This window comes from Leopardus geoffroyi, chromosome A1 (genome assembly GCF_018350155.1).
Source record: "Leopardus geoffroyi isolate Oge1 chromosome A1, O.geoffroyi_Oge1_pat1.0, whole genome shotgun sequence".
Taxonomy (NCBI): Eukaryota; Metazoa; Chordata; class Mammalia; order Carnivora; family Felidae; genus Leopardus; species Leopardus geoffroyi.
Window position 1 is genome coordinate 96,963,624 of NC_059326.1, and position 72,089 is coordinate 97,035,712.

General features: G+C 40.7%; 1 long non-coding RNA gene across 1 annotated transcript; it reads right to left on the reverse strand.

Moving 5' to 3' along the window:
- Window positions 1–448: 448 nt before the first annotated feature.
- On the reverse strand, window positions 449–50,806 carry LOC123602176. The gene is made up of 3 exons (XR_006714409.1): window positions 50,698–50,806; window positions 6,066–6,105; window positions 449–664 (listed from the first exon to the last, which is right to left on the reverse strand). It is a non-coding gene; the product is annotated as an uncharacterized LOC123602176 (long non-coding RNA).
- Window positions 50,807–72,089: the final 21,283 nt, after the last annotated feature.

The window sequence follows — 72,089 nt, forward strand, 5'->3', positions numbered from 1 at the left end:
CCAATATAAATAATTTGACAAGGCTGTCTTTAGTCAACTTCCACTTACTATAGCCAAACCAGGAGATCTGACGTAACACGAGTCACTGATGGCTTAGACCCCGCTAGTTTCAACAACATCCACAAGGGGTCCCGCACTATAAGAACAGAGAGTAGGCCAAAATATAGGTAAAGCCAACTGAAACACCAGACTTACCAAGAAGAAATGTGGCTATGAACTTCTACACAAAAGGCCATTTAAAGATGTCAAGACAGAATGTCTCCTACAGTCAGGGATGAATGTGATAGCCTTGCTTCTTTTATTTCTGAACATCTCAGCTTAGCTCTCAGACCCTCCTGGTGGAAGGCTGAGCATGTCAGTTCCAATACCCTGGCCCCATCCCCCCCTCCCTGGCACAGACTCATTTGGATACACATGAAGTCCTTATTGCCTCTCACCTCTCCTTCTTTTCTTCCTGGGGGTGATCTATGCTCCGTGTACGATCTGCTGGCACCAGGGGGAATGGGAAAACATGGCCATGACAATTCTTTGCCCACACTGGCCTCTGCTAAGATGTGATTTGTCTCATTTGGATCTCAGTGTTCCATACTGGCATCCAGTGTGAAGTCCACAATCCCACCATTGCCTTAGAGGGCCAGGTCCAGCTCTCCGAGTTCTTCTCAACCTAAAGTAGGATTGGGCAAACACTGCATATATCACCAGGGAAATGCCATATATGGCTTGCATTCATGAGGACACATAAACGAAGCAGGGATTGGATTAGGCATTCTCTTTCATTTATGAAAATCGACGTCTTAACATCTACAGAAATGGCTACTAGCTGTTCCCAAATAAACCCAGACTCGCCCAAAAACATCTTGAAACTTCAAAGAGCCCCAAACCATATATTCTAACATCACAGTGAACATGAATTCCATAGGAGGCCGGGGGTGTCACCACTTTCAAAGTCAGAAATCCAGTCCTAAAATGGCCTATTCTGCCTTTCGTGTCCCTTCCCACTGAAACACCATAATCACCATGCCTGCCCACAGTTTTTGCTTCCTCGCCCTGCCTCATGAAGGCCCTCAGAGCTTCCCCTAACTGTTCCTGTGTGTCCTACTGTGCTCTCCCCAGGGGTCTGTGGTCTAACAAAACTGTGAAACTCTGGTTTCTCTCTCTTCGTCCGCATCTGGCCTCACCTTATCTCACTCAAGGTAATATGCTTAAAACAAAGATGGGGTCAGTGGTTCCAGGGTCCAAGGCTATGAGAGAGGGGCAGTTACCTAAAGAAAAGGGAGGCTCTATTAGAAAAAAAAAGTGTTGGGGAGGGGTGGGAGGGTGCCGAGGAGCCAAACAGTATCCAGTCTGAGAAGAGGGAACTGAGGCAGAGACCAATTTCACATCCCTTACAGTGCTGTTAGGAAGAAAGAAAAAAAAAGCCCTTGGGCTAAAAATTAAATGGTGAAAAGAAACAGGTAAATTAAGCAAATTGGTCTTTCACTGAATTGTCATTCAGCAAATTAACCTAGAACGGACATAATTGGCAATAAAGAAGGAGTGGAATTAACGAAGATTTCGTAATTGTCCCTGAGGGATGACCTAACAATTGTAAATGCTAGAAGTCATTGTAAACAAGCCTTTTAAAGATCACTTTTAAAGCAATCCAGTGATTGTCCAGAGCGCGGCCATCATAAATACATACTCATGGGACGAATGAGGGGAAAAAAAAAAAAAAAACCTATCCTAATGTTAGACAAATGGGTTCCAGTGGCTCGGGATAAATTTCCAGCGACAGCATCATGCATGATTCACAAAGTGCTGTATGTCAAACAACTTAGATAGAAGTGAAGGTGACATGGCTCACAAAACCGCATTAGGGAACTCAAAAAATGGCTCTCGCAGTGACGAAGACACGAGGTCAAGGATGAAATGAAGAGCATGGAAACAATGAAAGTAGAAGAAACCACGTCTCCACAGTCACACTGTTTTGTACGATGTGACTGTAAACATGTAGCATGCCTACATTAAATACCATACTAGGCTCTTTTCTTCTTACCTTCATTTATTTATTTTGAGAGAGACAGAGAGAGCATGAGCAGGGGAGGGGCAGAGAGAGAGGGAGACATAGACTCAGAAGCAGGCTCCGCACTGTCAGCACGGAACCCGATGCACGGCTCAAACTCATGAAACCATGAGATCATGACCTGAGCTGAAACCAAGAATTGGACATGTAACCAACTGAGCCATGCAGGTGCCCCCATATCTAGGCTCCTGACTGTCTCATCTATAGCTCTTCAAGTTTACTTATTCCTGTTTGAGAAAAAAAAAAGCATAGATCTTCTCACTGAGAAAAGAGAAGATTGGGGCCACCTTACAGATGGAAATTTATGGCCAGTGGTGAGTAGGAAAGACTACTGTTGTCCTAGGAGACCAAATGACAAAGTGTAGCATGGGGCCTGGACAGCCAGCAAGGCAGCTCTGAAGAAACACACCTTAAGCTGCTGGCAAGAAGCAGGTGAGTCAGGGGATTGTGAAGGATGTTCCAGGTAAAGTCCCAACCAGGTCGAGTCCTGGAAGGAAGAGGACCAGCACTAGGAAATCAGAGGGAAGTGGTTGGAACAGAGATAATGAAGAGCAAGGTGAGGCTGGGGTGTTTGTCAAAGGACAGACAGTGCACAGCCAGGGAGGGACGCTAATCGTTTTGTTTTCACCTGAGGATGAAACAATAAAGAGGTGACTATTGAAGTAAGATGCAATTGTAAGAGACAGCGGCATCTTCATAGAGCAGAGCCAGGCCCCAGGCCACATAGGGCCCCATGAGCCAAGGTATGGACTTAATGTATTTGGGGTTTGGTTTTGCTTCAGTCTGGTTTTTTACTTTGTTTTGCTGAAGTGCAAAGGGTAGCCATTGAAAGGTCATGAATATTAAAATGAAATGTATCTGACTTGGGTCTCTAAAACAGCAGTCAGGTTGCCAACATGGACAGCGAAAGGGCAAGAGTTGGAAAAGGAAGAACAACTGGGTGGTTATTCTCCTGGTCCCGTACTACAGGAGGTGCGTGGTCATGGCAGAAGTGAAAGCGAGTAAATGCACTGACCAGAGGGAAGCAGTCTGAAAGATGCCTCCTATTTCCCCATCACCAGGATGCTGGTAGGTTTCACTTCACGGACACATATCACCAGCATGCTGGTACATTTCACGGGAACATATCACCAGGATGTTGGTACGTTTCATGGAAACAGAGAACATTGGAAGGGAACTAGCTTTGGGCAGAGAAAATCCCAAGAGAGAACAGAGCCTAATGAAGTGGCAAGAGGATTCCTGCCTTTGTATCTTTCCTTCAGTGACAAGATGGACAGTAACATGTTAATGTCCCGTCTATTATAGGCGTGGAAACTTTTATGTTCCACATGCTGTGTAAACAAAGGAAAGTTCCAAAATACATTTCAGAATCACCCAATTTGCTCCGTGGGATGTGGAGCTTACATTAATGGTCACCTGATGTTTTGGGGAAGAAAGGAGGTATTTATGGTGCATTGAAGGAAGCCCCATGGTCACCACCATATGATGGTGCACTGTTGGACACCAGGGGATCACGAGGCTGACCCTGGGATCCTGAATTATTAAGTACAGAAAGATTAAAACCACTATGGCTCATGAGAGTGGACCTCCTCATATCAGACTCGAAAAGACAATGTCTTTTTTCAGAAGAGAAGACTGGTCTTGATATAAAAACCTAAAAAAAAAAAAAAAAAAATCGGGGCGCCTGGGTGGCGTAGTCAGTTAAGCGTCCGACTTCAGCCAGGTCACGATCTCGCGGTCTGTGAGTTCGAGCCCCGCATCGGGCTCTGGGCTGATGGCTCAGAGCCTGGAGCCTGTTTCTGATTCTGTGTCTCCCTCTCTCTCTGACCCTCCCCCGTTCATGCTCTGTCTCTGTCCCAAAAATAAATGAACGTTGAAAAAAAAATTAAAAAAAAAAAAAAAAAAAAACCTAGTACACGAAAAGGATGTGTTCTGTTTATTACCTGTTCTGATGGCTTCACGTGTGGTTCAGTATTTCTCCTCCATATTGTAAGATGGAGCCTTGGGAACAGATGGATAATGTCTTTGCCCACATCACTGGAACCGGCAGTGAGCCAGCACAAACACCAGGGACCAGCACCCACTCAGAACCCCAGGCTATATCACTCACACAGATGCTGAGCAGACAACTCCCAATATGGAGAAACACATAGATTTGGCTAAATGCCTTTTCCTATGGAAGGAAGAAGGGAGGAAGCACCTTTGAGATACATCCAGCAAACAAGGAGTTAAGTGTTCCGGGCCATCTTCCCTAATGTGCAGGTAGTGACAGAGTCAAGGAGGTCACCATGGATACATCTGGCTGCATCTGCCTGAGTTATTTGTATTGAACAGATTGCTACAGGGTGTTTTTTTTCTGGTCTCATTATGTGTGTGTAATGCCAATTAAATAACAGGAATGAAAATTAAAAAGGAAAATATCTGCCCCTGCTGGGTTTAATCTCATTAGTGCAAAGTCAAATGATCAGTCCTAAAAAGGGCTCCAATGGGCAGCAAAGACCGCATAAAAGTTGCAAGTATCTTTTGCATCACAATGAGAAAATGGATCAGAATTGCTCACTCTGTTGAAGACTCCAGAGCCATTCCTATAATAAGACCGTGTTATGGCTTTGGGTAGAGTCGTGTCTCTACCTAACGCAGGAGACACATCTAACCGCCCAGCAGGAAGACTACCATGACATAACCCAAACTTCAAATCCGTAACATGAAACTACCGTGTCAGGCACTTTAAGGACAGGTGTCATGTTTCCCTGGGTTGATTGTGAACTCCGAAAGATGCTTACTTTACAGTGCTCAGGGCTTACATAATCTTCATGCATCAGACTTCTTTCCTAATTAACCAAACCAGCCAGCTATAAATTTGCCAGCAGCACTGGGTAGCTCTTGGAGGAAAAAAAAAAAAAAAAAAAAAAAAAGCAAAATGTAAGGGTCTGTCCAATTTAAGCCTCAGAGTGCATTTAAAATGAAGGGTTTGAGCAGCTGGGAAGTACAACAGCAGGCTGCTGGGCCTTAGCAAAGCCTCAGGTGGAATACCAAATTTTCCCTTCCTTCAGAAAGTTTCAGAAATGTCAGCGACAGCTGTTTTGAATCAAGATGATTCAAGAAGAAGAGTTGGAAGAGTAGACGATGCAAAAATAAAAAAAAAAATGGCCAAGCTCAGAAAATCTTCTTCAGTGACACCAGGACACAGAGCTTTACTTTCAAAGTGCTTTTATATTTTATCCCATTTTGCTTTCACCCTGAGAAGCAGAGAAAACAGGAATCATGCTAATATTTCAGGTGCAGAAGGTGGCGCACGGATACGGACCCCAGACATATTGATCCTCTTGAGTGTATGGCCCCACTGAGCTGACCACTCCCAGGAAGCCAGCAAATGTGCAGAACACAGGAAGTACCCACCTAGGAAAAAAGCCACCCGAGGTAAGGAATGTCCACCATGCCCTCGAGCGACGCTGAAAATGAGTTCCTTTCCTACCCAGGATAGAGAAAATGAGACATTTTCCCAGGCCCTGACCAGTGAAAAGTAATCTTCCTGATCAAACAACCTTTAACAGGGGTCCAGAGTTAGGCCTCTGGGGTTCTCTGAATTCCCCATAACTGTTATGCAAAAGTATGAAGTGTGAAGTGTGTGTGTGTGTGTGTGTGTGTGTGTGTGTGTACCACACACGAACACCTGCGATAATTCATAAGGTTAATTTTCATCAAATTCTCTACATTTATGACCTGTGAAAGGTTAAGAATCCTGATTGGGAGGCACCTGAGTGGCTCAGTTGGTTGAGAGTCCAACTCTTCATTTCGGCTCAATTCATGATCCCAGCATCGTGGGATCAAGCCCCACATTGAGCTCTGTGTTGAGCATGGAGTCTGCTTGGAGATTCTCTCCCTCTCCCTCTGCCCCTCTCCCCCACTGGCTTTCTTTCTCTCTCTAAAAAAATAATAAATAGATCAATAAATAAACAAATACTTAAAAAATAAATAAGAGTTTAAAAAAAAGAATACTGACCTCTATAGATGAAGGGGACCCCACATTTATTTTGATGAGCCTGAAAAAAAATTAGAATTGTTTGCCTTAGTGTGGAATTAGGAATGGGGATGACAGAAGGGCCCTGGATGATGCACCAAAATTCTAGTCATCAAAACTGGAACATGGTTAACTCTTAAAGGCAATGGAAAGCCCAGAGGCAGGACACTCTCAAGGGGAGGCAGTGCTCTGGATGGGAAGATCATAGAGTATTGGATGTAGATAGATATAGATTTGCCAACACTAGCCATGTGATCTTGGCCAAGGTATTCAACATCACTTATGTTCAGTTTCCTTCTTTTTGAAATAATAAAAATGTGAAAATAATCAGTCCAATCACTCAGTATTGTTTCAAGGATCCAATGATAGGATATAGGTCAAGTTCCTAGAAAATAGAAGACCCTTAGTAAATTCTGGTTCACTTCCCCATCCCCTTCTTGGGAAGCTTGATAAACGATAATAAAAACAGGAAGGAAGGAAGGAAGGAAGGAAGGAAGGAAGGAAGGAAGGAAGGAAGGAAGGAAGGAAAGAAGGGAGTGAGGGAGGATGGGAGAGAGGAAGGAGGGAGGGAGGTGGGGGGAAGGGGAAAGGAGAGGAGGGGAAGAGAGGAAAGGAGAGGAGGGGAGGGAAGAGTTGAGTTGAGTTGACCCTGCTTCTGGTCTAGAAAAATTATAAGGAATCAAAAGAGAGTCAACATGTAGCTGGTCAAGACAATAGAGACAGGGACAACACAGGGATTACACAGAATGAACCAAGCATGAACAGAGCCTCAGATATCCTTGCACCAGCCCCGAGACATGGGAACTTGGACAGCAGGACTCAAATCCAAACTTTGGGGTTCCTAGTCCAGTACTCTTCCTGTTATTTCCCCTTAAATCCTGCTCCCGTGGATCTTTGTTCCACGTTTGCGTTCCGTCCCTTTGTACTTAACTATAAGCCAAAACACTGTGTGTAATTAAATGAGTAGATCTATTAGCTGTAAACAACAAAAGGTAAATGTATAGCTATAAAATAATATCCATATCACAAGCCAAATGTCAGAGCAAAACGAATGAGCCAGCAAAGAGATTATCAATACCTGTAAATAATGCCATGTGGATGGTGGTCCCCCATTATCAGGGGGAGGACACCAGGCTGAAAAGACCTTTGACAGGTACCCTTCCTCCTCAACCCAGCAGTGGCGGCTGGGGGTAAGCCAGTACAGGACTTTGCAACACTGCCTGCTGTCTGTGCCCTGGATCCCCTAGGATCATTCTGATTCTAAATTACATAATGTGGCAGTCCTCTTGACTTCCTTTCCAGAGCAGGAGAAGCTAGAAGGACATTGACATTGGGCCTCACAGCAGTTAAAGGCCAACAAACTGCCCCTGGATGGGTCTGACACTGAGAGAAATCTCCCCTTGACCAAGAGAAAGAGACGGTGGAGGGCATGACCAGGAGCCCTGGCTCCATGGCTTCTAAAGAGCATATCGCAGGGTAAGCACTCAGGTACAGATCAAGAATGTGTCCCCACACACTGTCAGGGTGAATTTCTTTTTCTTTGTCAAGATAACTAACACATGATGAGATCATTTAGAAAGCTTTTTAAAAAATAAACAAAATAAAGACACAGCCTTTCCTTTTCTCCCTCTCTCCATATTGTGAGAGTTTTTTGCTTTAACCCATGCATGCTGGTATACTTCAACTTCATCTGCACATCTCTTTAAATACTTCTTCTGGGAAACAACCAATTGGCCCATCAGTAGAATAATGGACAAAATGTGCTTTATGATAGATAGATAGATAGATAGATAGATAGATGATAGATAGATAGATAGATGATAGATGATAGATAGATCCAGTCAACACTCACTGTCCTACCTTATTGAGAGGAACAATAACATAGAATAGAAATAGCATCAGGGCACCTGGGTGGCTCAGTCGGTTGAGCGTCCAACTTTGGCTCAGGTCATGGTCTCATGGTTCATGAGTTCGAGCCCCGCGTCAGGCTCTGTGCTGACAGCTCAGAGCCTGGAGCCTGCTTTGAGTTCTGTGTTTCTCTCTGCTCTCTGCCCCTACCCCACTTGTTCGCGCTCTCTCTCTCTCTCCCTCCCTCCCTCTCTCCTCTCTCTCTCTCTCAAAAATAAACATTAAAAAAATAAAAAGAATAGAAACAGAATAACAGTTACATTCTTTCCTAAATATCTGTGGATCCTCACCTCTCCCAGCTCCTACAAATGCACAGACACACAGCCTACTCTGGAATTAAAACGACCTCGAGGTAACCAATGTGAGCAACATTGTTTATTTCTCTGCTGTCAGAGCATGAAAACGGCAGAGGGACAGAGCCTAACAAGATTTCTATAGGGAAGAAGAAGGAGTCCAAGAGTGCTGGCTTCCCCAAGAAGTGGGGTGGAGGCAGAGGACATAATGGTGGGCACAGTCTACCAGCAGGTGTAGTGATGATGGAAACCACCAACCAATGGGCAAAGGGTGGAGGGAAGCTCTACTGCCTGTCTCCATACACCCTCTACAAATAAGGGGGCCTGGGCACCCTGTCTTGTTCCCCTTTCTCTAACTGCCCTAGTCTTGGCACTCTAACACACTTGGATACTTCCTACCAGGTGAGACTGAGACAAAGTCACTGTTCCACATTTTGTCTTGTTGTGTCGCTCCATACAATACACAGAAACTCTCCACTCCATCTATTCTGGCACCCCACAGGGAAAGTTTGACACGCCGTGCTTTCTGATTTGGAAATCGATGTCCTGAAAGCAAACAAGTATTTTCACCCTTGCACACAGCAGTTGCTTAAGGAAATATCCACAGCCTGGGTCAGGTGGGCGGTAGCTTGTGTGTCCAAACTCTCCGACATCAGTTCAACTGCGATCTCTGTGGAGCCAAAGAGGATCCCTTAGACCCCACGTGAGATTTCGCAACAGAAATCCCACACTCAGCAAACCCGCCACAGATTCGCCTCCAACAAGAAAATGATTGTGTCACGTTTGGCCGCAGAGAACAATGAGGTCTCTGTGCTCAACTGTGAAATGACCCACCAGGAAATGCCAATGCAGCTGGAGGGCTCAGGCCTCTCCTCAACACTTTGAATCCTTTTTGGAAACAGGGAATAAATTATATACAAAGTAAACAAAGGGAAACTTATCCAACGTGTCACATTGGGGAAAGAGGCGGAGGCCTCGGGAAATTAGTCTAGGCCTTCAGGTAAGGAATCGTAATCATTCCACGGCCGCTAAAAATGTTTCTGGGGCTGCAAAGTCACACAGCCGCTGACAGGCATGAACTCTGGTGGCCTTGGGCATGACAGAACAGCGAATGCCTAGTGTTTGAGATAAGGACAAGTGCGACCACAGCCCTTTTTGAAAAAACCTTTTTTTTTTTTTAATTTGAGTATAGTGGACACACAATGCTATGTTAGCTTCAAGTTCAACGACACTTTTTGAGCACTTCCTCTAAGGCAGAAATACTCAAGACTATTTCCAATACACGTTCAATACGTCCTGCATATACAACTACAGCTATTAAACTTACTTAATTCTCACAACAACTTTATGAGATAGGCCTTTTAAGGAACAGAGAGGTTAACTCACTTGGCCAGAATCACACAGCTAACAAGCATCAGAGCCACATTTCAAAGCCAGTCCAGCAGTCTGATGCCAGAGGTATGTTTTAATCTACCATAGTATTTTAGGGTCATTTGGTAATACCAAACTTGGATTCGGGTCCTATTTAGCCTCCTGTTTATTTCTCTAATGCAATTTTTTCAGAGGATAAACTGTGACTAACTTAAAAGCAAAAAAAAAAAAAGAAAAAAAACTTATTTCCTAGTTCTGTTTATTCTTCCCAGGAGTACCATATTCTCGAAGAGGAACACTGGAAATAACCATACATCAGACACCTGAAGCAATCAGGCCTCGGAATGTAACACTATTAAACCATCTCAAGGTGGGTTAGTACTCAAACATTTAATGTTTCATTACTGGCAACTGTAGTCTCTCTATAACCTTCTTTGGAACAAATGTGAACATTTTTCCCCTGGAAGCATAAAGTATTATGTTTAACATGAATCGAATATAGCCCATTTTTCCTACCTTTCTTTCATCTGCAACAATGATCTTGAAATATAAAATGCATGTGCTCACTAGGGAACTGCCGAAAATTAATTCCCAGCAAGTTTTGTCAATGACTGTCACTCACTTTCTCCCTTAAAGGATTGTTCTGTTGTGGCACAGACACATCATTAAGCACTGCTGTGAAAAGAGATAGATAACACATTCCTATTTTGCAGGACTCCAGTCTGAGGGGAAATCAGATTTTGCTTAGTATTGTCATAGTTGCATAATTGCCCTTAAAATCCAGCTGTGAGTCATGTTCCTACGCACAGTTACATGCGACCCAAGTCTTTTCTGAGCTGAGTGCACGAATACTCTTTCCTCCGGCTCATCCGTGTGACAGCTGCTCACAGACTCGCCATTGGTCTACTTCCATTCATTTGCTTCACAGACAGCTCTCTGTCTTTGATCACACTACATCGCTCCTAGCTATGTTCTCTTTGAGGGAAGGAAATCCATAGTTTATTTTATATGTGTCATGATGTTTTTATATAAACACTATGCCCTCAATAAATAATAATCAAAGAGTAAACTGCTTAACTGGACTCACAATGCATGGTAATGCATTCCCGTATTTTTCTTGTCCAGTGATATTTTGCTAAACATAAGACAGAGGACACACAGTGTCTCATTTCAGTCTGCCAGATGATAGTTATTTAAAAATATTATCGCTACCAACCTCAGGAAATAAACTCGGACTGCAAAGTTTTCAAGGTACCCAAGAGAGAGTCTGGGAGGCAGACAGGAGACTGTAGGAGGGAAGGGTAATTATAAAGGAAGGGCACCCAGCATGTAAGGAAGCAATGGGCCTAGACGTTCTCCACCTTCACTATTTGCTCAGGAAAACACAAAGAATTTTGTTGTCTCAGTAAATCCAGAGCTTGTGAACATTACAAAGGGTACATTAAACTGTTTAGCTGTTTCATTAAAAATAAGGAATTGCACTCAACAATAGACCGCAGAAAATGGCAGAGATTTTGATTTAATCTAAAAGGACTGTCACTCAAGTATTAATTGATCAGCTGTAAACAAAGTCCAGAATTACCATCATCATCCCAAACACCTATTATAACATAACTACAGACCCAAACACAAATTGGTTGATAAAATCTGCTTAAGCACAGAATATTCACTTTGGGAGTTGAGGCCCCCCAGATTATTCTAAAACCCTAAACATCGCACACATTCTCTGGGAGATTAGCTCTCACACATTCCACAAATTACTGAAGAGCCTTCTCTACCTTTCCCAGAATTCAAGATGGCGGGAAAGCTGAAGAGAATATGGACCATAAACCTTTGCTCCAAGCCCTGACCCACCCAGCAAAAGTACCAAGTTTATTCACAAAACACAAAGGGGTGCGGTTTGATACTATGTCATTGTCAGTTTTTGATATCAGGCAAGCTTCAAAAAGTCCATGCACATCACCGCAATACTTACCAACAACACACACACCGTTTGGAGGCCCTGGTACAAATATATCTGCCTTAATGAATAGGAAAAGCATCACAGAATCTGAGAGCCACCTTCTCCTACTCCCATGTCGGTAACGAGATGGGGAAAACCACCTGAGACAGGGACTCCATCCGGGTGGAAAGTCTTAAGGGCGGATCCATAGAGGAACATCAATCCCAGTTTATGGCAGAGGGCAGTATCTCACCCAGCAATACTGTCAGCAAGAGGAAAGCTGAACAGTTAATTACCAGGCTGGCCTTTGAACCTAAGGGGGATCTTAATAGACAGAACTAATTAAAATCAATACTCATGTGGTAATCACAAAAAGAAGAAAAAAAGGGCTCAAGATAAATTTTTAAGTGGAGGGCAACAAGCAGTCTCCATTCTTCAGGCCGATCTTGGGATCTGGTTTACCAGCAAATGTGTACCAACAGATAGTCTTTCTGGAAATGCCTAAGCAGAGGTGGGAAAGTCTTCATACACACGAAGCCCACCGGAATCATTTCCCGAGCCTCTGGATGTGTGGTCAGAAGTGGTCAGGGACACTGCATTTGTAAAGACGGGGCCATGCTAACATTAACTGTTCTGATGCCGAATACAGGAAAACTGGAAACAGACACCTCTGGCTGTGTGGCCTTGGAAAATTTATTTAATTTCTCTAGGCCCCAGTTTTTTCATCTGTAAAATAAGCAGAGAAAAAAGGATGATCTCTGAGATCCCTTCAGTTGTGTGATTTGGGAACACCGTATCTCAGACATGCAGATAGGAGCCTAGAAGAGATGTTCAAAAAGAACAATACAAATAATGGGTCATACCCTTTTCTAAAAAAATAATGTTTCAGGGTGCCTGGGTGGCTCAGTAGGTTGAATGTCCGACTTTGGCTCAGTCACGATCTCGTGGTTCATGAGTTCGAGCCCCACGTCGGGCTGGCTACTGTCAGTACAGAGCCCATTTCAGATCTTCTGTGCCCCTCTCTCTCTGGCCCTCCCCCCTTGCTCTCTCTCTCTCTCTCTCAAAAATAAATAAACATTTAAAAGTAAATAACACTTCTTGTTCTGATTTTCCTTGAAAACAGTGGTGTGTGTCACACTCTGTTCTTTGTTAATAGCTTTCCCACCTTCATACTAGTGTGTGACCTTCAAGAGAAATGTGGAGTTCGGTTTTGTTTTCAAAAAAGTCTTTGGCAAAATGATATATGGAAGCTTAAAACCATATCCCAAAACTTGATTATAAAACCACATTCTGGTTTCTGTCTAGATTATTGTAGTACTGTTCATTATTGGGCAGATCCCGGTAAAAGGCAAATCTTCCCAATACAGCAAAAAATGTCCTCCTACAAGATTCCAGCGTGGCTGAAATAACATTTCAGCTCTTTTCCTTTTCAATTTAATAATATGTACTAATGCCAGCCAAGAACAGCTCTACATGACCATGGAACAGGATGATAAGAAATAATTCTGACACAGTGGCTGTGAGTGGCAGAAGGGAGAGAAAAAAAATTTTTTACTGTGTTATTTATCTTTTAATTGTTAATTTTTTAATTGGCCATCCATATTCATAGTCAAACATTCAGATAAGACTAAAAGGAAACAGAGCGAAAGTTAAGTCTCCTTTCCACTCCTATCCTTTAATATTCCATAATTGGATATGCCCGCAGGGATAGCCACCATCATTAGTTTCTTATGCGGTCATCCAGGGATACAAGTGACATGTATCTATAGGACTCTATCTTTTTAAAGCAAAAATTTCAGCATGTTTTATCAACGGTGTATCTTCTTTTTTAACATAAATCTGAGATAGTGTGCCTTAATCATTACCTGCCTTATTATTTTAAAGGTACCCATTTAATTTTATGGATAGACATACTTTATATACTTGGTTCCTTATTGACGGACATTTAATTTGTCCCCACTCTTGTGCTATTAAAATCACTGCTTAAGTAAATATCTCAGGACATAACATTCTGTGCATGTGTGAATGCATCTGTGGGATAGATTAGAAAGATAGGATTGTCAGGCCAGAGGTATACGCATGTATGATTTTGAAAGCTATGGAAAATTGTCTCTGAGAAGGTTATATCCATGTACAGTCTCCGAAATAAAGGATGACAGTCCCCATCATATATTATTGAATAGTTTTAATATTTTACCTACATGAGGGATGAAAATTTTTTCTTGTGTTATTTTGAAATCCACTCAGTATGAGGAAGGTTACCATCTTGTCTTGTGCCTAACATCTTGAAGCTACCAGTGATAACCAGAAGAGTGTCTCTTGCAGACCTACAACTACAGGGGCTGAAAGGAACCAAGGGTCCCAGCTGTTGCCCTCTGCTCCCAGCCAATGACCAAGCATGGCAGGGACACTGGGGCGGGTCTATTCCATGAGACTTCTCCGAGGGCGACTTCGGTCAGGGACTCTCCAACAATCCTGCAGGAGTTTCTTTACATGGTAGGGCGGCTTAGGACACTTTTGCCCGAACTTTCTTTCACTTAGCATCACATTCACATCGTGGTCTGAGAACGGCCCGGCCTCTCCCAGCTCCTTCTCCATTTCCTCTCAAATGCATTCCATCTCGCACATGTAATCCTGTCTTGACATCCATGTCCCAGAGGATCCAGACTAAGATGTTAACTGTTCATGTTTGTATAACACGTTATGGTTCTGCTGGAGTTTTCTTTAGTGATTTATAGGTGTTCAAAGTTACTGTAAGCAATACTTCTACCAAATGTTTTGACACTATATAAAATGGATCATGGCCTGTCCAGCTTCTGATAATTTTTTTAAGACCACCTGTTTTATAGTTTTGTTATGTCAGCTTCCTCATTCTAGGTCCTAATTTCTACATGAGATGGGATATGTCAGGTTATGGTATGGGAACAAAATCTCGATGATTTAGCACAAGTTTATTTCCTGGCTCACACAACATGTCCAGTGCAGCTCGGCAGAGGGATTGTGCTCATGACTGTCACTCAGGGATGAAGCTGACAGGGCTTCATCTCAGCAGGCACTGCTATGAGCACAGGAGACAGAAGGAAATGTGGAGAACCACATTCTTTACACCTCTACCCGTAAGGGGCACATAGCACATCCACTCAGGTTATATGGAGCTAAGCAAGCCACAGGCCATGGTTAACATCAGAAACGGAGAAGCATAATTATCCACTTTCAAAGGCAAGGAGAGCTGGACACTCTTGGTGCACAGGACTCTAATGACTACAACACTTACTGTCTCTATGCATTCTCCCCCCTTCTCTTCCTCCTCCTCGTCACCTTCCTCACCCCACTCCTCTTCTTCTTCCTTTTCCTCCTCCATTTCTTCTCAGCTGACTCTCCCTTCCAAGGCTTCCCTGCAAAAAGTCTTGAGTTGACTTTCATATACCTTCAGCACGCCTTTCTATGCCAGCCCCAAGTTCCCTCTCCTTATGCCAATATGCACAACCTTGCAATTCACAGGCAAACCAAAGTGTGAGAGTTCAGTAAGAAGTGTCCAAAGTTTGTATGGCCAGGCTGGAATGTGACTTTTTAAAGGAAACCTGCAGTTTGGTAGTTGGGTCAGATTCCTGAAAGAAAAGGATTCACGAGTCCACTGTATGAGCCCAGGGTGACACGACTTCCCATGTGCACAGAACTTATGTCCCAACCCCACATGAAAATCTGGGTTGTCAGGGCTACCCTGCCAAATCCAAAGTGGTGATTGAGGACACATTTACTGACAGATGCAGGAATCTGCACAAATGGATACCTCAACGGGCCAATCACAGGCTCACCGAAGTGCTTTAGTTATCACTTTCAGCCAAAGGCAGTTAGAGCTCAAGGTAAACTAAACGGGTTTGGCAGAAATGCCATCGGGTTCAATAAGATCTCACCATTCCAGGTGGCCTGTTTGACCCAAGGATTAAAAATGTCCCACTTAACTTTGGGGAAAGTGGTTTCCACTCAACTTTTAAAATTTTTATCCGAAGAAATCCTATTGCTTATAGCACTCCCTTTAGATCCATGGGGACTTGGAAACTTTGCAATTATATTCATTTGAACTCAGCAAGACATGAACTTCTGAGGCCCCTGCTGTAGATTCCACAGTTTAGCCTGGAAGACAATGTAACAATACCATTGTTTCAGGCCTTTCAGACCAAGGACAGCCAGCGCCAGATGCCAAGACAAATAATTCAGGTGCTAGTCGCGGTAAGATTTTTAGAAATTGAACTTCTCCAAGATAGGATTTCCACAACCACAGAGTATATTAGTTGGGCCGGAGGGCAGGTAGAGTGTATCCCAAGTTAATCTTCTGTGACTCAGATGTCACCCGAGCACCCAACATCCACAGAGTTAACATTTCCATCAATCTTACCCCAAATTGTGTCAAATATGTCAAAGTTGAAATATTTTATAAAGTGTTCCAGTTAGTCAAAATTAACTCTTAAAAGACTTTGGACAATATACTTCTAAGCACTAAGCTAAAAACCATCAAAACTAAAAACCATCCATCTTAACTCCCCTTCCCACTTCTCGCCATCACCCCCACTCCCACCACACCACCAGACCAATTTAATATGAAACCCGCAAACTCCTCTGGCCTTACTCAAGCGAGTTCTGAATTTTATAATCATCTTCCTTGATTTCACCCCCGTCTGGGCTCCCAGCCAGAACGTGAACAAGAAATGTGAAGGGTCACTTCCTGAGGTGAACACTAAAAGTTTTTCAAAGTGATCGTGGGTGGCTTGGACCGCCTCAGCTTCAAAACCACTTTTTCCTGTTTTCATGCTTGATTTTGTGTGTCACTAACCAGCGTGTGGGAGAAGTGAAATTCTTTCAGCTGTGCTGGGTGCAGCCTCTGTTCCTCCCAGCTCTTTTCCAGTCTGCTCTCTGTGGGTCAGCTTGGCCTCCAACAATGCCCTTCAGTTTCCAGAATTAACTGCTGCCATATTCGAAACCAGGTAGCAAAACACAGTCCCTGCATGTAACAACCCTCCATCCTGAGAATCTGTGTCCACAGAAATGGGCGCTCCCTAGTCCTGAACTTCTAGCCCTTACCTCTATTACCCTGAATAAGACTTGTAAAATAAAGTATTTAATTAAATAAATCCCTTTGAAATTTTTCCTCATTTCTTTAATGAAATCAATTTATTTTTTCTAGATTTATCTGGAAAAATAATCATGACTACACATCTGGTATTTCAATTTCTGTAAACCCTTACTCCTACTATATAGACACATATTTTCATTATATGTATTTGAGACCGAAAACTCCACACTAAAGAGACTAACTTTTCTTAGATATTTTGTCTATTATTTGGATGTGTGGTGATCAGAAAGAGGAAGGATATATGGTTAAGGCACTAAATTTTGTATATTCAGTACTGCTGTAAGTGTGGTGAACTCAACAGAAGAAATCGGGAAGACAGAAGAAGGGATACTTTTGCTACTCAATAATCCTGTTGATCTAAAAAAAAGAAAATAAAAATACCAAGAAACTCAATATTAAGTCTACTAAATTTTATTTTAAACAATATTCTTAGCCTCTCTATATTTTTTTTTTAATTTTTTTTTTCAACGTTTATTTATTTTTGGGACAGAGAGAGACAGAGCATGAACGGGGGAGGGGCAGAGAGAGAGGGAGACACAGAATCAGAAACAGGCTCCAGGCTCTGAGCCATCAGCCCAGAGCCCGACGCGGGGCTCGAACTCACGGACTGCGAGATCGTGACCTGGCTGAAGTCGGACGCCCAACCGACTGCGCCACCCAGGCGCCCCCTCTCTATATTTTTTAAGACATTCAATTAAAATGAGATGTAAAGAAATGCAAGTGTCTGGACTGCTATTGCTTTCATTCACTAAGTCTTAGCAGCCAGTGACAAATTTTGTTTCTCACCTTGGGTTCCTACTACAGGCTTACACAGACTCCTCTTTTAACTTGCCCAGAATTCTTTTTTTGTTGTTGTTAATGTTTATTTTATTTTTGTGAGAGACAGAAGGAGAGAGACAGACAGAGAGACAGAGAGGGATCAGGGGAGGGACAGAGAGAAAGGGAGACACAGAACCCAAAGCAGGCTCCAAGCTTGGAGCTGTCAGCACAGAGCCCAATGTGAGGCTCGAACTCATCAACCATGAGATCATGACTTGAGCTTAAGTCGCTTAACCGACTGAGCCACCAGGCGCCCCTTAACTTGTCCTGAATTCTTAACTTGAGACCAAATGTTCCCAGTGGTCCAAGGTTCTAGTACCTCTCAAATGGTTTTGTAACAAAAGCCCTTACCAATTATCTTCATAATGTGAAAGCATCCTTCTCACCAGCTCAGTGGTTTTGAGTTTGAAGAGAGACCTGGCTAACTTAAAACGAGTCCTAACTAAGGTGTTAAACCGCCTTCATGAGAAATGAGAGCTTAGGGGCTGGCATGCGCACCTGCCGCGCTGTTACTGGAGTGAGCATGCGCAATGAATGGCCTGTCCCCACCTCCCCCATTCCCTACCTCCCCCACCAAGCCCCCCAGTGGTAGCCTGCCCACTAGTGGGCCTGCCTCCAGGCGCTGACGCGCATGCTGTTCGCATAATACCATGCTCTTAATTAGCTTCCCCCCTCAACACCAAGCTGGACATCCTTTATATGGGAAAGAGAAACGCTGACGCCAGATAGTAATGCCCTTATAGTCTTTTATGTGAAATCTCATGGTCGCCATTTTTATACGCACAGGGCCATCATTCCCATTTCTTGTCATCTGTTGCTGGTAGCTAGAGCTTGGTCTTTTTCTGGTTTAGACTGAGTAGGTCCTTGCTCACCACCATAAGCAAAAGATTAGATACACAACTGCTTTCTGTAAGAGTCTGGAATTGTTCGAGCAAGCTTTCCAAAACTTAAACCTTCAAAACATTGAGTCAGGAATTGGAAACCTCTAAACAGTGACATGATGCTCTCAGCCCCACATGGGGACTCCCTGAGGCCTTCCCATTAACATTTAGATATGACTGGGAATATTTCTCCCCTACTCCCAACGTTTCCCTTCTATGAAGGGTGCTAATCAGAGTAAGCCCTGATCATTTGCTGGCCCAGACTCACACTACTCCTAGAGACTGAGAAATTTGGGGAGCATAAGAGGCATGATCACCCCATCCTTCTTTGGTAGACCGGGCTTTATCTGAGGAAAGCATACATTTTCCTCTACTCCCCCATGGCATAAATTGTGCAGGGCCTACCTCTGCAGGGAGAAGATTGCCTCACTTTAATGCTGACTTGAATTGAATGGTTACATCTGCCTAATTTTGGTGTTCAAGATTAACATGACTATGGAGCTAACAGACTTTAAACCAAAATATCTGCTATATTTTGTAATACTTTGGTCTCTGCATTTTCTGGTGTTTTCCCCCCAACTTGTCTAAAAGATAGATAAGAGAGAGGGTTTGTTTTGTTTTGTTTTGTTTTGTTTTGTTTTGTTTTGTTTTGTTTTTAATGGGGAGCACAAACTTATGTGAACAACATATCATTAGGACTTTAAAGGAAAATATGCATGTATTAATAGGCTTGGAGACTTTACAGATGTCTAGAAATAAATATGCATTGTTATATTCTAATGAATTAGAAGCATTCACTTGAAGGAGATCCTCCACAAATTCTGGACTATGCTATAGACATAACTCAGTGTTAGGATATTGGAAAATCAATAATACTAGACAGATGATCCATATTTTAACCATCATGGATTACAGAAAACTAATATGCAAAAGAACCAACTTAACAGAGATGGCACTTTCCCACAGCTACAGTTTCAAAAAGCTAGAAGTTGTAATCCTACCTAGAAGACAGTAGCAGATAAATCAGAGATCTGATCACCTAATGTCTATTCAAATATTAACTTTTTAAGATGCAGGTTAATGGAATACTACTTGGCAATGAAAAAGAATGAAATCTTGCCATTTGCAACAATGTGGATAGAACTAGAGAGTACTATGCTAAGTGAAATAAGTCAGTCAGGGAAAGACAACTATATGCTTTCCCTCATATGTGGAATCTCAAGAACTCAACAGATGAACATAGGGGAAGGGAAGGAAAAATAAACTAAAACTAGAGGGTGGCAATCCACAAGAGACTCTTAAATATAGAGAACAATCTAAGGGTTTCTTGTTGGGGGGCGGGGGATGAGTTAAATGAGTGATGGGCATTAAGGAGGGCACTTTTTCAGATGAACACTGGGTGGCATATGTAAGAGATGCGTCAGTGGGTTCTACTCCTGAAGCCAAGACTATACTATATGTTCTCTGACTTTAATTTAAATTTTAAAAAATTATGGCAAAAAAAAAATTATCCTTTCTAGGACCTTCACTGTATTCCTTGAGTCAGAATAAGCCAAGATGTTTTTCCTCAGCCCCTTCCCAAGACAGCCATCATCCTTTCCCCCTACTAGTATAACACCTGCTTTCCTGGTTGCTCAAATAGTAATTTCTCAACTTCCCACCATCTGGAGAGTGACAGGCAATGGAGAAGTTGTTAGTTGTTTAACTTTCTACTATGGTGGAATTGCTTTAAATTCCACTTTTCAAGCTCCGCCATCTAACCTTAGCGTCACAGTTCCCAAACCGTGCACCAAGGTGCCCTAGGACACCACAGTGATCTCAGGTGTTTTAATTTTTTGAGGAAAACATTAGGATATTTGATATCTTTCAGACACAACACAAATTCCTGGCTTGAGATAGTGCATATTGTTGACATTAGGTCACACTATATTATTCCTTTTGATGATGGTCACATCTTTGCAAAGCTACAGTTTGGGGCAGTTGCTGAAATAAACAGCAAGTATTTTATGAAAATCAATATGCAACTGGAAGTCTGATTCCAAAGTTTGAGAAACTGAGAATTGCCAAACAGACATACATATCCCATTAGTAAGTAATTGTGGTTTTTTGAGAATTTTTTTAATTTTGGGGGGCACCTGAGTGGCTTAGTCGGTTGACCATCTGACTTTGGCTCAGGTCATGATGTCACGGTTTGTGGGTTCAAGTCCCACATCAGACTCTGTGCTGACAGCTCAGAACGTGGAGCCTGCTTTAGATTCTCAGTCTCCCTCTCTCTCTGCCCTTCTCCCGTTCATATTTTGCCTCTCTCTGTCTCTCAAAAAATGAATAAAAATGTTAAAAAAAATTTTAAAGAATATTTAAAAAATTTTTAATTCATGTACATTATTTTTTCAAACATCTATTAAGTTGTTTAGTATAAATACGTGTTGTTTGAACCTAAGTACTTAGAGTGAGAAAATTTTTAAAAAAAGAGATTTCAGGGTGCCTGGGTGGCTCAGTCTGTTAAGCCTCTGATTTCAGCTCAGCTTATGATCTCACAGTTCGTGAGTTTGAGCCCCATATCAGGCTCTGTGCTGACAGCTCAGAGCCTGGAGCCTACTTCAGATTCTGTGTCTCCCTCTCTCTCCTCCTCCTCCCCTGCTCACACTCTGTTTTTCTCTCTCTCTCAAAAATAAACAAAACATTCAAAAAATAATAAACAAAAAAACAAACAAATAAATAAGAGATTTCAGCTTCAGTAAGGAAACATCCTTCTATGGATATTTTTATCTGTTTTTATTTTAAAAAACACTACAACAATGTGAAAAATCTAAAAAGTATTATGTATCAAAAGATATATGCTGAGACCAACCCCCTCCAAAAAAGTGCCTTTTAAATTTATAAAACAGTGAATCCTTATGTAAGAGAAAGTAATTAGATGCATTCTCCATTTTATGAGTCTGAGGAAGAAATAAGCCAATGAGAGATAAACATGCACCTTTGATGCTTTTGAGAAGAAAAACCAGGGAGAAGATGGTCGACTCTGATGCACAAACGATGGGAGAGCCACAGGGGCTACAGCTGGCATGATATCTATCCCCTGAGACTTATTTCTATTCCTTGGTTCTCTTCAAGGTCACAGTTATATGTGCCACTCACACAGCTATAACCATGGTCCACAAGGAGTGATTAATATCCCTTCACTCTGCCACATTCCTCCCTAAAGAAACTATGCCTGCATCTGTGGGAGACTGCATCCTGGAGCCAAGCACCAGGGTCCAGAAAGCAAAGAAACTATTTCTTCCAACTGTTCCTATCTTTTTCCTTTTGTCCAGGTACCCAATGCATAGCTTTCTATTCTTTTAAGTTCTTGGGGTTAAGAAAATCAAATAACTTAAGGAAATCAGAAAGAAGCTGTAAAGGTATTGTCTTGTCCACAAACAAAAAATCATCCTGCAAATCTAACCAAGGCACGAAGATTTCCAAACCCCTGCCCGATGTCACCAGAGGGCAGGGCCCTTAATCACATTCTGCAGCAGTTACCGTCCTGTTTCTATTCTCCAGACTATTGTTTTCCCTTCCTTGATCAGCTCGTTGTCCCTGTCCCCAAAAGCTGCTCTCCTTTTATCAGCCCTCATCCTTGTCAATTTGCAAATCATAGCCCTACATTACAGTCTTGCTTCCCAAATTTAACCCTGATCTTCTACAAGCATTCAAAATCATCAACTGAGTTCTAACTCACAGAGTATTCATAACTGTTAGAAATTTTTAACATCATCTTATAATCCAGCCCTTGATTCTTCAAGATGAAGAAAACAAGTCATAGTAAATGATTTCCCTAGGTCCACATGGATTTGGAGAAATCTAAGTATAGAATCTACCTCTTCTGTCTTGCTATAGGACATAGTATACTTTTTTTTAAAGTCTCTGAAATAAGCATAAATATATACCAAATATTAATGCAGTGTAGGTAGGGATCATTAAATGATGTCTGACCTCAGGGTTTTAAGTGACTTCAGTGACACCCCACAATGGACACAGCCCATTCCTCTGAGTGATCAGGGCCACACCACTCTTTCTGGTCAGGGATGTGCTGGAGTGTGTGAGAAGAGGATGGATGTACACACGGAGTAGGGCAGTCTCTGTATCAAGCAGGTACCTCTCCTGATGGAAGCAGTGTCCTAGATTTCTAAATGAAATCTTCCCTAATGTCCATGTACAGGAGAGCCGCCCTAGTCTTTATGTGCAAACGTGGGCGGTGCGCCCTCTGGTGACAGCTGTCCAATCTGCAGTACAAGATGAGTTGGAACAGCAACCCTACCTTGAAGCTCCTTTGAGGTTTCCACGATGGAAATCTTTCCATTCCGAACCTTTTACAAAAGGGCCTATGGTCTCATGGGCTCAGAAACACCAATCAACCGTATCTCTTTGGGTTGTGCTGCTAAGAAGCTGGGGCCAAAGGTCATTCTCCTACCAGGACCCAAGTTCTCTCATGCCAACTTAGGGGATCTTTTAGGTTTAGGGAAAATTCATCTCCATTATATTTATCTATGACATTTTTTCTATGCCTGTTAATTCCTTTTTATTCCTTATTTCTGAACACATACTAAAAGAATACATGTGAAATGCCTATAAAAGAGTTTGATACACAGTAAGCACTCAACAAGAGTGAGTTGGTATTCTCTCTTTAGTCTTTCATAATAGGCCTTAATAGCACATTATTCCAAGATCTTGAATCAAAAATGTTGAGATATTATTATTCATCAAGAGCTATTAGTATTCATTAGCTTTTTACAAATAGTAATATCTGATGTTAACTGAACATTTACTATATGTATGCATTGTCCTAATTGCTTTATTATTAACTCATGTAATTCCCAGATCTATAAATGTTGGTACAATTTTTATTCCCCTTTTAAAGATTAGGAAACTGAGGCACATAAAAAGTACATAATTTTCCCAGGGCAATGCAGCTAGTACATACTGGAGTGGGATTGTAATCTATGCAATATGTTTCTAGAGTTCACACTCTTAATTATCAAATTCAACAAACTTTCCAAATTCCTCTTTACTTGAAGGCAGAAAGAACTTATACTTTACATCCACATAGAGAAACAAAGAATGCAAAGAACAAAATGGTTAAGCTCCATTTTCAAAGGATATTCTTATTAATGCCGACACATTACTTACATGATGTATCTATAGCATATAAAATATACAATTCCACTCTATCATATTTTGACAATTCTAAACATAAACTTATAGTTATAATAAATGTTAATCCAACAGTAGATTAACAATTATTTTTCTTGTGGCACCTAGTGGTTCAGTCAGTTAAGGGTATAACTCTTGATTTTGACTCAGGTCATGATCTCAATATTGATGAGATCGAGCCCCACGTCAGGTTCCATGCTGCCAGGCTCCAGCACAAAGGGTGCTTGGGATTCTATTCTCTCTCTCTCCCTCTCTCTGCCCCTCCCCTGTGCTCTCTCTCTCTCTTAAAATAAATAGGTGGACATTAAAATAAGTAAATAAATAAATAAGAAAGCCCATCTCATTTATTTTTTTAAATGTTTATTCATTTTTGAGAGAGAGAGACAGAGACAAAACGTGAGCGAGGGATGGGCAGAGAGAGAGGGAGACACAGAATCTGAAGCAGGCTCCAGGCTCTGAGATGTCAGCGCAAAGCCTGACACAGGGCTTGAGTTCACGAACCATGAGACCATGATCTGAGCCGAAGTTGGACGCTCAACCAACTGAGCCACCCAGGCACCCCAAAAGGCCATCTCATTAAAAAAAAAAATACAATTATTTTTCTTGCCTTCTTAGAATTCGTAGTGTTACAGAATTCATACTTTTACAATGTTTTAAATGCATATTAATTATTGAAAAAAATTATTTCTACATAAAATAATAAATTGCTGTGGGTGGTTTTGCAAACCCTTTAAGTCTTCCACTTCTCCTAAAAGAAAAGTTAGAAGTGAAATTATGTCCCAATGCATATTTATCACAGAAAGTTTTATGCTTAAATGATATAATCCAGTACCTAGAGTCATTACTTTGAGAAAAATATTGATTTTAACCGTAAATGCTTAGCATTAGAAGCATTAATAAGGGTTTAAACTTATTCACTTAACTCTGCCATGATCTGATTAACCACAGCTTTAGAAACATACTTAATTGTATGTATTCTAATATATTCATGACACCTAATTCTCCTATTAGACCTAAAGACATGTCCATAAGCAAAAATGTCGGTCAACTTGGACAGGCATAGGCTACCTCCCATGGACATTTGCTACCAGCGAGTTGTCCAAATAAGGTCTGCCCAGGGTTCACAGTCCAAACAAGTGTATGTGCATCAAATAGCAATGTCACTTGGGTCTCTCACTTTTGCAGATGCCAACTGGCCCCACAGATGTCATGAATCCTAACCTGTGTGTGCCCCTTCTCCAGAATCTCTTCAGCCTCCAGCTGCTCTATCATCACTAGCACTTAAACATGCCAGATGCACTTCACCTTCCTACCAGCAGGTGTGTAGCTCAATGAGGTAGAACTCTCTGGTCACTGAGGACTCAAGGCTCTTCTCCCTAACAGCCCCAAACCCCAAAACCGTCCTGTCCTCACCTGCTTTCCCTCTGCTCAGATGCTCACAATTTCTACATGTATCACTGGAAAGGCCACCTAGCCTCCCTGACTCCAGTCCTACCCCAGTTAACACATGTACAGGGTGATAACCCTTTTCAATGAAAACATTATGAAACTAACACCTGCACAGTTTTGAAAAAGAAAGAAAAACTTCTGCATTATGGAAAATATATAAGGAAAAGTGAGTCTCCAACTTGCCACATCCCACAACCCACTTCCTAAAGGATATTTTTTCTGTATCCCTCCCCTATATGTTTTCTTTCTCTTTTAGCATACCTGCAGACCAGTGTTTGAATTCGCCTTTCTGGTCTTAACCACACCTACCAGGGATGGGAGGGTTGATCTGATGAGGGAATGTCTGACAGCCAGGATGGCTATTCCTTCAGAATGAACCAATGGTGCCAATCGTCACTGTTCAACATCTTACAGATTTCATGTCACGCATGGGACATTTTCAAATGACAAGAATCACCTTTTTCCATAGGAAGCAATCTCTCAGCTGTAACAAGAGATCATGTGAACGTGAGAGGCTTTTTCCTAGAGAGGCGATATTCACAGTAGTTAGGTACGCAGGCTCTGTAGCCAGACAACTAAGGTTTGAGTCCTGGCTGTATCACTCATGTGCTGTGTGATCTTCAACAAGTCACTTAACCTCTCTGTGCCTTGGTTTCTTGTTTGTAAAATAGGAATGATACCAATATTATCTATTTCATAGAGCTGACATGATGACTTAATGAGTTAATACTTGTACTGTGCTCGTAATAGTGCCTGGTACATACTAAGTATTATTCAAATGCCTATTAAGTAAAATTTAAAATAGTCCATGACACTAATTATATAAACACATATCCTGACTCAGTGTGTTTCCCACTCAGCTTTACTTCCAGTTCCTCCTCCACATCCTATCTTTGTCAGTAGTGGAACTACATGCAGAAATCACAACTTACTAAGTTAATCATTTCATTTCATGAGTAGAATTTCAGTTTAAATCTTTAGTATTTGGATTTCAAATTAAGTGCATGATCAAGCATTAATGGTGTGATGATGGTTAACTTTAAAATCGGTAATATTCTTACAAAGAAATTTTCATTCCTTTTGAGGCTGTGAGAAATTATTTATTATGTATTAAATTTTTGCTCTGCAAAGCAATAGCAGATTGATGAGCTGTTGGGGCCTGAATTATTCTCGAGGTTGAAAGATGCCTTTTGGTTGTATTAATCACCTAGTCCAGAACTAGAGTAGACACGGGAGAGTGCTGCTTCTGCACAGCCCAACCCAGCCCATACCGGCTTGCACTGGGCGAAAGTAGATTCCTGTCCCTGCAGGGCTGGGTAAACCAAAGGATCCCTATCCACCCTGTCCTTACCCATCCTGCAGAGTCCATCAAGGTCCTTTGATTGTAAGAGTATGAATCAAATAGTAGATTGAAGTTTAAAATGTCATTTTAAGCCAAATAAAAGCCCACTTCTCATCCTGAAAAATCCTTGTATAATGAATGCCCCTCTCAGGAACACAGCGCCACACCACTGACCTCACTGGGCTCTCATTCTTTCTCTTCCTCCCCATCTCCTCCTCCATCGGACTATCTCATATGGTCGCATGTAAGGAGAAACTGCCAGCACCCCTCACACCTTTAAGTAAATGACTATTTCAAGAAAAGTATTAAATGCTGGCTTTAAAAACTGAAGCACGGAAGGGTGCCTGGGTGGCTCAGTTAGTTAAGCGTCCAACTTTGGCTCATGTCATGACCTCATGGTTCATGAGCTCAAGCCCCACATCAGGCTCTGGGCTGACAGCGTGGAGTCTGCTTGGGATTCTGTCTCTCTGCCCCTCTCCCGCTCTTGCTCGCTCTCTCTCTTTCAAAATATATAACCTTAAAAAAGTTGACGCATGGATACTTTCTGACTGGTAATTAACAATTTTTACAGAGAGATGACACTCATTTTCATTTATGTAGCACTAAACTAGACTCTGAGAATACAGGAATGGAGTCTATGTCGTGCTAGGAGGGACAGACAAAACACATTATCAGACAATAAATAAAATGTGCCCAGTTATGATGAAATTAAATGATGGCATCCAATGAAAGTCTAGAGCAAAACAGAAGAGAACGTATTGGGGTTTTCAACCTTGGCCAGCACATTAGAATCTCCCCGGGAGCTCTTAAGCCTCCCAGTCACACCTCAGATGAGCTAAAGAGTGTCTGGGAGGTAGGATCGGGTACCAATTTTTCAAGTTCCCCCAAATGACTCTAAAGCATAGCTGAGGGGCACCTGGGTGGCTCAGACAGTTAAGCGTCCGACTTCGGCTCAGGTCATGATCTCATAGTTCTTGAGTTCGTGCCCTGCGTCGGGCTCTGTGCTGACAGCTCAGAGCCTGGAGCCTGCTTCACATTCTGTGTCTCCCTCTCTCTCTGCCCCTTCCCTGCTCATGCTGTGTCTCTCTGTCTCAAAAATAAATAAACATTAAAAAAAAAAAATTTAAAGCATAGCTGAAATTGGGAAGCAATTGCTTTACTCTTCCATAAAAAAAAAAAAAAAATACCTATAGAGCTACAAACACCTAAAAGCAATTTGGTTCCTCTTTGATTAAATTTAAATTATTGTTATTACTACTTGTATGACCTTAATCGAGCACTTCAATTTCCTCATTTGTAAAATGGGTATAATATCATCTCTCTGTGGCAACTGTATTATTAAATAAGATCACGCATGTCAAATGCTAACCACAGTAACCTCCTCCTAGAGATTGTCCCATAAATGTCAGCCACCCATACGATCAGTTGCTGCTGCTACCTTCATCATTTTTACTGTTATTGCTACTTGCTCTATTGCTGAGGGCTGGAATCCCCCTAGGGCCTCGAGCTGTCCACTGCACAAACTCAGCACCGGTACTCTGGGAGGATTTTCTTTAACAACCTGCAAAGATTTACCTTCACATTTCTCCCGGTTCCTCGTACCTCCCTTGCACTGTTTTTCTTTTTTTCTGGTCCACACACTTCCTTCTTGCCTTGAAGAAGAAAAATTACCAACCTCTGCACCAAAGAGACGGGAGAGTAGAAGGTTTCTCTGGGTCGGTGAGACACTGCAGGAACAGCCCTGTCCCTGCCCTTATCGCTTCCAGATCCTCTGGCAGCTACCTTTCCCAGTTCTTTCTAGGATTCACTTCCCCAATGAAAGCCCAACACCATTGAGTTTATCTCTTTGTGCATAAGGTGAACAAGCTTCTACTTTTCCTTCCTGACCTCTGATGCAAATGCAGGGGGAAAAAAATGTGTTTTTTTCCCAAACATGCAATTCTTTTTTTAAGTTTATTTATTTATTGTTGAGAGAGAGAGAGAGCACAAACTGGGAAGGGGCAGAGAGAAAGAGGGAGACACAGAATCCCAAGCAGGCTTCAGGCTCTGAGCTGTCAGCACAGAGCCCAACATGGGGTTCAAACCCACAAACCGTGAGATTGTGACCTGAGCCCAAGTCGAACACTTAACCAACTGAGCCACCCAGGTGCCCCTAAACATGCAATTTTGATACATGTGCATACACATACACAAACGTATAAATATATAATAAATTTATATATTTACATAAGTATATGTATATCTTTGTATAATATATGTATGATTATATATCATTATATATAATATATATTTATATATATATAAAATGGCACACACTATTTATATATTTATATATATTTATGTTTTATATATATATAATGGCACACACTATTTATATATATTTATATATTTATGTTTTATATATATATAAAATGGCACGCACTATTTATATACATATTTATGTTTTATATATATATAGAAAATGGCACGCACCATTTATATATATTTTTTTATATATATTTATGTTTTATATATATATAAAATGGCACACACTATTTATATATATATTTATATATATGTTTTATATATATATAAAATGGTATGCACTATTTATATATATATTTATATATATATATTTATATTATATATATATAAAATGGCACACATTATATATATTTATATATATTTATGTTATATGTATATATTTAAAATGGCACACACTATTTATATATATATATATTTATATATACATTTATGTTATATATAAATAAAATGGCATACACTATATATATTTATATATATTTATGTTTTATATATATAAAATGGCATACGCTATTTATATATATATTTATATATTTATGTTTTATATATATTTATATATATATTTATATTATATATATAAAATGGCACACACTATATATATTTATATATGTTTATGTTATATGTATATATATAAAATGGCACGCACTATTTATATATATATATATTTATATATACATTTATGTTATATATATATACACATTTATGTTATATATATATAAAATGGCATACACTATTTATATATATATTTATATATATTTATGTTTTATATATATAAAATGGCACACACTATTTATATATATATTTATGTTTTATATATATAATGGCACACACTATTTATATATATATTTATATATATATTTACGCTTTATATATATATATATATATATATATATATATATATATAATGGCACGCACTATCTCCACACAACTTCCAAATTACTCATCCTTGAAATGAAGATAATGTCTACAATCATCAGACCTTTATTTAAAACCTATTGGCACTCATAGTAGACGTATAATACCACCACACCCCAAAATCAATCTCTGTGACAAGAGTAATGAGGGCATGCTTATCTTTGGTGATATCAGAGATAAGAAAATGATGCTCCTAAAACTGAGGTAGGCAGACACACACTGACGCTTACCACGGTGTAGTTGTGCAGAGCCGCTTTTGTGTGATAGAATTGGTTGTATGTCTGAAGACTCTCAGGCATGTGTTCAGAATCCTCGCCAGCATTACTCAGAATGAATTACAGCCAGCAGCCACCTATGTGATAGATTATTAATATTCATTTTCATTTCAAATCACTTCTGCCGGCTTCGCATAGAAGGGCTGAGATCCACTGTGGTTAGCGGAGTGGAGGAAGCAAATAACCAGTATGTCAAATTGATGTACTGCCAGTAGTAAGCACACAGTCCCCACCACAACTGTGAGAGCCCAACCTTGGATGCCTAGCAGACAATTATGCATCATCTATTACTAAATCATGAGAGAGGAGAGCACACCATTGCTTTCAAATTTGTAACGATGACCCAAAAAATATGATACAACTACACTGGTGGATGTCGACTTACATAATATCCACAAAATAGCAGTGACCACTTGCAGGCAGCTGGGACAGTCATAGGGGCCACTGAATTCAAAACATGCAGATTCACGAGAGTTTTTCTTCTTCTTCCTCTTCCTCCTCTTCCTCCTCTCCTCCTTCTTCTTCTCTATCTATCTATAACCCAGAACTACTCCCCTGCGATTAAGAATAGGCTGAAAGCATGCTGATCCAGAACTCTGACTCCAAAGGTATGACCTCTCATTCAACTGCCTGATCTAGACTGACTTGGAAACATCAGAGGAACTGGTAACCAAAATCTTTACTTCAGTTCAAAGATACAAGATGGCCAAAAGCAAAACAAGCAAAGGAAAACCAAATACAGTGACAGCATAAGAATATCTTCCAGACCTCAAAATATCGCCGACTGCAGTTGACAAAGAAAGTGTGGCTCTTGCAGGGGTGCCTGGATGGCTCGGTCAGTTAAGTGTCTGACTTCAGCTCAGGTCACGATCTCACGGTTCATGGGTTTAAAAGCCCCGTGTCCAGCTCTGTGCTGACAGCTCGGAGCCTGAGGCCTCTTTGGATTCTGTGTCTCCCTCTCTCTCTCTCTCTCTCTCTGCCCTTCCCTTGTTCTGTCTCCCTCTCTTTCAAAAAATAAATAAACATTAAAAAAATTTTTTTTTTAATTTGGCTCTCGCATTCACCACTTAAGTATCTATCCCAAATCAAAAGCCAAGTACGGCATTCTATACTCCACCAATTTTCAGTTTTCTTCTTTAAATTATCATAAAATAAACAATCTATCTTGAAAACCAACATGATAAGTATAACAGCTGCTGGAGGAAAGCCACCAAGTGGTTGGTGCATATACCAGCGAGGGAAAATGCAACATATTTAAGACACCCATTTCAGGATATTCTTTAGCCTCACTGATTTCGGTTGTTTGGAGCATGCACTCTGACAAAGAATAGTTGCCTCTGGGCACATATTACACAGTGAAATAGAAAGAGACAGTACCTGACAAAAGAATTTATAATCCTCAGGAAGGAGATAAACATCCCATACCCACACCTTATTAGTATGCATAAAGTGTACAATCTAATTGTGTAAAAAGGATTTCATATTCTCGGGACTGATGTTCCACTGAGTATGCATCAGTGAGCACATATAGGGGAACTTGGTTATTCAAGAAAAATATTCTGTAACTTTCCACTAAAATCCATGGTTTACAAATTATCAGCAGGAAAGGCACTACATGCCAGGGATTGAGTAAATATTCTAGCTCATCTTGACCTCAGGTGTCAGAGTTCACCCAAGGACAAGTCATAATCCTTGAGAAATTGTGCTGATAACCGGCTTGCATTGCTTAAAAACGGAATGCCCCCAAGGAAATATCTTGGGTGCATATCCTGGGTCCAAACACGTGGTGCTTCAGAATCCCCTAAGCATGAGATTCTCTCCCTTCGGTTTCAGAGAGAATGTGTGGTGCAGAGTTCCAAAATATTCTTTGGGAATCCAGTAGTGGTACCATTAAAATATCTCAGAGAAATAAGCAAATCAGGGGAGAACAAGTAGTTCTACTAAATACATTTCAGTGCACAACTCCAGGGTCACTCTTTCCAAGGAGCTGGGAGTGCTGTCCACAGGTCACCATGTAAATCCTGCTTGAGGGACTGAACAGTGGAGACTTAGGTCCCCTACCTAAGCTCCATTTTATCTGCAAGATTTCATGAAAGTCTGAGAACACTGGCCTAGGTTACTTTGACAGAAATACAAATGCCCTAAAAAACTGTGTTTCCTCCAAGCACAGGGGTGGTTCAATCGATGAAGCATCGGTCCCCTGGTTTCTGCTCAAGTCATGATCTCAGGATGGTGAGATCAAGCTCTGCACTGGGTTGCTGGGTGTGCTGTGGAGCCTGCTGTGGAGAGATTCTCTCTCTCCCTCTGCCCCTCCCGCTTACTCATGTGCTCATTGTTTCTCTAAAATTAAAAAAAAAAAAAATCTTGAAAAGAAAAACTGTGTTCAGTTGTGGATTTTGGTACTTGTTCAGGAAAAGTAAAGACAAAAAGTAAAAACCTATACTGTGCACAGATACAAGTCTCACACCATGACAAAGGCTGGACACTTGAAATGTACATCACTGCAACTAACCATCCTACCTACCAACCCGATGCTGTGGTTGCTAGTATCCCAAGTTGGCAAATCTCAGCAAAAGCTGAGATCCAGAGAGGTGAAGGGGCTCCCTGAGGAACAGCAAGCCAGGAAGTGGAAGGGCTTATGTAGGATGGACTCTAAGGCCAAGATCTGTGCACCTGCAACTACATCTTGTGTTCCAAGATGCAGGACTGATGACAACAAGGAGCTCTCTCAAAGCACTGCACGATGGCATGCTGCTGAGATGAAAATGCTATCATTTGTAGGGTGCCTGGGTGCCTCGCTGGATTAAGCATTCGACTCTTGGTTTCAGCTCAGGTCATGATCTCACGGTTCATGAGTTTGAGCCCCGCATAGGGCTCTGTGCTGACAGTGAGAAGCCTGCTTGGGTTTCTCTCTCTCTCTCACTTACTCTGCCCCTCCCCTGCTCATGCTCTTCCTTTCTCTCTCAAAATAAATAAATAAATATTTTTTAAATAAAATAAGAAAATTAAATAAAATGATATCATTTGGAGTTAAATTATATACTGTCTTATTCCAGATTCTACTACAAACAGCAGCAGAAGCCAAAGATTTGACGCCTTTTTCCCCATTAACTTGTCTTTCAATAGATTGTTGAATAATACACTGTTCTCCATGATTGTTTGAGCAAAGAGAACACTTCTATTCAGGAGAATAACTCGGAGAATTTCAGATGAATCTGCAAGCAGCCCCAGTGTGTTTCCTTCCCCAGAGCCACACAAAGCTGCCATTTCCTCCTTCTACCGGATTGGCGTTCCTTCCTCTCTACAAACCTTCAATTCTAGAATACTGCCTCAGTGTAGAGGGGCAGGTACAAGGCCCAGAGAGCCAAAGGGTGTGTGCCTTTTTTCCATTTTAAGTGCAGGCTCCAGAGTAACATAGTAGAGTTCCACGCTCAGAATTTTTCACGCAGTAATTTTGTGACATCACTGTTTTCCTATTTTGTGTTTGAGATGATTCTGAATCTACTCTGTGCAATTTTCCTACTCCCCCTTGACCCTGCAATCACGATGGTGCCCTCAAGTGCCGTCAAAAGTAGGGACAAGGGGCGCCTGGGTGGCTCAGTCGGTTGGGCGTCCGACTTCGGCTCAGGTCATGATCTCGCGGTCCGTGAGTTCGAACCCCGCGTCGGGATCTGTGCTGACAGCTCAGAACCTGGAGCCTGTTTCAGATTCTATATCTCCCTCTCTCTCTCTCTGACCTTCCCCCATTCATGTTCTGTCTCTGTCTCAAAAATGAATAAACATAAAAAAAAAATTAAAAAAAGAGTAGGGACAAAGTGCAAGAACCACTTGACGCATGTTCAAGAGGCACCTTTTGAAGATAAAAAGTCTGCAGCTGTACCAAGTTTTAAGGCCTTTATGTTACTTCTTGCTGCCGTCTCTTGTGCTTCTTGTTCACTGCCATCCACTGGGGACTAATCCTCTATTCTGTGACTGAGAAGCAAGAAAGAACAAAATGGAAATACATTGGGACAAAAGAGGAAGAAGAGAATAGAAGCGTTGTGTCTAAGGTTGTAAGAGGGCCCCCTTTGTGCACAGTACAGTAAAACCTTGGTTTGCGAGCATAATTCATTGTGGAAACGTGTTTGTAATCCAAAGCACTTTTATATCAAAGCGAATTTCCCATAAGAAATAATGGAAACTTAGATGATGCATTCCACCACCCAAAAATATTCATATAAAAATGATTATATGTTATATAATACAAAATAATACAGAAAATACAAAACAGAAAGAAAAATAAATTAACTTGCCTTTGAAAACCTTTGTGGCTGGTATGAGGGAGACGAGAGAGGAGGGTTATTGTGTAGGACAACTTTCACTATCACAAATGGATGCTGACTACGGTACAGTTTTATTGAACTCTTATCATCCACTGTATTTAGTGTAACTGGCAATAAGGCGGCAGAGGAAAGGGTCCCTCTCTGCAGGCAGCCTGACCTAGAATGAAGCAAAGCATTCCTAAGCTTGCTCTTGTGTGGAAAAGCAAAGGACTGTCCATAGGTGCTTTGAAGTGACAAAAAATACACTACTGTCAGTCGTAGACACCTTCCAACATTCTGAAAAATCACTCATTTCTGCCAAACACTGTGGCCTGAGACTGAGCACCAGAGCATGGGAGACAATCACCCACAAACCTACATCATATATGTGTGTGTGTGTCAGAGAGAGAGAGAGAGAAGAACCATTGGTTCAGTTGTGATTGTGTGCCCTTCGGCATCACGTACTACTCACATTGCAAGACATCACCCATTTATCAAGTTAAAATTTATTAGAAATGTTTGCTCGTCTTGTGGAACATTCACAGAACACGTGACTCGCAATCCAAGGTTTTACTGTATCTAAAGTGGAGACAGAGAGAAACGTTAGTACCAAGTATTTGGGACACAGCTAGTATTCGGTTGTTATCAAGGTAAATAAATGCATCCAGCATACCAACATACACACACATAAGGCAAGAACCATTAAGGGAATTAGAATTTGGAGAATACCTACCCTATGCTGAGCCCTAGATTTGTCTAAACAACTCAGTTCATGGTTACAAAACTATGAAACATTTTCTCTAGTACTCAAGGATCCTGAGAATCTATTGAGCCCCCGACCTGACCCATTTATTTCTTCTCCAACCCTCTAGCAGCCAGACAGTGGGCTGGACTCACCCAAACGAGGTCTCAAATTATGAGTGGATTCTGATTATCACTGTCACTCCTTTCTCCTACTTTCATAAATAATCGAGGTGACTCTACATACAGAGCCATTTTTTAAAAATAAATTGGCATATGTAACCACACAGCTGGCTCAGACTGTTACTCACCCCTGGTCACCCTGACTCGTGAAACTGATCGATGGTGGGCATGTAAAAGTCGCCGTATACCACTGTGACATTCTTAAATGGTCACAAACTCAGGCTATGAAGGCACATCTAGCAATAAGGGGCATCTTCAACTAAAAGGTTAATTCTCTTAGCAGCTGAAAAGTCTGCCCTCTCGGGCATATCTCAAAGCTGAGAACTTATCACATAAGGCACAATCTCATTGGGCATGCAGAGCAAATAACTTTGTTAAGAATGTAGAATGAAGAATGGCTATTCAAACAGGGTCGTAGCAGGTGAACAAGGTAAGGGTAGAAGGCAGTCAAGTATGAGGCCGCCGTGGGATGTAATTTAAGGCACTTTAATAATTTGGGCATGTCCAGTGTTAAGAGAGCGGTTTGCCTGGCACCAGGTAGGGGCTAACAAAAGCACCCAATGAGGAGACCTCCGTGCAAGGATGCCAAAAATCCACCTTAATGAACTGAGGGGATGATGGCAAAGGGGCTCTGCAGGGTCAGCCAGCCTGCCGGCCACGCTGTCACAAAGGCCAGGATGGAGGCAGCTAAGAAAGGGCTTAATTATCCAGCCATTCCTCATTTGAGTTGGAGGGAGCCAGCAGGAGGAGGGTGCTGGACCACCAATTAGGTTAGTCAGGAGGTTATTCGGTCTAAGATCAGAAAGAGAGGTGAGGCAAAGCCAGTGGGGGGCAAAACATCAAAGGTCCTCTTGGCCGTCAGGGGGTTCCCCTTCCCACTGTGGACCAGACCATTCCCATGACCTAACGCTTCATTAGGTCGTCTTTTCTGGCACCACTGAAATTCTGACCTTCTGTCTCAGAGAAGGATGTCATAACCCAGGATGCCCGGTGAACTCTAATCAGTGACAATTTTAAAGACATTTTATTGCATCGTGGGTTTGACAGCCAAATGCTATTTTATAAGAACGCTTGTCTTAAGAACACTTCGCTATAACAAAAGCATCTTTCTCTGACGTCTGCGATCATCACAGCTCACAGAATGAACACCAGTGGCAGAATCATTCAACAAGACATTTCAGGCTGGAAACATTCTTCCTGGTTCCTCTTTCAGTGATGTTCCCAGAGAATCCCTTTTCCATCCTCCGAAAATATCCTTAATCCTTGACGGAAAAGCCTGAATAACTAAGTATATTAGCACTACACTAGGCCCTAAGTCACGAAATCACAATGGAGAAATTGGTAGAGGACAGGGTTTAGGAGGGTTTTAGCCACTCAACCATTTAGAGTATCTTCTTTTTACCATACTATTAAGCTCAGACACACATCCAGTGGGCTAAATACTCTAAACCCGAAATACATAAATTCTCCCTGAAATACACAAACCCTCCCTAAAATATGTAAATTCCACACCTGAATTATATAAACAATCCTAGCCAAATCCAGTCCTAGTACCATATATCCTCGTTTGCCTTTTGGTTGCAAGATAAATTCATACTCACCTACAAGATTTCCTAAGATATTTCAATCTCCTGCTCCTGGCCATAAATAAGTGGGCAGGAGAAAATTAACAATCTATTTGATATTATATAACTTTTTAGTAATTTATTCTGTAAACATTTATCTTATTCTATTCTGTAAACATTTGGATTTAATTGGTGAAGATTGAATCGTGTGATAGAATTTAATAATTAACAAAATGATGTATTTTATTAAGACTATACTTAATCTTAATAAATACTATTAATCATTTAAAATTAGTAATTGATTGGGGCGCCTGGGTGGCTCAGTCGGTTAAGCGGCCGACTTCAGCTCAGGTCATGATCTCGCGGTCCGCGAGTTCAAGCCCCGCGTCGGGCTCTGGGCTGATGGCTCAGAGCCTGGAGCCAGCTTCCGATTCTGTGTCTCCCTCTCTCTCTGCCCCTCCCCTGTTCATGCTCTGTCTCTCTCTGTCTCAAAAATAAATAAACGTTAAAAAAAAATTTAAAAAAATAAAATAAAATAAAATTAGTAATTGATCATTATTGATAATGCTTTCCATTTTTCATATATTTGAGGTAGTCAGTGTCATGAACCTTGCTATTGTAGTAATATATATTCTATTTTAAAACATACCCTAAAATACATATGTATACATTCCTTTCTTTACTGTGAGGTTTTTTTTTTTTTTTTCCAGTTTCAAATACATTTTGGGTTCAGTGTTGGGATGGAGGAAAGAAAAATCCACATTGCTTCACTGAAACTTACTGGTAGAAAAGGTTATGAATAAGAATAAACCCCAGTAGTTTTACCCCCTCATTAAAACCCATCATTTGGGTATTTAGTGAGGTTGAGAGTTGGGGGAAGGAGTGACTCAGTCTTCTGCATCACAGTTGTCTCCTTTCCAAACGGAGAACAAGCAGGTATAAAATGCTGCCTGACCCGGGACAATAGCTCAGGATAATACATGCCACTTGGTGGATTAAAAATTTATAAGATATTTTTCCATCTCTGCTTAGAATAAAAATGAATATATTCTTGTCTCATGGCAAGTGATTTCTTACTCAGAGCTGAAGAGATGTGCAACACCTTAAATTCTATGGGGTTTGCCTTTCTAATTATATTACACAGGAAATAAGCCAAACAACCTGAGTACCTGGCAGGAGAGTCCCATACCCTCCACATACAAATAAACTCTCTTTACATACAAATCCCAGTAGATGGGAATGTTATAGCTTTACCACCACCACCAGCACCCCCCCCACACACACACACATGCTCATACACACGCTCACACACACACACACACACACACACACACACACACACACACACCTGTACCATGTCAAGATAACATTTTTCATTAAAGATTTCATTCCACATCACACCATGTACCTGTGTATGTGTGCTTGGGCACACGTGAGTATACTCTCACGGTATATAAAATGTAACAGCTATCTCATGTTTCCAAAGGTCACATTCATGTTTTCCCTTTGGTACCAGGCAGGGGCTAACAAAAGCACCCAACGAGGAGACCTCCATGTAAGGATGCCAAAAATCCACCCCAGCGAACGAAGGGGTCTCCTGCCAGCCAGGTGGCAGCGTGCTGATAGAAATCTCATGGGGCAGGGGGTGGGGGAAGTTGGTACATGCCCACATGGACACATGGAAAGTCTGGAGCCTGCCCTTTGCCCCATAAGTTACCTAGAGAGGAAACCTTTTGTTATGTGTAGTCATGTAACTTTGTTTAAATACATCAACAGAGAAAAGTGATTTTCCCCCTTAAGGCAAGGGTTGAAGGTAATCTAAAAATATGTGTCATCTTTTGAAAGATGGCATTAATTTGTTTTGATCTCTAATGGTGCTGATTATCCACATTCCTTTCTACTGAGGACATGGCCCTCCCCTCAGGCCCTTTTATTTCTTGCCTTGCCCTGTATTGCTGCAGTTACTATGATGGAATACAACAGCTCAGAATTTCTGTAATTAGAAATAATTCTGGATATGAGTAGATTCAGAGATGACTAAAATCATTGTAATACCTCAGCAATGTTGTGCTCAAAGATTTTTATTAAAAATAAAATACTATTTTTGAATGAAATAAAAGTGTTATTCATGCAATCCACAAAAGAGAGAAAGCTTTTTCAAGGCATTAGTAAAAAGATATGGGCAGAGAGCAGAAAGGAAAGATGTTTAAGATAAAATAAAAAATTGAATTCCTATAATTATGTAGCAAGAATTAAACTTAAGTCCCAGGCTCTCAGAGATCCAGGAGAAAGGCTGAGAGTTTCAAGGTGAAATCCCAACTGAGAAGATAATTCAGCTAGCCATTGTAACCATCTGGGGTGATGAATGCAGAAATGCCCAGCAAAAGGCAACTATCAGAAGTCAACAATTTTTCCTTACAACTAGCTTTTTTTTTAATATGAAATTTATTGTCAAACTGGTTTCCATACAACACCCAGTGCCCATCCCAACAGATGCCTTCCTCAATGCCCATCACCCACTTTCCCTTCTCCCTCACCCGCCATCAACCCTCAGTTTGTTCTCAGTATTTAAGAGTCTCTTATAGTTTGCCTCCCTCCCTTAGTCTTTCTTTTTTAATGTTTATTTATTTTTGCATGCACACAAGAGTGGGGGGGGCAGGCCAGAAAGAGAGGGAGACATAGAATCCAAAGCAGGCTCCAGGCTCTGAACTGTCAACACAGAGCCCGACACAGGGTTCGAACCCTTGAGCCGTGAGGTCATGACCCGAGCCGAAGTCGGACACTTAACCAACTGAGCCACCCAGGTGCCCTCCTTAGAACTAGTCTTTACACAGGCACACATTATTAATTTATTAGCTATGGTCACTGTATCATATACTATTTTCCCTAGCCCTTGGATCAAGTCCTTGGAAACAAGAAAGACACAGTAGAGAAACATTCCACCTCTGTGATTTCCAACATTACTGATAAATTCTGATAAAACACCATCTAAAATAAACAATAGGATTTTACACCTAAACATTCCACTTTTTTTCAAAAATTAGATTTCTACAGCTAAAAATTGGGAGGGAACTCTAGAAGCTGATGTGAAGCTTAGTGTGATATGGCATTTTAATTTGAAAAGGCAAACAACTCAAGAGAGTCTGCTGAAAAACTATTAGAATTAACTTTTCAAAAGCTCAGTAAAAAAACTTACAAGGTTGATTTTTAAAAGTCAAACTCTTCGTAAACTAACATAAACCAATTAGAAAATGTACTGGAATAATAAGTACATATTATTATTATACATATTATTATAATGTGTATATGTGTTATATATATATGTAATATTATACAATTATTATAATATGTATATTATTGTACATAATAATATGTACAATAGCAATAAAAACATGATACCTACCAATAATCCAAAGAGAAAATGCGCATTATCATTTATATAAAGAAAAACACAAAGGTTGCTAGACAGATGTAAACACAGAAGACAAAAATAAAGAGAGATGCTATTTTCTTGGACAAAAAAAAAAAGAATTAGCCTTGTATAGATATCACTTCTTTAAAAATAACTTTACAGACTTTATGTTGATTTAAATCAAAGACTCAGAGGGATTTAATTTTCTTGAAATTTGGCAAAAATGCTTAAATTATCTAGAAGAACAAACAGATAAATATAAATAGGAAAGAAAATGTTAAAGAAGAGAAATGAAATTAGTTCAACCAGATCTGAAAACATATTATAAAGCTACCATCATTGAATCTGAAAAAGGCATGAGGAAAAAAAAACACAATTCTATAGAAACAAACCCTCAGGTATGGAGCAGGTGTCCAATAAAAATGCAATATGAGCTACATAGAGAATTGAGATTTTTCTAATACTCACATCTTAAAGAGTAAGGTAAAAGTGAAGTTGATTTTAATAGTGTAGATTACATTATTTACATGTCATTAATATATGTCATGTTATATATATTTTATTACATCCAAAATATTATCACTTTTACATGTCATAAGTATCAAAACATTATTGAGGTGGGATTTTGGGGTTTCTTTGTTTTATTTTTTAATGTTTATTTTTATTTTTGAGAGAGAGAGAGAGAGAGACAGAGCATGAGAGGGGAGGGGCAGAGAGAGAAGGAGACACAGAATCTGAAGCAGGCTCCAGGTTCTGAGCTGTCGGCACAGAGCCCCATGCAGGACTTGAACTCATGAACTGTGATCTCATGACCTAAGCCAAAATCAGACGCTTAACTGACTGAGCCACCCAGCGGACCCAAGGTGTTTTACATTCTGCTGTTATGCTGTTGTTCTAAGGTCTCAAAGTACGCATTTTACACATCTCAGTTTGGCCTAGCCATATTCCAGTGCTCAAGAGTCACATACAGCTATAGGCTACAGTGTTGGGCAGTACAGGTACAGAGAAAATGTGATTAAAAAAAAACAACCATGAATTCATTAAGCGGTAAGCAAACAATTTCCCTTTTGATATGTTTATATACATATCTTAATCAGCGAGCAGTATAAGCTCCAAGGATATAAACAAGTTAAATTGTTTAATAAAACAAAATTCACCAATGTTAGAATAATATAAATGACTCTGCCAAAGGAAGGGAGAAGAAAATCATCCAGTCTTTAAAGGAACAGAAGCAGTCTCAAAACACATGGTCTCCAGATTTCGTGATGGGGAATATCAAAACTTTTTCATATCTGAACTGGTAAAAACAAATATTTGCCATAAATATGACCAAGAAAGTTTTAATCATTTTGAGGAGCTCATGTAAATCAAGGTGCAAACCAGTAAGAATCCCAACAGATTAATGGACAAGGGCAGGAACAGAGAATTTAGAAAAGAAAATAATCAAATAGTGAGCAAACAAATGGGGGGAGGGGCCCACCTTCCTAGTAATCCCAGAAAGGCAAATTTAAACCAAAAAATGGTGTAATGCTCTCTCCTTCCTCCAACACCCAACATTCATGTCTTCTAGCTTTTCTCATCTTGGATACAATCTTTAAGGGTGTAGCTATGGTTAGCAAATGCTATGACATCCTATGTTCTACCATTTGAAAGAATTCTGAATATAAACAGAGTGGAAAATGACTTAAAAAAACTGTACTAACTGACTTATTTCATGTTCAAAGAATTTGAGAGAGAGAAAGAAAGAGGTAAAAAGAATCATGGCATACCGGAATGGATAGGACTTCAGACATCTAAAACACAGTGAAGGAATGTAAATGAAGCTGTACATTGAGGAAAGTTACTTTTGTTTTCCAAACTCTTAACACCCTCAGGTATCATAGGTGATCTCAAATGTTCAGCAGCTGCAATGACATATAGTAAAAAAGAATAAAAATAGTAATCATCAAAAAAGATAAATTTTAACACCCATGGTTGGAGCAGTGAAGGAAAAGCATTGGTTAAGAGATTAAGGCTCAGCCTACCCATATCATAATATATGTAACAAATGCTAATATAGTACCTACTAAGTGCTGGTGCTATTCCAATCAATTCCTCACGATAACCCTATGATGTAGGTATTATTAATATACTCATTTTACAAACAACTGGGGCATCTTACGGACAAAGAGCTAAGTAACTTTTTTAGGAACACATTAGTAAGAGTATGCATTAATTACTATCCTGCCCATAGGAGACGTAAGCACATTCTTAAAAGCAGGCTAAATTTCTGCTAATTAAATATTTAATGAATGCTTATTATGTTAGCATATTGGTTTTAAAGAGGTCCAATTTATGACACAATTGAGTATCCTTTTATCTGCTGAAGTAACACTTATGATAGTGTACTAAGAATCCCTTACATGTACTAAGGTATAAAGTGTGTTAAAATAACTTTATAAGACTTAGAACAGCTTTATTACATACATGTTTGTAGAGTTTTATGGCTATCCTATTTTCCTTCAAGGGTTCTGGTGGCTTATAACAACCCATCTTTAATCAGAAACACAGGCTCCCCTCACTGGTATCACTGGAAAAATCAATGCTATTCTCATTTCTCCCTTAGCTCCAGGAAAGAGGAGCAGAAAACATAACACCATTATAGAAATGGATATGACATGGAGAATGTCCCACAAAACAAAAGGGGAGATGAAAAGCCTGTTCTTTACATCCCCTTTGGATTTAGAGATAAGGGGAAAGGAGACAAGGCCTTCCTGAACACATAGTCTAGAGGCTCAAGTCATGGAGAAGAAATTATGATTAAATTGAAGAGAAAAGTCAAAGCAGACTGGAGCTGTGGCCACATTCTTGTTTGTGTCTAAGAGAGCATATACCCCTCACACACCCAACTCCACCTGTTCCTTTAGATTGGAGGTGACAGGACAGTGCATTTAGCAAGGGAAAGCATCTGGATTGGGCTCTCCAGCCACCGTGGACCTGGAGAGTTTCCTATACCATGGGCTTGCAGAGAGAAGTCAAGGCTGGTCCATCTCAGGAGGTCATCTCAGGATTTGTCGTGATGGCCTGAAACAACTCTGTCGTTCAGGGCTTCAGAGCAGGTCAGCCAGCCTGGGGGCTTAAAGGAGCCATAACTAGAGCTCAGGCAGTGGGCCAGCGCCAGTCAGGACTAAGCCTGTGCTTCATCAGGCCAACAGACTCCATCGTGAATTCACCAGTCATATAGACGTGAGGATCAAATGGCAACACCAGGCAGACAAGGATGACCTCAGAAACCAGAGGCCCAGAGGAAAGGATAAAGCCCCACAATGGGTCTCAGGCCACCTTCTTGCCACTTCAAAGGTGTCCAAGCTCCACCCCAACACTAATAACCCAGACTCCATCTTGAAGACAAAACAGGAAGAGGAAGAAAGTCTGAATTTATTAGCATTTATCTGAGAGGGCGATGAGTCATCACTGCTTTAAGTTTTTGAAGAGAACTAAAATTTGTGTGTTGGATTAAATGGTACTTCTTTTCATGCACTCTGCAGGGCAGGGCTCAGGAAGATGAAGAAATTTACAGAAAAAAAAATAGGCGACTGTTTTGGATGAGTACCTGAATGTAGTATGTACCTGTTATTACTTGACTTCAATATGGCATAAAGGAATCTGTTTTCCAGAGACCTGGATTATGATGGACTTGCTTCCAAAATATTGTCATATTGTGGCAGAGAAAAAGAGACAGAGACAGGAAGAGAGAGACTCTGCTTTGGAATTAGTGTCTTTGTAGAAAAATCTCCCATTAATAAAAGCATTGCTTATCCTTCATTATGAACTAAGCACTACTGTGAATAGCTTCCAGTATGAACTCATGAATCCTCATGATCATACTATGTGGGGCAGTTTTTTATCATCCCCATTTTACAGATTCAAAAAGTGAGACCTGGAAAGGTTAAACGACTCACTGTGGTTGGACTGCTGATATGTGATAAAGCTCACAGTTTATATTGTTATTGTCCTATTGCCCATTCTATGCTACTTTTTGGGCAAACAAGTCACTTCAAGGCTAAATGTGTCCACTTTTCCTCCATTCCTCTGATAGCTAAAGGTTGCTTGTCAGAGATGAGAAGCCCTTACCTTTCGCCACAGGCCACCACCTGACTGACCTATTCCCTGGGCTCCAGAAACTTCCAGCTCAATATCTCCAGTCAAACGCATCATCCTCACCTCAGACTCAGAATGCCTCCAACTCTACATGGCTTCTTCTCCCGGAATCACTCCACTTATTGTATTCTCCATTTCAAATTGGCACCGGTATCTTCTCAAGTGACACCTGGAATCAACTCTAGAACCACCTTCTTCTGTTCCTCATCCTTCATATCTAGTCTGTATCAGGTTCTGAAGATTCAACCTCTCTCTAACCTCTCAAATTCTGTCTCATTTCTACTTTTACTTCGTCTTGCTGGTAATGAAAGTAGGCTCTAGAGTCATATCTAGTTAAAATCTTGACTCCAAAACTTGCTAGAAATACGACCTTGAGCAGGGTCTTAGCTCAAGCTGTTATAACAAAAATACTTACTCTAGGTTGGAAGCCTTAACAAGAAACATTTATTTCTCACGGTTCTAGAGGCTGGAAGTCTGTCACCAGGGGCCAGCATGGTTCTCAGTGACAGCCCTCTTCCTGCTCCCATATGGCTGTCTTCTTGCTGTGTCCTTACATGATGGAGAGAGGGCGCTCTGGACTCCTCTTCTCCTTATCATGGGGGGTCCACTCTCATGAACTTTGCACACCTAATCACCTCCCAAATACCATCACATTGGGGATTTAGGTCTTCAACCTTTGAGTTTTGAGGAAACAAACATTCAGTCTATAGTAAGCAGTTTATAGCCCTTCCTTGCCCAAACTTCTCCATCTATAAAGTAGAGATGAATAATAGCACCGGTTGCTCAGGATGCTATATAAGGATTAAATCATGTCTGTAAAACACCTGGGACAGTTCCTTTTACATAATAAATATATTTTCATCATTCTTGCACATTTTCATTACGACACAGTGCTATTATCAAGGTTCACCCCTTCTTCATCTTTCACCTGGACAAATTACAATACACCTATAACTACCTCCCAAGTCCTCTTTCCAACCCCATGCTTCTACAAGCCAATATGTATATTGCTATAACTAAAACAGAGATGGGATTGTGTCATTCAAAAATTCCCCAGCACCAGCAAAGTAAGGAAGAAACGCTCCAATGCAGCATGCAATGCCCTCCATGACCCAGCCCCTGACACTATCTGAGCCCCCGACCACCACCTGCCCCTCATAAAATGCTGGAGCCCTACTGAATTACTCACAGTTCACTGAAACTACTATAACATTATTTGGTTCTTTGATTTTGTTCACACTGCCTGAAATATTTTCTCCTCCCAACCCAGTCCTTATCTTGGCACACCTGGAAAGTCTCTAGTCATCTTTCAAAACTCAGTTAAAATACTGGTTCTCTCTAAGGAATTCCCTGTGCCATTTTTTGGGCCACATCATACTCCATACACAGTACTTACCTTAGACTTAGCAAACTCAGTCTCCTATGTTGGGCCCAGTACTCTAGAAGGTCCTACTTTGTCCAAATGCATGTGACTTTCCCATTTGGGACAAAGATCCAGGAGAAGTAAAGAGGACTCAACTACCCAAAGTCTGCATCTCCCTGCCCCTTCTAGACCCAGTAATCAGATCCAGTAAGTGGCCATGAGCTCTCTTCTGTGGCTTGCAGAAGCCTTTTCTCTGGCCCAACTCCCAAGTACTGACAATGCCACCAGCATACTCACTCCTGGACCATAAATATCACCATGGGGCAAATATTTACAAGGAGTATGAATGGCACTTGGACATAGAGTTTGAATTGTCCACACATACATGTAAGGCTCTGTATGGTGTAGGATAAAACCAGAGATGGGAAAAAATTAGATTGGGAAAACCACTTGTTCTCTTGTCCAAAAATGTTAGGAGCATGCCTGTATACATCATTTCTGTCAGAGTATCTACAAAGATTTAGTGTTAACCATTTAACTTTATGAATATTTCTATAATCTACAAATACTAATACAGTCCTATCTCATTTACTCTTTACTAAAATTAAAAAAAAAGTACAGTCGATTCTCATTATTCATAATAGTTATGGTCTATAAAGTTGCCATGAACACTGAATTAGCAAATACTGAACCTCTGCTCCTATAGGAAATATAGTATTAGGTTCCTGTGAGCTTCTGGTCACAATATTTTCATGAACCAATCAATGCATTACCTTGTTTTATGTGTGTTTCTCTTTAAAGACACCTTATTTTATATATATTGGTGATTCATTAACATTGAACTCACTGTGAACAACATTATAACTCATACCTAATGACGTTTCTCTAACACATGTAATTTCTCTAGAAGCACATTATAGCCTACTCACACTAAGAAGCACTGGATAGTACTTCAGTATTATGCTTAGGGGCCATTTAAATAGTGAAGTCACCAAGAAAAAGCACAAAAATGTGAAAAACATGCCACTAAATAGATCATAAAAATGACACTTACTTGGAGAATGAGAGCTGAAACAAGACAGAGCATCACCTTACTGTACTTCAGCAGGGAACGTGTAGATTAGGCAATTCAAATTTTCTGTCACTCTCTGCAATGTTTTCAAATGACTGCAAAAGTGCTTTATTAATTTGGCAGGGGAAGGCAGGTACAAACGCATTTTGTAAGTAAGCAGACTCACAAAGACAGACTGCAAATGAGGAGGATTGACTGTAGGTAGAATTTCGGGATCTCCCTTAAGGATTCACCCCATCATGGTCCAAGATCCCCGGGGACTTAAGGCATCCAGAAGGGGAAGCCAGAGGAAGAGGGTGGCTCATTGGTTCATACATCCTACATGCATTTACTGAGTGCCTCTTATGAGCCAGACTCTGTGCAAAGTGCCAGGGACTGAGAATCACCAGTTTATTCTCAGGGAAGACTTAGATGGGCTAAGGAGACCACTTGAGCAGTAACACTAGTAAATATGTAATGACCAATTGAGAGAAATGCCCTGGAGAAAAGAATCATAGTTCTATAAAAGCTTGTACAAAGTACCCTCACAGACTGGGGACGTCACCAACACACTGGGTGGCCTGCACGACAGCCTCTTCTCTCTTCTTCCTGGGTGGCAGAGTCTTCATTCTACTTAGGTGTTCTCCCTCCATATGACTCAGATCCTATGGTGAGCCCAAGTCCAAGTCTGCAATGGAGTATGTCAACAAGTATGACACCATTACCTTTGCAGCAATTACCACATATATGCCTACAGCTTCATGAGATAGAAGATAAGACTGCCAGCATCACACCTAAAATATAGGGTCCTGCTCATACAAAGACACATGTGGCAAGGGCCAGTTCCTCTTCTTTCACTGTATATGTTCTGTGGCAGACATCTGGGAGCCATGAGGAAAACTAAAATGACACAACAAAAAAGGTAGACAAAGGCTGATGCCAACGTTGAGGTGAATTAAGCAAACTTCAAGTCCCCTCCCCCAGCATACATATACATCTATCCCTTATGTAAGATAATAAGTTGGCCTCAGTATTTAAGCCAAGAGCAGCTGTTGTATCTATCTCAAAGGGACACCGGCCACATCTGAGTCTACTAAGCAAACTTGCAATCCTGAGATGTGCAACAGAATCCCCTGTATAAACTGCTTGAGAAGGAAGGGCAGAGGAGGAATCTAGAGACTTCTCTGAAGAAGTAAAGGTTCAATCAACCTTGAACCTTGAAGAAGGTATCAAGATGAGAGAGCCTGGGAGGCCATATCCAGTCATAGTGAACAGTGAATAAGCCCAGAAACACATAACTGGTACAATCAGGAATTCCTTTTATGACTGAATTCTGATGTTTGCTGCCCTCTCTTACAGCCAGCCGAAAAGAGGCCCTATTCTGTCATTCAACTCCCTGGGTTCCCCTTCTGCATGAGAGAAAGAGGACACCACTCATATTATCATGAATTGTTGATCTACATTTACTTGATCAATAACAAATAAACTGAAAATGACCCAAGCTGAGTTCCAATCCACATTTTTTTCAAACCGTAAGGGTATTCCCTTACAGTGTGGTGTAGTCCCAGGTAGGAAAGATCTTCCAGGCAGAGAGCACGACACAAGCAAAGAACCCACGGCATTGGGGTGCCTGGGTGGCTCAGTCAGTTAAGCATCCAACTCCAGCTCAGATCATGACCTCATGGTTTGTGAGTTCGAGCCCTGCATCAGGCTCTGTCTGTGCTGACAGCTCAGAGCCTGGAGCCTGTTTCGGATTCTGCGTCTCATTCTCTCTCTGCCCCTCCCCAACTTGTGCTCTGTCTCTCTCTGTCTCTCAAAAACAAATAAAAATGTAAAAAAAAAAAAAAAAATTAAAAAAAAAGAAAAGAAGAACCCATGGCAGAAGGAAACTTAATGTTTTGAAGAACCTGAAAGAGGAGGGTGTTGGGATGTGGAATGAGATGAAGCTAGAGGTAAACCCACAAGCTAGAGAGGGGATGGCTAATCATGGAATGCGCTGGGAAGGACAGGAAGGCTTGGACTCTGCCAGGGGAAGGAACACTTATACTACCAAAGAAGGGGATCAGGCAAGCTGAGGAAGTGAGATTTGGAAGCTGAGAAGGTGCTCACCTAATGCTCCTAATTAATCTGGGATGTCCTATGCTGAGATTGAGGGCAGGGCTCCAAGGCTTTCCACAGGCCATCCAAGGAATCGCATAAGAGCATAAATCCACTCCTCGCAAGTTAACCTCAGCCAAGAATGCCCCAGACCTGAGTTCCCAAGGCTTTGAGAACCCTATATCTCCCAGAACCCATGCATTAGCTAAATCAGGAATGCCGTGTCAGAAAAGATTCATCGTCTGCCCTTACAGACCTGGTCTCAACCCCCTTTTCCTCCTAGGAGACTCTCATCACCTAAAGTAAAAACTGTTTTCCCCTTCGTCTCCTGAAATGCAAAATGTGTCAGTCCGTCTCCTTTCCCAGATAATCAAGTCACACACCATACTGTTAGCAGTCGTGCACAAGGGGCATCCCCATAGACGTCCGATTACATTGTTTATCCTGGAAAACAGGGCTTTTCACTCACCTACTGAAGGTTATCAACCCTACCTGCCTCCTTGGTAGGGGAAATTAAATTGAGGCAGGGAGGGTTGGGGCTACGACTGCCTTTGGCAAAAGGGACCTACCTCGAGTGCCTGAAAAACAACTTACTCTGCCAAGGGTGACAAGAATGACACCAGCAGCAGGATACCCATCTATGCCTGTCTTGGGCTTTCCCTCTCAGGGCAGGAACTAAGTCTTCTCTGTTTTTCCATCTCCAGGGTCCAGCACCGCGTCTGCCACATGGCAGGTCCAAACAAACTCCAGTTCCATTCGACCCACTCGACAGATAGGACATGTATATGCACATGAGTCCTCACTATCTTGCCTCCCAGCTAGCTATAGGACATCCTTAGGTTAGAAAGACTTCTGAGTCCTTTTCCAGGGTGGTCTACAATAGGATACAATTTCTGAGCGAGATCATTAAATAACTCAGTAATATGCAGCCTTTCTTCTCACCTGCTAAATTTCAGTACCAGATCTGGGCATAGTACAAGTATATTCCAGCATTTCTTCTTTGCTGCTACAAGTTAAGGAAATTTCCTCCTGTTTCAGTGGCATTAAACTGCCTCCCAGTCTCTCCAGGAAACGGTGCATGTCTATTTTAAGTGTGTAGGGAAGACCAGCCACCTGTTATGGGTGTTAGACACAGCTATGGGGTCTCCCCTATGTTTCAGTATCAAAGACCGGATAGTGCACATTACTCTCCCGTCACACTGCACAGCCCACTTAATGCCTGCAGGAGAGAAACCGCCCTCAAAGGCACCTTTGGCACATTGTCACGCTTGCCCCTAAAAGGCCCATTGCTTGTTACTCCCTGTTTTCCCAAGTGATTGGATTCTGCCAATAGTCCTGAACGGTGGAAACCCAAAGTAGGGAACCTAGACCCTAGAGCAAATTTAGACCTCATGGGTTGCTAGATTCTTCATTTTTAGCCCCACTTCATTCACCAGCACAGGCGCAATGATCTTTGTAAAATGTCTTAAGAACCTTACAGTAAATAAAAATGATAAATGTTGACCTTCGTGGTCTCTTTCCAGCCCTAAAAATCTATGATTCGTTTCTTCTCAAGACTTCACATTTTCAAGGCCCAAGGAGGCTTAAGCAACAAGCCAATGTAAATAGCAGGTAATGGGCCCTGATAAATGTCCTGAACTGAAAGACTAGCCAAAGGGAAAGAAAAAAGAAAAAGAAAAAAAGTAAGAAAGTACAATAAAACTGCAAATGTCTTTACAGCTGCCATCAGAGATGGTGGGAAGCCTCAAACACTGCCCTTGAGAGCAACTTAAAACTAAGCAGTCTGTGAACACAAGCAGAGAGCATTTCTTGCCTTCACAAAACCGTTCTTTAAGAAGGTCAACAGTCTTAACTTCACTATTCCAAGCATCGAGATGCGGCATTGGGCAGCCAGGTGTCCCCACACGCTGTACTATCAAGACATGGGTTGGCTAAGGGTACCTGGATTGTCAGCCGCCAACGGGTGAGTTGTGTTTTCTGGCCAAACGTTCAGCCTGGTAGGAGGGAATGTATGTTCATCTCTTCTCAGGCACACACACAAAAGAAGTTTCTGCCTAGAAATTAGACAAAACAGAAAAACCAAATCTATTTTTGGCTCCTGAATCCTTTTCCCACACTGTGTACATCTTTCCCCCAGCCGTCTTCCTGGCCAGTGTTACCTTGGATACTCTGGGAACAGATCCACAGCTACCATTTTCTACCTTTTCAAGTCTGCTGAAAATAAAACTGCCCAAGGCCACCACTGCAGAGGCCTAGTTGTCCCCCAGAGTGACACGTCCTGGTGCACCTCTTGGCACTATGTCTGACGACTTTCTGCAGGTGCTGCACAGAGACTCTTAGGTTACCAGAATGATTTTATGTTACCAGGTCAAGATGTGTGTTATGTGTACCAGGCAATAGGTTTGATCTATGGTATTGATCTATCAGCCCACAACACCACACTTCTTTTAGGAAGACCAGAAAATTTTTAAAATTGATAGTAGGTTCATGGTCTAGATTGGGGCCTAGAATTATTATTTAAAAATTTTTAAGTTTGGTGAGTTAAAATGTAATAGATGAGGTTTTGGTAAAGAAATGAGATAAGATAAGATAATGAGATAAGATGAGATGAGATGAGATGAGATGAGATGAGATGAGATGAGATAATAAAATAAAATAAAATAAAATAAAATAAAATAAAATAAAATAAAAAATAAGGGGCGCCTGGGTAGTTCAGTTGGTTGTGTCCAATTCTTAATTTCGGCTCAGGTCATGATTTCAGGGTTCATGAGTTCAAGCCCCACATTGAATTCTGAACTGAATTCGATGTGGAGCCTGCTTGGGATTCTCTCTCTCCCTCTCTCTGACCTTCCTCCACTCTCTCTCACTTGCTCTCTCTCTCTCAAAATAAACATTTTTTTAATAAAAAAATAAAAGTAATTCAAATAAAAAATAAAATAAAATTGCCCGAGAAGTGCAACAACTTCTCTGAAATTCCTGCAACGCCCTTTCTTTGCTATACTTCCTGCTTCCACTTCCGGATTTTTTTTCATACTTTAAATCTGTCTTAATACTTTGGATCTGAGGGTACCTTTTGGTCTTTGCTCTTCAATTTCCTCCATCATAATGTTTTTTTGTGAACAAACTGCTTAATGTACTCAATAATGGAAGCTCCTAGGGAACTCAATAAAAGTAGTAAATTGCTTGTTGTTTATATTAAGCGTTGACAACAGAAGCCTGGTGACCTAAGGAATGGGAGAGCACATGTCCTTTTGGTTCCCTGTCGGGGCGAGAATGAAATTACAAACCAGTCTGTGTTCTACACATACTGGTCTGGGTTCACTGTTTAGAAATATCAGTATGATATCCAGACTATGGAGTCATTTTTCTGTCATAATTTTTATTTAGGGAGCAAAAAAATATAGTGATTTTCATTTGGAAACTGAGCCATGACTGACATTACAAGTTCCATGTATTTTTGTTCCAACAAAGCCAATATTTCTCTGCTGTTTTTTAGTACAGTGCATACCCACAGGGCTAATCCACTGATGCTGTCTAGGTTGGTCTCTTTTTATCCCTTTGTATATGTCCTGGGGCCAGGGAGAGCATGGTGTTCTGTCTTCCAGCTTTTAAAATCCTATCTCCCCATAGCACTAAAGAGGAAATAACTTAGCAAAGAAAAGCTTCCCATAGCATCTTGCTAATGAAGAGGATTTTAGCTGTTTCCAGAATGTTCTTCACATCAGGTAAGTATTACACTTCTCAATAAGTACATAAACAGAGCTTAGCCTCATTAATCCTAAAGCCCAGCATTCCATATTTTCCTCTTTCAGTTTCCAGCCTTCGATGTGTAATGATATGGTATACATATCTGTCCTTTTTATCATGAAGCCAATCTCCTCCCTATTAATTAACCTCAATGCTAATTAGCTTATTTAAGACCTACTTGCAGAGCTTACAGAAAATAACAACATATCCATGATGTCAGCAATCAAAGCCAAACAAAATTGGGACAAGGCCAGAGATGAAAGCTCCTCAGTGAGATTCAGGGATCAAGGAGAAAGGGGTGTTGTAAGTTTAAAAGACTTTGCACAGTAGTCTTTGTGGCCATTTGCTTATTTGTAAGAGCCATTTCAGAAGGACTCATCTGAGGAATAAACTTAAGGAGAAAGCTGTAAGTATATACCAGTGCTATTTCACCTTAACCCTCCAGCCCTCTCACCCTCTACTCCTTCCAGATCACCAGTCCTGGGACAGGGGTGGAATTGTTTGGCTTACCAGAAACACATGATTAGCCCAGACTAGCAAAGAAAAAAAAAAAAAAAAAGACAACTGTCGCTCATGTACATGTAGGATCCAATAGTGGTGGGCAGATTTTAAAGAAATTTCTACCCTTGGGAAGACATATAGCACCGATGTCTAAGCTGTCCATCAGGTGCTATTACCTAATAGTCCTGGGGTCCATTTGCCTGCTTATTTCCAGTACAAGACAGGGTGGAGCAGGGAACTATAGCAGCAACCTTTCAAATCCACATTCCTTGAATCCTTTGCAAAAAATTCTCTGTGTGCTACCAGCCATCCCCAACATCAATGTTATCAATTTTGAGGGCTTTCTTACCACTCCTAAGTACCACAAGGCAAACAGGAATAGTGTAAAATATGGTTGCTATTGGTCCTGATTGGCCATTATAGGAATGTGCAGGTATGTGTGCAAAGGTATGTGTATATGCCTACCTGTACTACTGCATACTCTTGACTTTGACTTGCTCTCCTGTTTCTTTTTTGTTTTTAAATCACGTTTTTTTTTTTAAGTTCATTTATTTATTTAAAGAGAGAGAGCAAGAGGAGAGCGGCAGAAAGAGGGGGAGAGAGAAGATCCCAAGCAGGCTCCACGCTGTGAGTGCAGAGTCCAATGCAAGGCTTAATCTCACAAACCATGAGATCAGGACCTGAGCTGAAATCAAGACTCAGATGCTTAACCAACTGAACCACCCAGCCATCCCTGCTCCCCTGTTTCTAATATCCCTAAAGCTATTCCCCCTATACCGCCTCCTGCATCATCACCCAGGAGCTGAGTGGGTGACAAGACAGCTGAGCAGCCAGAGCGAGGGAATTTCACCCAGATCACATCCCACTGAAGCACCACGACACTTACACTTTTGCAGTGTATGGTCAGCACAGCTCAGATTTAATTAAAGCACTCAATCGCACCATTACCATTTTTGGTGACAGCTCAGGTATAAATATATTAAGCACAATTCTTTCCAGGCACTGCTTGTAGGCAGTCTCTTTAAATGCCCTTTTGTCTTCTCTACCCTATTTCCAAAGCCCTGAACTTTTAGCTTATAAATGATTAGTACCTATACACTTCCCCCTTCAATTCCTAAGTTAAATTACCATCTTTAGCCTTTTTTTGGAATCCTCAGGAGTAATAACTCTCTTCCATTGGACCATAATTCCTGCCTTTTAACCTTAATCAAAACCGCATTGACATCCCAACCTCCTTCCTCATTGCTGACTTCTCTTTATCTCTTCTCACACTGGCCTGGATGTAAATTTTCTCTTTTCCTACAGATGCTGGACATTGCCTTGTATCTCTTCCATACCATGCTCTGGGCTTCTCTCATTTCTCCATTTACTATTGGAATCCTTTTCTCTCATTTATTCACTCATTCATCCAACATCTATTTACTGAGCACCAACAAAGTGCCAGGAACTGTTCAAGGGCTGGAGGTACGTTGGTGAACAAAACAGATTAAGATCCCCGCCTTTCCAGAGCTTACATTCTAGAAAGTGGAAGCAAAGCAATTAAAAAAATGAACATCCAGCTTAAATGTTACTAGACTGTGGTCAGTACCTTAGAAAAAAGAGACAAGTAGACCAGGGTAAGGTGAACAGGAGTATGGTGAAGGTAACCTCCTGGAGGAAACTTGAACTTGGCAAGAGAGTTAGCTAAGTAGGCATCTTGAAGAAGTACATTCAAGAGGAAAAGGCAGCCAGCTCAACCAAAGGCTCTTGGGCCGAAGGGCACTTGACCTTGTCTGGAACATTCAGTGAGTGATGACTGGTCTGTGTGGCCAGAACAGGGGAAGAGCAGACACCTCTGGAACATCACCCAGTCTTCTCTACTTGCTGATGGACAGTGTCTCCCACTCAAAATAGAATCATATCCCTTTTAAACATGATAATATGCATCTGTGTATGGGTAGTTCCTAGACCTTTAAAAAAAATAAGTGGCTGCCCAGGTCAATTTTAAAAATCTTGACACACATTACTTTGTATGACCTCCTCTAGATGGGGGCTATCTTCCTAAACTTCTATCACTCATATTTCTGGGGGCATGCAATTATCCTCGCTCTGAATAAACAGACTGTATGCCCCATAGGATACACTAGGAAAAGGCAGACACTGAGTGGTCCACAGCAGAGGGAGAAATGTGTGAAGAAAATGAGTTAGCTACCAGGCAAGAGAGATGAGAACAGGGCAAAGGTTCTCCCACTGAAATGATTCAGTCTTCTCTATCCCGTCTTGGCACTCCTAATAAATTTGTATGGGTCCAGGAACATGGGAAAGATGCATGCATCTTGTAGAAGACAGTGTCAGGGCAAAGAAATGCATAAATAAGACTGCTTTTTTAAAAAAATATATTCATGCATTAAACAAATACTTGTCCTGCAGTGACAGAGATGAGCAAAAACATGGCCCTGAACCTAAGCTGCTCACCGTCTGCTTAGGTTGTTAAGCCAACACATAAACAGAATATAAATTAATAAATCCTCTCAGTTTTAAAGGCAGGAGTTCTAAATCAGGGTGTTCTTCAGATTTCACCTCTGGAGGTGTTTTTTAACATGTATCTGGCAGCCCTTCCAGGCACCTCTAAGCCCATGTTTTTTAACCTTCACTACTGCACATTAGAATCACCTGAAGAGTTTTTAAGAGAAGACTGTATCTGAGTCCAGAAATTCTGATTTAATTGTTCTGGGATGTAGCCTGGGCATAAGAATTTTTAAGCTCCCCATGAGATTCTAGTGTTCAGTCAAGGTTGAAAACCTCTATGGTAGACAGAATAATTGTCCCAAGATGACCATGTTTTAATTCCCAAAACCTATGAATACATTACCTTAACTGGCAAAGGGGCTTTGCAAATATGATTATGTTAATGATCTTGAGATGAGACTACCTGAACACCCAGGTGGGCCCAGTGTAACCACCAGGATCCTTGTAAGATGTAGGTGGGACATTCAGAGTCAGTAGTAAGAGATGTGGTAATAGGAGGAAGACGATGGAGTGAAGGAAGGATCAGGAGCCAAGGAGCAGAGGTGGCCTGTCAATGCTGAAAAAGTATTCAAAAGCAAGGAAATACATTCTCTCTAGAACCTCCAGTAGGAACAGAGCTCTGCTGACACTGACACCTTATTTTTAGACTTTTGACCTTCACAACTATAGAAGAATAAGTTTATGTTGTTTTAAACCATTAAGTTTATGTTGATTTGTTACAGCAGCAATGGGCAATGAATATATCACTGCTTTTGCCAGTAGGTCTGGAATGGAACCCAGGTATTGGAAATCTGCATGCATGTGCATGTGTGTGTGCATTTTAAGTTCACCAGGTTAAAAAAAAAATTTATGGTCCCAGTTGCAAACTACCAAGGGAAAAAAATAAATTTCCCATTTCCTTCATAAGCACGGATGTGCCAGTAAAAGACCAGCTCTCCAAGCCCATAGTGAGAAGGGAGCATGGGAGGATGGAGAGTATAAATACTGTGCTATAAATACTCCCATCATGGCCAAGTTTCAAGCTTAACAGCTAGCTAGCATAATTCCTAAGAATTAAATGATGGTCTCTCCAGAATTGGTACAAACTGGCTCCAACACAGCACTGGTAGGGCACTGGGGAAAACATAGGACAGTTCTTTTATTTTTTAAATAATTAATTAATTTTTAATTGTATTTAAATTCAAGTTAGTTAACATACAGTGTTATAATGACTTCAGGGGTAAAATTTAGTGATTGATCACTTACATAAAATACCCAGTGCTCATCCCAACAAGTGCCCTCCTTACTTCTATCACCCATTTAGCCCACCTCCCCACCCAACTCCCCTCCAGCAACCCTGTTTGTTCTCTGTATTTAAGCATTTCTTACAGTTTGCTTCCCTCCATGTTTTTATCTTATGTGTTCCTTTCCCTCTCCTGTTTTGTTTCTTAAATTCCACATATGAGTGAAATCATATGACAGTTATCTTTTCTGACTGACTTATTTCTCTTAGCATAATACATGCTAGTTCCATCATGTTGCAAATGGCAAGATTTCATTCGTTTTGATCACCAAGTAATATTCCAGCAGATCTTAAGGCCTATTTGATCAGAGCCTGTCTGAGGCCCAAGTAAAAGGAATCCTAGCTCACTGGAGTTTACTGGAATTTGATCCCAAAACTCACCTAATAATGTGTTACTTTCACTCATTCAACAAGTATTTTTTCAGCTCCCATTCTTCTGGGAACTGTTTTAGGCACTGAGGACATGGCATTTAACAACATATCCATTTTTCCCTCAAACATGCAATACAAATTTGTCAAGACCAAGCACTATTCTAAGCCCTGGATATATACTATTAAATTTTTTTTTTAATCCACCTCATGGATGGGGCACCTAGGTTAAGCATGTGACCCTTGATTTCAGCTCAGGTCATGATCCCACGGTCATGAGATTGAGCCCCATGTTGGGCTCCATGCTGGGCATGGAACATGCTTGGGATTCTGTCTCTGTCTCCCTCTTCCCCTTTCCCATTTGTGTGCACATGTACTCTCAAGAAAGACAAAGAAAGAGAAAGAAGAAAGAAAGAAAGAAAGAAAGAAGAGAGAAAGAAGAGAGAAATAAAGAAAGAGAGAGAGAACGAAGGAGAGAAAAAGAGAAAGAAAGGAAGGAAGGGAGGAAGAAAGGAGAAAAAGAAAGAGAGAGAGAAAGAAAGAAAAGAAAAAAAGGCAAAGAAAGGTCCACCTCATGGAGTTTGGTTTTAGGAGATAAAGGCACTTTGGAAACAAAAAAGTAAAATCTAGGAACATCAGATGGCTTATAGCTAAGGGGGAAAATATGCAGTAGGAAAAAGACATAGGAAGTGGTGGAGAGAAAGCAAAGATTTTAAACACTAGAGCATGGAAGGCCTTCTGAAGCAGTACCATCGGAAAAATGAGCTAAAGGCAGCATGGAAGTGAAACATCTAAGTAAAAAGCATCACATTTAGAGGAAGCAGCATATACAAAGGTCATGAGATACAAGTGTATGTGGAAAATTCCATTTTGGGGCCAAATGCTCAAGGAAAAAATAAATGTAAGCAGACCTGAAATCTATGTACAGTAAAGTAGAACTTAAGAAAGCAGGTGGAAAAAGGCTTCTTAATTAAGATTTCAGGGGAGGAGCCAAGGGCGGAACAGCATGGAAGTTATTTGTGTGTCTCACATCCATGAAATATAGCCAGACCAACACTAAACCATCCTGCACACCTAGAAAACTGATTGGAGGATTAACACAACAATCTGTACAACCTGAACCACAGAATTCAGCAGGTATGCGGCACATAGACATGAATATGGGGAGGGAGAAGCTGTGGAGGGTAGGGAACTGCTTCTGCAGGCAGAGAGAGGACAGAGACTGGGGAGGGAGGGAGAATACAGGAAAAGCACCCCTCCCCAAAAGCAGCTGGAGAGAAAGTGGAAAATTGGAAACAGCCACAGGGACTAAACTAAAAAGGGAGAAAGGAGAAAGGAGAAAGGAGAAAGGAGAAAGGAGAGGGTTTAAATTACATTAAGACTCTAAACAAGGGGAGCACAAAGGCTGCAAATCCACAGCTCGATACCTGGCGGTGCTCTGGTGGGAAGGGCAAATCCCCAGGAGCAGAGTGGGGTCCAGGAGGTTTTTGGGCCACACGGAGAAAAGCAGTTCCACTGCTGGAAGGGCATTTGGTAAAGACTGTTGAAGCCACCTGGTCCCGGCAGACCCCAGAAAACAGCCACACTCGCTGGTGCTGGAACAAGGTCATTAAGGGTGAAGCCTAGTGCCAGATGTGTGTTGTGATTTTCCATAATCCCTGAAATGCTGCTGCTACACTATCTCGCAAACTTTTTCTGGGGCAGGCAGGCACCTGGCCGCAGTCTCGGGGCACCAGCAGCAGCAGGGTCCAGCAAGTGTTCCTGGGTGCAGCCGACATTCAGCCATTTTTCGGCCGTTGCTTGGTGAGACCCTCCAGCAGAGGGGTGGAACAGGTCAAAGCCACAGTCCTTCAGAAGTAAGGGGCCAGGGAAAACAGCCGCATCTGAGACAAAACTCGGGAGAGAGGTACTGCCTGGGGCCTGGTCACAGACAGTGAAAAAGCAGGGAGTGGACAAAAGTTGAAGACAGAGGATGGGTACGCGATTGCTGATCAGGGAGAAGAGACTTCTGATATTAGAGACCGGGTAGCTCGGTGGCGCCATTTTCACTGCTCCCGCGCATGTGCATACACACCTACAAGCACCACAATGCTCTACCCCAGTAGGCTAGCAGTGCCATCTAATGGAAAACGGAGCCATTACACTGAGCCCCGCCCAACTCGGCCAACCTCGTTCTTCAAGAACACAAGTCTCACATCCTACTTAGTTTATGGACTATAAAGTGCTTCACAGTCTAACTTCTAGGGGAAAACAAAGTAATTTCAGTCCTATTTCAATCTGTTAGGCCCATCTATTCAATTTTCTTTCCTTTTTTCTTTTTCACTTCTTTTCTTTTTCTTTAATACAGAAAAGAAAGAGAAAAAATTCATTATTTTCAATTTTTATTAAAAAAATTTTCTTTTAATTTTTTTACTATATTTTTTACTTTTGTGTAAATTTTTCAAATTCTATTTTACTTCCATCATTTTATTTTATTCTACTTCAGTGTATTCACTTTTTCAAATTTTCAAACGATTTTGTTTTTTTTTCTTTTTTGTTTCTTTTCTTTTTCTTGAATGCAGAAAGAGAAAAACTTCATTTCTACTTTCAATCTGTTAAAATATTTTTCTTTATTTTTTACTATATTTTTTGCTTTTATGTAAATTTTTTAAAATTCTATTTTACTTCTATCATTTGATTTTAGTCTACTACAGTGTATTCACTTTTTCAAATTTTCAAACGATTTCCTTTTTTTCTCTTTTTACTCTTTTTCGTTTCTTTTCTTTTTCTTGAATACAGAAAAAGAAAAAATTCATTTTTATTTTTAATTTTTATTAAAACTATTTTTCTTTTTTTCTACGATATTCTTTACTTCTGTGTAAATTTTTTCAAATTCTATTTTACTCCCATCAGCTCATTTTAGTCTACTTCACTGTATTCATTTTTCCAAATTCTCAAACGATTTTTCTTCCCCCCTCCCCCACCTTTTTTTCTCTAATGTGTCAAGCCACTTTCAACACCCAGACCAAAACACACCTAGGATTTAGCATCATTTGTTCGGTATTTTTGTGTGTGTGTATTTTTAAATTTAATATTTTTTAATTTTATGTTTTTTAATTTTAATTTTTCTACCTCATTAATTCCTTTTCTCCCTTCAAAATGACAAAACGAAGGAATTCACCCCGAAAGAAAGAGCAAGAAGAAACCACAGCCAGGGATTTAACCAACACAGATACAAGCAAGATGTCTGAACCAGAATTTCGAATCATGGTAATAAGAATACTAGCTGCAGTCGAAAATAGATTAGAATCCCTTTCTTCAGAGATAAAAAAAAAAAAAAGGAAAAACTAGTCAGGATGAAATAAAAAATGTTATAACTGAGCTGCAATCATGGATGGATGCCATGGCAGCAAAGATGGGTGAGGCAGAACAGAGAATCAGCGATATAGAGGACAAACTTACAGAGAATAATGAAGCAGAAAAAAAAAAAAAAAGAGGGAGATTAAGGCAAAAGAGCATGATGTAAGAATTAGAGAAATCAGTGACTCATTAAAAAGGAACAACATCAGAATCATAGGGGTCCCAGAAGAGAAAGAGAAATAGGGGTAGAAGGTTTACGTGAGCAAACCATAGCAGAAAACTTTCCTAACCTGAGGAAAGACACACATCAAAATCCAGGAAGCACAAAGGACCCCCATTAGATTCAACAAAAACCGACCATCATCAAGGCATATCATAGTCAAATTCACAAAATACTCAGGCAACGAGAGAATCATGAAAGCAGCAAGGGAAAAAAGTCCCTAACCTACAAGGGAAGACAGATCAGGTTTGCAGCAGACTTATCCACAGAAACTTGGCAGGCCAGAAAGGAGTGGCAGGATATATTCAGTGTGCTGAATAAGAAAAATATGCAGCCAAGAATTCTTTATCCAGCAAGGCTGTCACTCAAAATAGAAGGAGAGATAAAAAGTTTCCCAGACAAACAAAAATTAAAGGAGTTTGTGACCACTAAACCAGCCCTGAAAGAAATTTTAAGGGGGACTCTCTGAGGGGAGAAAAGATGAATATATATGTGTATATATATGTATATATATATATATATATATATATATATATACACATATATATGTGTATATATATATATATATATACATATATATATGTGTGTATATATATATACACACATATACATATATACATACATACATATATATACATATGTATATATACATACATATATACATATGTATACACGTGTATATACATATATATATATATATATACCAAAAGCAACAAAGATTAGAAAGGACCAGAGAACACCACCAGAAACTCCAACTCTACAAGCATCATAATGGCCATAAATTCATATCTTTCAGTACTCACTCTAAATGTCAATGGACTAAATGCTCCAATCAAAGACATAGGGTAACAGAGTGGATAAGAAAACAAGATCCATCTATATGCTATTTACAAGAGACCCACTTTATACCTAAAGACATCTTCAGATTAACAATAAGGGGATGGAGAACCATCTATCATGCTAATGGTCAACAAAAGAAAGCCGGAATAGCCATACTTATATAGTCAATGCTACTGTAATTGTGATATAATGCAACAGATGGTAGCTATACTCATGGTGAACACAGAATAACATATAAACTTGTCAAATCACTACGTTGTACACCTGAAATTAATGTAATATTGTGTATCAACTATATTCAAGCTTAAAAAAATAAATAATAAATAGATTTCTTATTTAGACAACATGTAGTTGACATAGTTTTTTTTCCCTAATCCACTTTTCCTCTGTATTTTAATTGGTATATTTTGACCACTTACATTTAAAATGACCACCAATCTGGGGCGTCTGGGTGGCTCAGTTGGTTAAGTGTCCAACTTTGGCTCAGGTCATCATCTCACAGTTCATGAGTTTGAGCCCCGCATCAGGCTCTGGGCTGACAGCATGGAGCCTGGAGCCTACTTCCAATTCTGTGTCTCCCTCTCTCTCTGCCCTTCCCCCACTCAAGATCTGTCTGTCTCTCTCCCTCCCTCTCTCTCTCTCTCTCTCAAAAATAAACATTAAAAATTAAAATACATACATACATACATACATACATACATACATACATACATAAAATGACTACCAATAAAGTTAGGTTAATGTCTACCATGTTTGTACCCATTTTCTATTCACTGCATTTATTCTTTCCTTTCCCCATCACTTACCTTTTTCATCCTCATCTGGTTTTAAATGAGCATTCATATGATTCCATTTGATTCCTCTTTCAGCGTATCAATTATATTTCTTTTTTAAATCTTTCAGTAATTGTCATAGAGTTTGCAACATGCCTTTTTAACTAAGTCCATCTTCACATGACACTATACTACTTCACAGGTAGTGCATAAACTTGTATTTGAATATTCCACTTTCTCCCTTCTATTCCTGTGACAGCTGTCATTCATTTCACTTAGCCTTGTTATAATCACCGAATGATTATTATCACCACTTTCAAGAAAACACTATCTTTTAAATAAAATATTTTATTTTATTTTCATTTATTCCTTCTCCAATATATTTCCTTTCTTTGTGAAGATCCAAGTTTCTTTTTCTTTTTCTTTTTTCTTTTTCTTTCTTTTTTTTTTTTTTTTTTTTTTTTGAGAAAGAGAGCAGGAGCAGGGGAAAGGCAGAGAGAGAGGAACAGAGAACACTCTGCACTGTCAGAGCAAAGCCTGACACAGGGATGGATTTCACGAACTGTGAGATCATGACCTGAGCTGAAATCAAAAGTTGGACGCTTAACCAACTGGGTTATCCAGGAACCTCGCAAGTTTCTGGCCTTTATCATTTTTCTTCTCCCAGTAGAACATCTTTTAACATTCTTTTATGAGGCAGGTCTGCTGGAAATGAACTCCCTCAGTTTCTGTATGTCTGAGAAAATCTATTTTTTTAAGTTTGAAGGATAATTTAGCTGGATGTAGAATTCTGGGTTAGTTGGAATTTTTCTCTCAACAGTTAAAATATTTCATTTTGTTCTCCTCTTGTTTTCATGGTTTCTTATCCTTGCTCCTCTAGGTAAAAAAATTTTGGTGGTGGAGGGGGTTAATTTCTTTATTTTATTTCCAGTATAGTTAACATACAGTATTATTTTAGGTTCAGGTGTACAATATAGTGATTCAACAATTCTATACATTACTCAGTGCTCACCATGATACGTGTACTCTTGTTTTTTGTTTTTGTTTTTTTTAATCTGGTCAAAAATATTCTGTTTTGGGTTTTCTGTAATTTTTATAATATCATATATTATGATGTAGGAAGGTTTTTTGGTTTTTTGTTTTTGTTTCTTTGCTACTTATTCTGCTTAGTGTTTTCTGAGCTTCCTGGATCTATGATTTGATATTTGTCATTAATTTAGGAAGACCACAACCATTACTGCTTCAAATATACCTTTCCTTTTTCTCCTTCTGTTATTCCAATTACACACATTACACCATTTGAAATTGTCCCACAGTTCCTGGATGTTCTATTGTGACATTTTTCACTTTTCTTTTGCATGTCAATTTGAAAAGTTTGTATTGTCTACCTTCAAGCTCACTGATTCCTTCCTTGGCCATGTTGAGTCCACTGATGAACTCATCAAAGGCACTTTTCATTTCTGTTTTGATTTCTAGTATTTCTTTTTGATACTAAGTATCTCTATTCTTAAAATTTTTATTTTAAATTCTCCATTTGACAATTCCAACAGTGTGTGTCGTATCTACATCCGGTTCTGAGGATAGCTTTGTCTCTTTAGACTTTTTCTTTCTTACCTTTTGTCATGCATTGCAATGTTCTGTTGAAAGTTTCACATGTATCAGGTAATAGGAACTGAGGTATGTGGCCCTTCAGTGTGAGTATTTATGTTAATCTGACTGATGCAGTTATAGGTGCCAGAGCTTCATATTCTTCCAGTGTCCTTGTTTATATCTCCCTTCCCTCCCCCAATCTTTGCTTCACTGAGTATTCTCCTCCCCATAAACAGTCTGGGTCTTGAAGCTCTTTCAACTATACCCAACTGTTATACTGGGTCCCTACTGGTGTGGTGATAAAGTATGGAGAGAAGCAGTGTTCCGTAATCATTCAATTAAACTTCGCTAGTCTTCTGGTTGGTCCATATTCGGGCTGTAATCTTCACAGTGCTTCTTCAGAGATAGCTTCCTTTTCCCCCTGGCCCTGTCAACTGTGTCCACCACTACCAACACCCCACCCTTACATGAGATAGGTAAGCTGGAGGGAGCTGGGGTGAGGAATGCCCTGACCTCAGCTGGGACATGGTAGGCCTTTCCCCCTGGAGAGTGTCCTTTGGTTACACAGAGGGCTCCAGACAGAGACATACAAAGATCTTTTTCATATCTTTACCGTAAGAACCAAATGTGGTTCCTGGAGGTAAGGCACATCAAGTGTGGTCCCCAGATGTTTCTTACTTTCAAACAGTCCACACTCAGTATCTAACAATTCATCAAAATTACCATTTAAGTGTTCCTTCTAATCTATGGCTCCAGCAGCTTCTGCTTGCGGGAAATAGATATTAGCCATGATTCTCTGGATGTACCTTTCTCTTCAGATTTCATACTGGTGGGTTGTCTGGAGACCTCAGTTCTCTGACGGGTCCCAAAAAAGTCACTGGTTTTCAGTGTGTCTGGCTTTTTCTTGTTGTAAGATTGAAAGTCATGACTATGTTTGTTTTTTTTTAATGTTTTATTTTATTTCTGAGACAGAGAGAGAGGCAGAGCATGAACGGGGGAGGGGCAGAGAGAGAAGGAGACACAGAATCTGAAGCAGGCTCCAGGCTCCGAGCTGTCAGCACAGAGCCCAACGCAGGGCTCAAACTCATGGACCGTGAGATCACGACCTGAGCCGAAGCTGGATGCTTAACCAACTGAGCCACCCAGGTGCCCCCTAAGTTTTTTACATATCAGAGTGGAGCTGATGCTATATACTTTGTGTTTTTAGGCATAGGTGTGATGTTATATGATTTCTGTTTTTAAAAGACCCCTCTGTGTACTATATGTCCTTTGAAGATCTAAAAAGGAAGTAGGCTGGGCCAAGGTAGGTCTCAGATATTTTAGGTTCCCTCAACAAGCATCGTCTTAATTGGAACCGAACGCTTGTAAAAGAAATAGAAAAAGAGCAAGCAGGGTCCACTTTAATTCCATCTGAGAACATATGGGATGTTCTATAGAGGAAGGAATCTCAGGACCTGAGGATTCATTCTGCACACTTCCTGGTAATTTCTTCAAAACACCTTGTCCATATTGGCCACTCCTCCAAGTCAAAACACCTTCCAGTGATGTCCCATAGCAACACACTTTGTGTGAATGCTTGGTACCATCCCCATTCATTTGCTTATGTTTATGTCTCCCATCTTCCTACCAGAATGCCCATGCCACACTCAATGTTCAGAGTTCAACTCATGGGCTACAAACACTAATGACATCTTCTCCAAATAGAACCACTTTCTAAACATAGTAAGATAAAAACAGGGAGGGAGGAACACCATACAAGACCCTTAAATACAGAGAACAAACTGAGGGTTGCTGGAAGGGAGATGGGTGGAGGAATGGGCTAAATGGGTGATGGGCATTGAAGAGGGCACTTGTTGGGATGAGCACTGGTTGTTATATGTGAGTGATGAGTCACTGGGCTCTGTTCCTGAAACCAGTATTACACTATATGTTCACTAACTTGAATTTTAATAAATAAATTTGAAAATAAATAGTATTTTTAAGAAACGAACCACTTTCTATTTTTTCCTCTGTCTTAAAACCCTATCATGTATACAATTAACACCAAAGAATGTAGCACTGGTTTGTTCTTAACTGGGCTAAGCTTAAATTTCTTCAATTGTCCTAGAGTTCCTAGCACACTGTGAATACATATTGGATGCACAATAACTGCTTGTTAATTGAGAAAGGGATTGATAGTAGTTGGCTTTGGTGGGTTACTGGTTTTGCATGCTGGTGAAATTTGTAACAGAGCCACAAATAATCGGGCTAATGCAATTAAAATGTATCTGCAAAGTTCGGTTCAATCGCTAATAAAAAAGACTATTTATGTGTCTATGGCATTTATGTATCTGTGCACATGCAAACATATTTTCCTTTTTTATTAAGGAAAACAAAGGTAAGCATAATGTCCCTGTCCCATATGCTTTACCTAGTCTACATTTTAATTTATGTGATTAGCTCTAACCTGTTCTGAGAACAGTAGTCCTGAGGCAGCAGCATATAAATCATAGAATAAAGAAATCCAAGAACTAGAAAGGATGCAAGAGTTCCTCTGGTCCAATCTTCTTACTTCAAAAAGGGACACTGGAGTTCATAAGAGATTAAGGGACTTGTCCAAGATCAAAGTACCAACATCTGGAATCTAAGTTCTCTAGATCCCACTTGAGAAACAACTCCCCATCAGCAGGTGCTAGGTACACCAGAGGCCTAAGGTGAGCACAATGATGTGATCTTGGAGTACAGGTGTCCACCTGTTTCCCTGTGTCTTGCTGAAATGAGATACGGCAAAATCACCCCCACTGTCTGTTCCCAAAGACTAAAGGCCCAACCTGTGAACAACTATTTTGACATGCACGGCAAATATTTACAGGCCCCTTGGCTTTTCTACAGTCCTGGTGTAAATTCCTTTGTAGAAACTTCTATAGTACAAAGGGTATTACGCTAATCTAAATTGTCTGTTAATGTCCTAAGAGGTCAGCCCAAGTGGGCCAATTTAAATACAAATGCTCATTCCAAAGAAGTGCCTCGTGTGAGAAGGGTTTTTGTTTTTGTTTTGTGTTTTTAACAGAACACTAATTAACATCAATATCTGCCTGTATCCACTGATTAGCATGCAGAAAAGCCAACACCAATTAATACAACAATATGCCAACAAGCACACAGCACAGATAAGCCATATTAGGAAAGCATACGGCAAGAAGCTTTGAGCTTTGGCTCTGAAGGACTTCTGTTTCAGTCTCCCCCAGTACTTTTTATATTTTTTAATTAAGCTCTTCAAACACACACTTGTACCAAATGTACCAAATACAGAGAAAGGGTAGGAGGGCAAAAATTCCAATAATCCTGAATCCCGTGCTTAAGACGTATAATATGCGCTTCTAAGGTGGAGCAGGTTTCTGATTGATTGTGTTATGGGGTTTTTTTCTTTGCCAGCCACCTGGGTGCTATTTAAATCCAATTCACTGACAGGGACTTTACACCACTTGCTTATGGGGTTCTTTTTTCTCACTCATCAATCACTCAAGTCATAATGAATAACAGGATAGCTGATCCAATGAGGAAGACAAGAAGGAAGAACAGAAAACAGGGAAGTGCCCTCAAGTTTGGACTTCAACTGCGTCTAACTTCTTCAGTCTTTCCTTTGGTCATTTCACTTTCATGTGCCAAACAAAGACTTTTTAAAGAATTTTAAAACGCGTTCCCTTAAGGGTTTTCTTTCACAACGAAGCCTTGCTTTCAACATCTCTTTTGTGCATGCTCCGTGGGACGCCTGGACGATTTCCAATGTTGCTTTGGCCTGTGGATTCACTGTTATATTTTCTTTTTAACAGTTTCTGTCCCAAACACACTACAGAGGCAGGTGACCCAAAAACCTTCAGTAAGGTGTAGTTTTAAGGAGAGTAACCATGGGCAGAGCTACTTTATCTTCCAAGAACAGACACACAGGCCTACAGAAAGTGACCACCAGGCCCTGGAAGGAGGAAGAACAAAAACATCAGATTCAAAGGCTTCTTGCACTTTAGAATGGGTCGTTTCCTCTCTGTTTTTCTTTTCTTTTCATTTCCCAGTCTGTGTACTTCCTGCTTTGGCCATTACTGGGATTATTTAACTCCCATAATTCCTACAAGATTTTCTCCTTGGTTACAAAAAACAGAAAGCATTGAAAGACAATTCTTTTGTGCCATTTCAGCTACTTCTGGGATATAACCATGCTTGGTCAGAAGTCTGAACATTGGAGGGGTGCCTGGTTGACTCAGGCAGTGGAGTGTCTGTCCATCTCTTGATTTCAGCTCAGGTCACGATCTTGCAGTTTCTGGGTTTGATCCCGACGTTGGTCTCCACGCTGGCAGCGCAGAGCCTGCTTGGGATTCTCTCTCCCTCTCTCTCACTCCCTCTCCTTCTGTCTCAAAATAAATAAATAAACTTTTAAAAAAGTAAGTTTGAACACTGGAGGTTTCATATATAACCTCTGTATTTTTCTCCCTTCAAGATTTCCAGTGGATTATTTTTAAATCTCTCTTGTTTCACCATTTGAAGACCTGCCAGACTGTTTTCTAAAGCAGTTACATCATTTTCATATCTACCAGCAATATATCAGGATTCTGATTTCTCTACTTACTCACCACCACTTACTATCTTTTTTTATCATTTTAAAATTTGTTTACCATCTTTTTGACTAAGGCTGTCCTAGTGAGTATTAAATAGTATCTCACTTGATTTTCATTTGCATTTCCTTGATGGCTCACAATGTTGAACACACGATGTGCTTATTAGACATTTGTATACCTTCTTTGGAGAAATGTCTACACAGATTATTTTTCCATTATTTTCATTGAGTTATCTCTTTATCATTGACTTGTAATAATTCTCTATATATTCTAGTTACCAGCATGTTATTAGAGATATGATTTGCAAAGCTTTTCTCCTTTTCTGTGGAGTGTCCTTTCACTTTCTTGATGGTATCCTTTGAATCACAAAAGTATTTTATTTTGTTGATGTCACAGATGCATTCTTGTCCCCAGGCTCTTACTGAACTGGAAGCAGCAGAAAGCCAGAAGTTCACCATCATACTACTCTTAGGTATCCACTTCTTAGCTATGAATCACGTGAATGATTGTAAGAGAATATTTAAGAAGCACCCAGTTATCTTTTGAGCAAAATGTCAAGATATTTCATGTCTCCGGAGCATGGATTTTCTCCCCCTAAAACCTATATCTGAGGTCTCTGATTATTGGAGTCTCCAGAAAAGAAGGACAAACTGAAGATTTCAAATGCAGGCCACAGAAGCACATTTGCCTGAAAGAGCTGATCCAAATAAGATCTGGTTGCTGTAACTACTGCCATTCAGAATGATGGATTTTATTCAGTCTAAAAGGGACTAGAAGACAGGAGATACTATTTTTAAAAAGCACTCAAAATGCAACCAAAAAGTTTGTTTCACATTGATTTGTTTGGTAAGGTTAACTCCGGTGCAATTTTCTTTAATTTAACTCAGTTAAATGAATTATGCAGATAGCAACCAAATAAAAGAATCGCAAAAACCAAGTTACTAATTTGAGTTGTTTCAGCCAGTAGTGCTATTGAGAGCTTTTTCAACAAAGGAGAAAGAAGACTGGAATGGATTTAATGAGTCTAGGGTATGTGGGGTGCCAGGAATGGGTCATTATAGTCTAAAGTTGTCTCTCTGTAAACAGATCAATTCTCACCGCACTTGTTTTGTTAGAGGGAATAGGAGTGAAGCCAGGTAGGGCTATAATCATTTGTTCTGCTGAATGACTGCAATATATCTTTTTTGTTTTTTCCCTTTCATGGTGGCCTTGATCATGTCAGAGCCATACCTAAAAGTGACCACTCACAGGCTCACAGGAAGAATTAAGCCTACGAGGATGAAAGGGCCTACTGTATGCTCACTATGCAGGTAGAAATAGCTAATTCAGTGCTGTTGGCAGATAACCAAAAAGAATTCCAAACATTTCTTCTGCCAATGGCAAAGATATCTAAGAAACGTTGTCTAACATCACCAGGAAAATGCCTTTCATTAGACTGAGGGTTTGTTTTCCAAATACTTTTTAAACAAAAATGCCCTCTCCCTCCCACTGAGAAAAAAAAAAATAATAATGTGAACAGATTAAGCTACTTAATCAGTTCTGTAATTCTGTCCTCATCTTTCAAAACACAGTCTAGGGGGTACTTTCGGGGGTGAAAGAACTTTCACTAGAATTGTAAATGTGACACCAATAAGCATCTTTTACTTTTCAAAAAAAAACCTCAGGATTTTTGGAAAATTGTGTCTCAACTTCTGGACTATGTTCACAAGAAAATATCAGGGCTATTAGCAAAGAAAAGATTGCTACATCATAGTATTAACACCTTGGATTCGTACAATTCTGCCAAACTTTGAGTGCACTAGAGAATATTGTCTTGTCCATGTACCCACGGCACTAAGATGAAGGAATAACTCTACCTGTCATAAAGACCCAGAAGCTGAAACACAGGGGCACCTGGGTAACTGAGTCAGTTGAGCATCCAACTGGATTTCGGCTTAGGTCACGATCCCAGGGTTGTGGAATTGAGCCCTAAGTCGGGCTCCATGCCAAGTGTGGAGCCTGCTTAAGATTCTCTCTCTCTCTCTCTCTCTCTCTCTCTCTCTCTCTCTCTCTCTCCCTCTGCCCCCCTCTCCTGCTTGCACTCACTCTCTATCTAAAATAAAAATTAAGGGTGCCTGGGTGGCTCAGTCGGCTGAGCGTCTGACTCTGGATTTTGGCCCAGGTCATGGTCTTCCGGTTCATGGGTTCGAGCCTTGCATCAGGCCAACTGTTGACAGCATGGAGTCTGCTTGAGAATCTTTGTCTTCCTCTCTCTCAGATCCTCCCTCACTTGTGCCTCTCTCTCAAAATAAATAAATAAACTTAAAAAAAATAAAACTAGAATTTAAAAAAATAAAGCTAAAACAGACTATTTCAACAACACAAATAGTGACTCTTTGATTGCTTTACCCTTGCTCTTTCTAGACTTCCTGACTTCCACACATTACCCTTCCCTGCTGCTTCTCCCCTCCAACCCCTCAGATAAACTTACTCAGAGTCCAGACAAACTCACCAAGCTCTAAGATTGCTGTTTCTATCTCTACAATTGTCAGCTAAAGGGCCCAGAGATCTACAGTCAGTAAACAACCCCCTACCAACACACACACACACACACACACACACACACACACACACACACGTTACTTTCTACTATCCCTCCCAGAAACGGCCCCTCTGCCATAATCACATGTCTTTCTTCTGTTCTGTATTATAACTGGGCACACCAAAAAGTTATCCCAGGGAGGAAGAAAGAGTTTAGAATCTGTGGTAGTGCTCTACTTGCTGTGACATCTTCTGGGAAGCACATTTCCACCCACACACACATGCCTATGCTTGGTCCTGCAGGGCTAGTGAAGCTTACAGGACAACTTTCCCAGAACCCTGTCCTACTCATACAACCAGTGAAGCTATGTGATGAAAGGAGAAAAGCTCTGGACTCAGGCAAATGTAGGTCTGAATCCCAGCTTTAACATGACTAAAGCTTGGGCAAAAGCCATTAATGCCCATTGGGCATAGGTGTCCACATCTTAAAAAGAGCAACATTGGGGCGCCTGGGTGGCACAGTCGGTTAAGCGTCCGACTTCAGCCAGGTCACGATCTCGCGGTCTGGGAGTTCGAGCCCCGCGTCAGGCTCTGGGCTGATGGCTCAGAGCCTGGAGCCTGTTTCCGATTCTGTGTCTCCCTCTCTCTCTGCCCCTCCCCCGTTCATGCTCTGTCTCTCTCTGTCCCAAAAATAAATAAACGTCGAGAAAAAAAAAAAAAAAAAAAGAGCAACATTACTTTCACAGGTTGTGGTGAGGATGAGCAGAGGCTCTGGATGTAGAGCACTTAGCACTGGGACTGACACTGAGGCCTGGTACGTGGGGAACATGTTGCAATATGATGGCTAAGGATCAGTGAATGGTCCCCAAGGCCACTGTGAATACATGAAACTATGCTTTTCAAGGACCTGCCCACAACTGTGGGCTGTGAGCCCCCCACTAACTGTTCTGTGTCTAGGATCTCACCTATCTTAGGAAACCACCAAAGATTAGAATCCAGTAATTTAAAGCATACGACTGATGGCAGCATACCCTGAATACAGGACCTTCCTTCCC